General features: G+C 39.7%; 1 protein-coding gene and 1 long non-coding RNA gene across 3 annotated transcripts; one reads left to right on the top strand and one right to left on the bottom strand.

Moving 5' to 3' along the window:
* Positions 1-32,986: 32,986 nt before the first annotated feature.
* On the top strand, positions 32,987-67,975 carry LOC111942187 (uncharacterized). 2 transcript variants are annotated; one of them, XR_015282280.1, is made up of 11 exons: positions 32,987-33,102; positions 35,044-35,340; positions 45,012-45,107; positions 58,704-58,776; positions 59,161-59,388; positions 60,973-61,102; positions 61,369-61,467; positions 61,612-61,755; positions 62,590-62,704; positions 63,176-63,330; positions 63,722-67,975. It is a non-coding gene; the product is annotated as an uncharacterized LOC111942187 (long non-coding RNA). The 2 variants fall into 2 exon arrangements; XR_015282279.1 differs by lacking the exons at positions 32,987-33,102; positions 35,044-35,340; positions 45,012-45,107 and adding an exon at positions 53,250-53,336 and having other exon boundaries at positions 63,180-63,330; positions 63,722-63,924.
* LOC147645600 (uncharacterized) lies at positions 50,064-51,111 on the bottom strand. The gene is made up of 2 exons (XM_086874429.1): positions 50,857-51,111; positions 50,064-50,546 (listed from the first exon to the last, which is right to left on the bottom strand). The coding sequence occupies exons 1-2, from the start codon at positions 51,109-51,111 to the stop codon at positions 50,349-50,351; spliced, it is 453 nt and encodes a 150-aa protein (XP_086730555.1). The 3' UTR covers positions 50,064-50,348.
* Positions 67,976-71,168: the final 3,193 nt, after the last annotated feature.

The following is a 71,168-nucleotide window of genomic DNA, read 5'->3' as shown; positions in this document are numbered from 1 at the left end:
TGAGGTAGTTTTCGTAGATTTTGTGGAAACTTGTGGAGGTTTTGTGTGATTTTTGTGGAATTTTGTGGGATATTGAGGGGATTTCGGGATCTTGAGGGATTTTTCATGTATTTTGTGTGAATTTGTGGAGATTTGGTGGGATATTTTTCTAGAATTTGGTTGTGTTTTGAGAAGATTTAGGGAATTTGGTGGCATTTCTCTGGAATTTTGTTGGATATTGAGGACATTTTGTGAGATGTTTGTGAAACTTTGAGGGACTTTTCTGGAATTTTGTGGGATTCTGCAGAGAACTGACAAATTGTCTGGGATTTTTCATGTATTTTTTGGGAATTTGTGGAGATTCTGTGGGGTTTTTGTGGAATTTGGTAGAGTTTTGGAATGATTTAGGTCATTTTCTGGGATGTTTCTGGAATTTGGTGGGGCCTTTTTGAAGGACTTTGTGTGGTTTTGCGGAGACTTGAAGAATTTTGAGGAATTTTTTTAGATTTTGTGGGAATTTGAGGAGGTTTTTGTGATTTTTGTGGAATTTTGTGGGATATTGAGGAGATTTAGGAATCTTGAGGGATTTTTCATGTATTTTTTGGGAATTTGTGGAGATTTGGTGGGATTTTTCTGGAATTCAATTGGGTTTTGAGAAGATTTAGGGAATTTGGTGGGATTTTTCTTGGGATTTTGTGGACATTTTTGGACATTTTGTGGGATGTTTGTGGAACTTTGAGGGACTTTTCTGGAATTTTGTGGGATTCTGCAGAGAATTGACAAATTATCACGAATTTTTCATGTATTTTTTTGGAATTTGTGGAGATTCTGTTGGGTTTTTGTGGAATTTGGTAGAGTTTTGGAATGATTTAGGTCATTTTGTGGGATATTTCTGGAATTTGGTGAGGCTTTTCAAGAATTTTGTGGTATTTTGAAAAGATTTAGGGATTTTTGTGGTGTTTTTCTTGAAGTTTGTGGGAAACTGTGGTGATTTTATGGGGCGTTTCTGGAATTTGGTCGAGTTTTCAGAAGATTTAGGGATTTTGGTGGGATTTTTGTGGGATGTTCTGGGAATCGGTGGAGATTTTGTGGGACATTCCTGTGAATTGGTAGGGTTTTGAAATGATTTAGGGAGTTTTTTGGGACTTCTCTGGAATTTTGTGGGGATTTTTCTTGAATTGTGTGGGAATCTGAAAAGACTTGAAGAATTTTGAGGAATTTGTTTTAGATTTTGTGGGAATTTGTGGAGATTCTGTGGGATTTTACTGGAATTTGGTGGGCCTTTTTAAAAACTTTGTGTGGTTTTGAGGAGACTTGAAGAATTTTGAGGAATATTTCTTAGATTTTGTGGGAATTTGTGGAGGTTTTGTGTGATTTTTATGGTATTTTGTGGGATATTGAGGGATTTAGGGATCTTGAGGGCTTTTACATGTATTTTGTGGGAATTTGTGGAGATTTGGTGGGATTTTTTTCTAGAATTTGCTTGTGTTTTGAGAAGATTAAGGGAATTTTGTCGGATTTTTCTGGAGTTTTTTTGGATATTGAGGACATTTTGTGGGATGTTTGTGGAACTTTGAGGGACTTTTCAAGAATTTTGTGGGATTCTGCAGAGAATTGACAAATTATCAGGGATTTTTCATGTATTCTGTGGGAATTTGTGGAGATTCTGTGGGGTTTTTGTGGAATTTGGTAGAGTTTTGGAATGATTTAGGTCATTTTATGGGATTTTTCTGGAATTTGGTGGGGCCTTTTCAAGGACTTTGTGTGGTTTGGAGGAGACTTGAAGAATTTTGAGGAAGTTTTCGTAGATTTTGTGGAAACTTGTGGAGGTTTTGTGTGATTTTTGTGGAATTTTGTGGGATATTGAGGGATTTAGGGATCTTGAGGGATTTTTCATGTATTGTGTGGGAATTTGTGGAGATTTGGTGGGATTTTTTTCTAGAATTTGGTTGTGTTTTGAGAAGATTTAGGGAATTTGGTGGGATTTCTCTGGAATTTTGTTGGATATTGAGGACATTTTGTGGGATGTTTGTGGAACTTTGAGGGACTTTTCTGGAATTCTGTGGGATTCTGCAGAGAATTGACAAATTATCACGAATTAATCATGTATTTTGTGGGAATTTGTGGAGATTCTGTGGGGTTTGTGTGGAATTTGGTAGAGTTTTGGAATGATTTAGGTCATTTTGTGGGATATTTCTGGAATTTGGTGGGGCTTTTCAAGAATTTTGTGGTATTTGGAAAAGATTTAGGGAATTTTGTGTGATTTTTCTTGACGTTTGTGGGAAACTGTGGTGATTTGATGGGGCATTTCTGGAATTTGGGCGAGTTTTCAGAAGATTTAGGGATTTTTGTGGGATTTTGGTGGGATTTTTGCGGGATGTTCTGGGAATCGGTGGAGATTTTGTGGGACATTCCTGTGAATTGGTAGGGTTTTGAAATGATTTAGGGAATTTTGTGGGACTTCTCTGGAATTTTGTGGGGATGTTTCTGGAATTGTGTGGGATTCTGAACAGACTTGAAGAATTTTGAGGAATTTGTTTTAGATTTTGTGGAAACTTGTGGAGGTTTTGTGTGATTTTTGTGGAATTTTGTGGGATATTGAGGAGATTTAGGAATCTTGAGGGATTTTTCATGTATTTTGTGGGAATTTGTGGAGATTTGGTGGGATTTTTCTGGAATTCAGTTGGGTTTTGAGAAGATTTAGGGAATTTGGTGGGATTTTTCTTGGGATTTTGTGGACATTTTTGGACATTTTGTGGGATGTTTGTGGAACTTTGAGGGACTTTTCTGGAATTCTGTGGGATTCTGCAGAGAATTGTCGAATTTTCAGGGATTTTTCATGTATTTTTTGGGAATTTGTGGAGATTTGGTGGAATTTTTGTGGAATTTGGTAGAGTTTTGGAATGATGTAGGTAATTTTGTGGGATATTTCTGGAATTTGGTGAGGCTTTTCAAGAATTTTGTGGTATTTTGAAAAGATTTAGGGATTTTTGTGGTGTTTTTCTTGAAGTTTGTGGGAAACTGTGGTGATTTGATGGGGTGTTTCTGGAATTTGGTCGAGTTTTCAGAAGATTTAGGGATTTTGGTGGGATTTTGGTGGGATTTTTTGTGGGATTTTCTGGGAATCGGTGGAGATTTTGTGGGACATTCCTGTGAATTGGTAGGGTTTTGAAATGATTGAGGGAATTTTTTGGGACTTCTCTGGAATTTTGTGGGGATTTTTCTTGAATTGTGTGGGAATCTGAAAAGACTTGAAGAATTTTGAGGAATTTGTTTTAGATTTTGTAGAATTTGTGGAGATTCTGTGGGATTTTTGTGGAATTTCGTGGGCCTTTTCAAGGACTTTGTGTGGTTTTGAGGAGACTTGAAGAATTTTGAGGAATTTTTCTTGATTTTGTGGGAATTTGTGGAGGTTTTGTGTGATTTTTATGGTATTTTGTGGGATATTGAGGGATTTAGGGATCTTGAGGGCTTTTTCATGTATTTTGTGGGAATTTGTGGAGATTTGGTGGGATTTTTTTCTAGAATTTTGTCCTGTTTTGAGAAGATTAAGGGAATTTTGTCGGATTTTTCTGGAGGTTTGTTGGATATTGAGGACATTTTGTGGGATGTTTGTGGAACTTTGAGGGACTTTTCTGGAATTCTGTGGGATTCTGCAGAGAATTGACAAATTATCACGAATTAATCATGTATTTTGTGGGAATTTGTGGAGATTCTGTGGGGTTTGTGTGGAATTTGGTAGAGTTTTGGAATGATTGAGGACATTTTGTGGGATATTTCTGGAATTTGGTGGGGCTTTTCAAGAATTTTGTGGTATTTGGAAAAGATTTAGGGAATTTTGTGTGATTTTTCTTGAAGTTTGTGGGAAACTGTGGTGATTTGATGGGGCATTTCTGGAATTTGGTCGAGTTTTCAGAAGATTTAGGGATTTTTGTGGGATTTTTGCGGGATTTTTGCGGGATGTTCTGGGAATCGGTGGAGATTTTGTGGGACATTCCTGTGAATTGGTAGGGTTTTGAAATGATTTAGGGAATTTTGTGGGACTTCTCTGGAATTTTGTGGGGATTTTTCTTGAATTGTGTGGGATTCTGAACAGACTTGAAGAATTTTGAGGAATTTGTTTTAGATTTTGTGGAAACTTGTGGAGGTTTTGTGTGATTTTTGTGGAATTTTGTGGGAAATTGAGGAGATTTAGGAATCTTGAGGGATTTTTCATGTATTTTGTGGGAATTTGTGGAGATTTGGTGGGATTTTTCTGGAATTCAGTTGGGTTTTGAGAAGATTTAGGGAATTTGGTGGGATTTTTCTTGGGATTTTGTGGACATTTTTGGACATTTTGTGGGATGTTTGTGGAACTTTGAGGGACTTTTCTGGAATTCTGTGGGATTCTGCAGAGAATTGACAAATTATCACGAATTAATCATGTATTTTGTGGGAATTTGTGGAGATTCTGTGGGGTTTGTGTGGAATTTGGTAGAGTTTTGGAATGATTGAGGACATTTTGTGGGATATTTCTGGAATTTGGTGGGGCTTTTCAAGAATTTTGTGGTATTTGGAAAAGATTTAGGGATTTTTGTGGTGTTTTTCTTGACGTTTGTGGGAAACTGTGGTGATTTGATGGGGCATTTCTGGAATTTGGGCGAGTTTTCAGAAGATTTAGGGATTTTTGTGGGATTTTGGTGGGATTTTTGCGGGATGTTCTGGGAATCGGTGGAGATTTTGTGGGACATTCCTGTGAATTGGTAGGGTTTTGAAATGATTTAGGGAATTTTGTGGGACTTCTCTGGAATTTTGTGGGGATGTTTCTGGAATTGTGTGGGATTCTGAACAGACTTGAAGAATTTTGAGGAATTTGTTTTAGATTTTGTGGAAACTTGTGGAGGTTTTGTGTGATTTTTGTGGAATTTTGTGGGATATTGAGGAGATTTAGGAATCTTGAGGGATTTTTCATGTATTTTGTGGGAATTTGTGGAGATTTGGTGGGATTTTTCTGGAATTCAGTTGGGTTTTGAGAAGATTTAGGGAATTTGGTGGGATTTTTCTTGGGATTTTGTGGACATTTTTGGACATTTTGTGGGATGTTTGTGGAACTTTGAGGGACTTTTCTGGAATTCTGTGGGATTCTGCAGAGAATTGTCGAATTTTCAGGGATTTTTCATGTATTTTTTGGGAATTTGTGGAGATTTGGTGGAATTTTTGTGGAATTTGGTAGAGTTTTGGAATGATGTAGGTAATTTTGTGGGATATTTCTGGAATTTGGTGAGGCTTTTCAAGAATTTTGTGGTATTTTGAAAAGATTTAGGGATTTTTGTGGTGTTTTTCTTGAAGTTTGTGGGAAACTGTGGTGATTTGATGGGGTGTTTCTGGAATTTGGTCGAGTTTTCAGAAGATTTAGGGATTTTGGTGGGATTTTGGTGGGATTTTTTGTGGGATTTTCTGGGAATCGGTGGAGATTTTGTGGGACATTCCTGTGAATTGGTAGGGTTTTGAAATGATTTAGGGAGTTTTTTGGGACTTCTCTGGAATTTTGTGGGGATTTTTCTTGAATTGTGTGGGAATCTGAAAAGACTTGAAGAATTTTGAGGAATTTGTTTTAGATTTTGTGGGAATTTGTGGAGATTCTGTGGGATTTTACTGGAATTTGGTGGGCCTTTTCAAGGACTTTGTGTGGTTTTGAGGAGACTTGAAGAATTTTGAGGAATTTTTCTTGATTTTGTGGGAATTTGTGGAGGTTTTGTGTGATTTTTATGGTATTTTGTGGGATATTGAGGGATTTAGGGATCTTGAGGGCTTTTACATGTATTTTGTGGGAATTTGTGGAGATTTGGTGGGATTTTTTTCTTGAATATTGTCCTGTTTTGAGAAGATTAAGGGAATTTTGCCAGATTTTTCTGGAGGTTTGTTGGATATTGAGGAGATTTTGTGGGATGTTTGTGGAACTTTGAGGGACTTTTCAAGAATTTTGTGGGATTCTGCAGAGAATTGACAAATTATCAGGGATTTTTCATGTATTTTTTGGGAATTTGTGGAGATTCTGTGGGGTTTTTGTGGAATTTGGTAGAGTTTTGGAATGATTTAGGTCATTTTATGGGATGTTTCTGGAATTTGGTGGGGCCTTTTCAAGGACTTTGTGTGGTTTTGAGGAGACTTGAAGAATTTTGAGGAAGTTTTCGTAGATTTTGTGGAAACTTTTGGAGGTTTTGTGTGATTGTTGTGGAATTTTGTGGGATATTGAGGGATTTAGGGATCTTGAGGGATTTTTCATGTATTTTGTGGGAATTTGTGGAGATTTGGTGGGATTTTTTTCTAGAATTTTGTCCTGTTTTGAGAAGATTAAGGGAATTTTGTCGGATTTTTCTGGAGGTTTGTTGGATATTGAGGACATTTTGTGGGATGTTTGTGGAACTTTGAGGGACTTTTCTGGAATTCTGTGGGATTCTGCAGAGAATTGACAAATTATCACGAATTAATCATGTATTTTGTGGGAATTTGTGGAGATTCTGTGGGGTTTGTGTGGAATTTGGTAGAGTTTTGGAATGATTGAGGACATTTTGTGGGATATTTCTGGAATTTGGTGGGGCTTTTCAAGAATTTTGTGGTATTTTGAAAAGATTTAGGGAATTTTGTGTGATTTTTCTTGAAGTTTGTGGGAAACTGTGGTGATTTGATGGGGCATTTCTGGAATTTGGGCGAGTTTTCAGAAGATTTAGGGATTTTTGTGGGATTTTGGTGGGATTTTTGCGGGATGTTCTGGGAATCGGTGGAGATTTTGTGGGACATTCCTGTGAATTGGTAGGGTTTTGAAATGATTTAGGGAATTTTGTGGGACTTCTCTGGAATTTTGTGGGGATTTTTCTTGAATTGTGTGGGATTCTGAACAGACTTGAAGAATTTTGAGGAATTTGTTTTAGATTTTGTGGAAACTTGTGGAGGTTTTGTGTGATTTTTGTGGAATTTTGTGGGAAATTGAGGAGATTTAGGAATCTTGAGGGATTTTTCATGTATTTTGTGGGAATTTGTGGAGATTTGGTGGGATTTTTCTGGAATTCAGTTGGGTTTTGAGAAGATTTAGGGAATTTGGTGGGATTTTTCTTGGGATTTTGTGGACATTTTTGGACATTTTGTGGGATGTTTGTGGAACTTTGAGGGACTTTTCTGGAATTCTGTGGGATTCTGCAGAGAATTGACAAATTATCACGAATTAATCATGTATTTTGTGGGAATTTGTGGAGATTCTGTGGGGTTTGTGTGGAATTTGGTAGAGTTTTGGAATGATTGAGGACATTTTGTGGGATATTTCTGGAATTTGGTGGGGCTTTTCAAGAATTTTGTGGTATTTGGAAAAGATTTAGGGATTTTTGTGGTGTTTTTCTTGAAGTTTGTGGGAAACTGTGGTGATTTGATGGGGAGTTTCTGGAATTTGGTCGAGTTTTCAGAAGATTTAGGGATTTTGGTGGGATTTTGGTGGGATTTTTTGTGGGATTTTCTCGGAATCGGTGGAGATTTTGTGGAACATTCCTGTGAATTGGTAGGGTTTTGAAATGATTTAGCGAATTTTGTGGGACTTCTCTGGAATTTTGTGGGGATTTTTCTGGAACTGTTTGGGATTCTGAACAGACTTGAAGAATTTTGAGGAATTTGTTTTAGATTTTGTGGGAATTTGTGGAGATTCGGTGGGATTTTTCTGGAATTTGGTGGGCCTTTTCAAGGACTTTGTGTGGTTTTGAGGAGACTTGAAGAATTTTGAGGAATTTTTCTTTGATTTTGTGGGAATTTGTGGAGGTTTTGTGTGATTTTTATGGTATTTTGTGGGATATTGAGGCGATTTAGGGATCTTGAGGGCTTTTACATGTATTTTGTGGGAATTTTTGGAGATTTGGTGGGATTTTTTTCTAGAATTTGCTTGTGTTTTGAGAAGATTATGGGAATTTTGTCGGATTTTTCTGGAGTTTTGTTGGATATTGAGGAGATTTTGTGGGATGTTTGTGGAACTTTGAGGGACTTTTCAAGAATTTTGTGGGATTCTGCAGAGAATTGACAAATTATCACGCATTTTTCATGTATTTTTTTAGAATTTGTGGAGATTCTATGGGGGTTTTGTGTCATTTGGTAGAGTTTTGGAATGATTGACGACATTTTGTGGGATATTTCAGGAATTTGGTGGGGCTTTTCAAGAATTTTGTGTATTTTGAAAAGATTTAGGGATTTTTGTGGAGTTTTTCTTGAATTTTGTGGGAAACTGTGGTGATTTTATGATGCGTTTCTGGAATTTGGTCGAGTTTTCAGAAGATTTAGGGATTTTTGTGGGATTTTTGTGGGATTTTTGCGGGATTTTCTGGGAATCGGTGGAGATTTTGTGGGACATTCCTGTGAATTGGTAGGGTTTTGAAATGATTTAGGGAGTTTTTTGGGACTTCTCTGGAATTTTGTGGGGATTTTTCTTGAATTGTGTGGGAATCTGAAAAGACTTGAAGAATTTTGAGGAATTTGTTTTAGATTTTGTAGAATTTGTGGAGATTCTGTGGGATTTTTGCGGAATTTGGTGGGCCTTTTCAAGGACTTTGTGTGGTTTTGAGGAGACTTGAAGAATTTTGAGGAATTTTTCTTGATTTTGTGGGAATTTGTGGAGGTTTTGTGTGATTTTTATGGTATTTTGTGGGATATTGAGGGATTTAGGGATCTTGAGGGCTTTTACATGTATTTTGTGGGAATTTGTGGAGATTTGGTGGGATATTTTTCTAGAATTTGCTTGTGTTTTGAGAAGATTAAGGGAATTTTGTCGGATTTTTCTGGAGTTTTGTTGGATACTGAGGACATTTTGTGGGATGTTTGTGGAACTTTGAGGGACTTTTCAAGAATTTTGTGGGATTCTGCAGAGAATTGACAAATTATCACGCATTTTTCATGTATTTTTTGAGAATTTGTGGAGATTCTGTGGGGTTTTTGTGGCATTTGGTAGAGTTTTGGAATGATGTAGGTCATTTTGTGGGATATTTCTGGAATTTGGTGGGGCCTTTCAAGAATTTTGTGTATTTTGAAAAGATTTAGGGAATTTTGTGGAGTTTTTCTTGAATTTTGTGGGAAACTGTGGTGATTTTATGATGCGTTTCTGGAATTTGGTTGAGTTTTCAGAAGATTTAGGGATTTTTGTGGGATTTTTGTGGGATTTTGGTGGGATTTTCTGGGAATCGGTGGAGATTTTGTGGGACATTCCTGTGAATTGGTAGGGTTTTGAAATGATTTAGGGAGTTTTTTGGGACTTCTCTGGAATTTTGTGGGGATTTTTCTTGAATTGTGTGGGAATCTGAACAGACTTGAAGAATTTTGAGGAATTTGTTTTAGATTTTGTAGAATTTGTGGAGATTCTGTGGGATTTTTGTGGAATTTGGTGGGCCTTGTCAAGGACTTTGTGTGGTTTTGAGGAGACTTGAAGAATTTTGAGGAATTTTTCTTGATTTTGTGGGAATTTGTGGAGGTTTTGTGTGATTTTTATGGTATTTTGTGGGATATTGAGGGATTTAGGGATCTTGAGGGCTTTTACATGTATTTTGTGGGAATTTGTGGAGATTTGGTGGGATTTTTTCCAGAATTTGGTTGTTTTTTGAGAAGATTTAGGGAATTTGGTGGGATTTTTCTGGAATTCTGTGGGCCTTTTCAAGGACTTTGTGTGGTTTGGAGGAGACTTGAAGAATTTTGAGGAAGTTTTCGTAGATTTTGTGGAAACTTGTGGAGGTTTTGTGTGATTTTTGTGGAATTTTGTGGGATATTGAGGGATTTAGGGATCTTGAGGGATTTTTCATGTATTTTGTGGGAATTTGTGGAGATTTGGTGGGATTTTTCTAGAATTTGGTTGTGTTTTGAGAAGATTTAGGGAATTTGGTGGCATTTCTCTGGAATTTTGTTGGATATTGAGGACATTTTGTGGGATGTTTGTGGAACTTTGAGGGACTTTTCTGGAATTTTGTGGGATTCTGCAGAGAATTGACAAATTATCAGGGATTTTTCATGTATTTTTTGGGAATTTGTGGAGATTCTGTGGGGTTTTTGTGGAATTTGGTAGAGTTTTGGAATGATTTAGGTCATTTTATGGGATGTTTCTGGAATTGGGTGGGGCCTTTTCAAGGACTTTGTGTGGTTTTGAGGAGACTTGAAGAATTTTGAGGAAGTTTTCGTAGATTTTGTGGAAACTTTTGGAGGTTTTGTGTGATTTTTGTGGAATTTTGGTGGATATTGAGGCGATTTAGGGATCTTGAGAGCTTTTACATATATTTTGTGGGAATTTGTGGAGATTTGGTGGGATTTTTTTCTAGAATTTTGTCCTGTTTTGAGAAGATTAAGGGAATTTTGTCAAATTTTTCTGGAGGTTTGTTGGATATTGAGGACATTTTGTGGGATGTTTGTGGAACTTTGAGGGGCTTTTCTGGAATTTTGTGGGATTCTGCAGAGAATTGACAAATTATCACGAATTCTTCATGTATTTTGTGGGAATTTGAGGAGATTCCGTGGGGGTTTTGTGGCATTTGGTAGAGTTTTGGAATGATTTAGGTCATTTTGTAGGATATTTCTGGAATTTGGTGGGGCTATTCAAGAATTTCGTGGTATTTTAAAAAGATTTAGGGAATTTTGTGGGATTTTTCTGGAATTTTGTTGGATATTGAGGACATTTTGTGGGATGTTTCTGGAACTTTGAGGGGCTTTTCTGGAATTTTGTGGGATTCTGCAGAGAATTGACAAATTATCACGAATTTTTCATGTATTTTTTGGGAATTTGTGGAGATTCTGTGGGGTTTTTGTGGAATTTGGTAGAGTTTTGGAATGATTTAGGTCATTTTGTGGGATATTTCTGGAATTTGGTGGGGCTTTTCAAGAATTTTGTGGTATTTGGAATAGATTTAGGGAATTTTGTGGTGTTTTTCTTGAAGTTTGTGGGAAACTGGTGATTTTATGGGGCGTTTCTGGAATTTGGTTGAGTTTTCAGAAGATTTAGGGATTTTTGTGGGATTTTGGTGGGATTTTTCTGAGATTTTCTCGGAATCGGTGGAGATTTTGTGGGACATTCCTGTGAATTGGTAGGGTTTTGAAATGATTTAGGGAATTTTGTGGGACTTCTCTGGAATTTTGTGGGGATTTTTCTTGAATTGTGTGGGATTCTGAACAGACTTGAAGAATTTTGAGGAATTTGTTTTAGATTTTGTGGGAATTTGTGGAGATTGGGTGGTATTTTTCTGGAATTTGGTGGGCCTTTTCAAGGACTTTGTGTGGTTTTGCGGAGACTTGAAGAATTTTGAGGAATTTTTTTAGATTTTGTGGGAATTTGAGGAGGTTTTGTGTGATTTTTATGGTATTTTGTGGGATATTGAATGATTTAGGGATCTTGAGGGCTTTTACATGTATTTTGTGGGAATTTGTGGAGATTTGGTGGGATTTTTTTCTAGAATATTGTCCTGTTTTGAGAAGATTAAGGGAATTTTGTCGGATTTTTCTGGAGTTTTGTTGGATACTGAGGACATTTTGTGGGATGTTTGTGGAACTTTGAGGGACTTTTCTGGAATTCTGTGGGATTCTGCAGTGAATTGAAAAATTATCAGGGATTTTTCATGTATTCTGTGGGAATTTGTGGAGATTTTGTGGGATTTTTGTGGAATTTGGTAGAGTTTTGGAATGATGTAGGTAATTTTGTGGGATATTTCTGGAATTTGGTGGGGCTTTTCAAGAATTTTGTGGTATTTGGTAAAGATTTAGGGATTTTTGTGGTGTTTTTCTTGAAGTTTGTGGGAAACTGTGGTGATTTGATGGGGCGTTTCTGGAATTTGGTCGAGTTTTCAGAAGATTTAGGGATTTTTGTGGGATTTTGCTGGGATGTTCTGGCAATCGGTGGAGATTTTGTGGGACATTCCTGTGAATTGGTAGGGTTTTGAAATGATTTAGGGAATTTTGTGGGACTTCTCTGGAATTTTGTGGGGATTCTCTGGAATTCTGCGGGATTCTGAGGAGACATGAAGAATTATGAAGAATTTGTTTTAGATTTTGTGGGAATTTGTGGAGATTCTGTGGGACTTTTCTGGAATTCGGTGGGCCTTTTCAAGGACTTTGTGTAGTTTTGAGGAGAGTTGAAGAATTTTGAGGAAGTTTCCTTAGATTTTGTGGAAACTTGTGGAGGATTTGTGTGATTTTTGTGGAATTTTGTGGGATATTGAGGGTTTAGGGATCTTGAGGGATTTTTCATGTATTTTGTGGGAATTTGTGGAGATTTGGTGGGATATTTTTCTAGAATTTGGTTGTGTTTTGAGAAGATTTAGGGAATTTGGTGGCATTTCTCTGGGATTTTGTTGGATATTGAGGACATTTTGTGGGATGTTTGTGGAACTTTGAGGGACTTTTCTGGAATTTTGTGGGATTCTGCAGAGAATTGACAAATTATCAGGGATTTTTCATGTATTTTTTGGGAATTTGTGGAGATTCTGTGGGGTTTTTGTGGAATTTGGTAGAGTTTTGGAATGATTTAGGTCATTTTATGGGATGTTTCTGGAATTGGGTGGGGCCTTTTCAAGGACTTTGTGTGGTTTTGAGGAGACTTGAAGAATTTTGAGGAAGTTTTCGTAGATTTTGTGGAAACTTTTGGAGGTTTTGTGTGATTTTTGTGGAATTTTGGTGGATATTGAGGCGATTTAGGGATCTTGAGAGCTTTTACATATATTTTGTGGGAATTTGTGGAGATTTGGTGGGATTTTTTTCTAGAATTTTGTCCTGTTTTGAGAAGATTAAGGGAATTTTGTCAAATTTTTCTGGAGGTTTGTTGGATATTGAGGACATTTTGTGGGATATTTGTGGAACTTTGAGGGACTTTTCTGGAATTCTGTGGGATTCTGCAGAGAATTGACAAATTATCACGAATTAATCATGTATTTTGTGGGAATTTGTGGAGATTCTGTGGGGTTTGTGTGGAATTTAGTAGAGTTTTGGAATGATTGAGGACATTTTGTGGGATATTTCTGGAATTTGGTGGGGCTTTTCAAGAATTTTGTGGTATTTGGGAAAGATTTAGGGAATTTGGTGGTGTTTTTCTTGAATTTTGTGGGAAACTGTGGTGATTTGATGGGGCATTTCTGGAATTTGGGCGAGTTTTCAGAAGATTTAGGGATTTTTGTGGGATTTTGGTGGGATTTTTGTGGGATGTTCTGGGAATCGGTGGAGATTTTCTGGGACATTCCTGTGAATTGGTAGGGTTTTGAAATGATTTAGGGAATTTTGTGGGACTTCTCTGGAATTTTGTGGGGATTTTTATGGAATTCTGTGGGATTCTGAACAGACTTGAAGAATTTTGAGGAATTTGTTTTAGATGTTGTGGGAATTTGTGGAGATTCTGTGGGATTTTTGTGGAATTTGGTGGGCCTTTTCAAGGACTTTGTGTGGTTTTGAGGAGACTTGAAGAATTTTGAGGAATTTTTTTTGATTTTGTGGGAATTTGTGGAGGTTTTGTGTGATTTTTGTGGAATTTTGTGGGATATTGAGGCGATTTAGGGATCTTGAGGGAATTTTCATGTATTTTGTGGGAATTTGTGGAGATTTGGTGGGATTTTTTTCTAGAATATTGTCCTGTTTTGAGAAGATTAAGGGAATTTTGTCGGATTTTTCTGGAGTTTTGTTGGATACTGAGGACATTTTGTGGGATGTTTGTGGAACTTTGAGGGACTTTTCAAGAATTCTGTGGGATTCTGCAGAGAATTGTCAGATTATCAGGGATTTTTCATGTATTTTTTGGGAATTTGTGGAGATTCTGTGGGGTTTTTGTGGCATTTGGTAGAGTTTTGGAATGATTGAGGACATTTTGTGGGATATTTCTGGAATTTGGTGGGGCTTTACAAGAATTTTGTGGTATTTTGAAAAGATTTAGAGAATTTTGTGGTGTTTCTCTTGAAGTTTGTGGGAAACTGTGCTGATTCTATGGGGCGTTTCTGGAATTTGGTCGAGTTTTCAGAAGATTTAGGGATTTTGGTGGGATTTTGGTGGGATTTTTCTGGGATTTTCTGGGATTCGATGGAGATTTTCTGGGACATTCCTGTGAATTGGTAGGGTTTTGAAATGATTTAGGGAATTTTGTGGGACTTCTCTGGAATTTTGTGGGGATTTTTCTTGAATTGTGTGGGATTCTGAACAGACTTGAAGAATTTTGAGGAATTTTTCTTAGATTTTGTGGAAACTTGTGGAGGTTTTGTGTGATTTTTGTGGAATTTTGTGGGATATTGAGGGATTTAGGGATCTTGAGGGATTTTTCATGTATTTTGTGGGAATTTGTGGAGATTTGGTGGGATTTTTTTCTAGAATTTGGTCCTGTTTTGAGAAGATTAAGGGAATTTGGTGAGATTTTTCTGGAGGTTTGTTGGATATTGAGGACATTTTGTGGGATGTTTGTGGAACTTTGAGGGACTTTTCTGGAATTCTGTGGGATTCTGCAGAGAATTGACAAATTATCACGAATTAATCATGTATTTTGTGGGAATTTGTGGAGATTCTGTGGGGTTTGTGTGGAATTTGGTAGAGTTTTGGAATGATTGAGTTCGTTTTGTGGGATATTTCTGGAATTTGGTGGGGCTTTTCAAGAATTTTGTGGTATTTGGAAAAGATTTAGGGAATTTTGTGTGATTTTTCTTGAAGTTTGTGGGAAACTGTGGTGATTTGATGGGGCATTTCTGGAATTTGGTCGAGTTTTCAGAAGATTTAGGGATTTTTGTGGGATTTTGGTGGGATTTTTGTGGGATGTTCTGGGAATCGGTGGATATTTTGTGGGACATTCCTGTGAATTGGTAGGGTTTTGAAATGATTTAGGGAATTTTTTGGGACTTCTCTGGAATTTTGTGGGGATTTTTCTTGAATTGTGTGGGAATATGAAAAGACTTGAAGAATTTTGAGGAATTTGTTTTAGATTTTGTAGAATTTGTGGAGATTCTGTGGGATTTTTGTGGAATTTGGTGGGCCTTGTCAAGGACTTTGCGTGGTTTTGAGGAGACTTGAAGAATTTTGAGGAATTTTTCTTGATTTTGTGGGAATTTGTGGAGGTTTTGTGTGATTTTTATGGTATTTTGTGGGATATTGAGGGATTTAGGGATCTTGAGGGCTTTTACATGTATTTTGTGGGAATTTGTGGAGATTTGGTGGGATTTTTTCCAGAATTTGGTTGTTTTTTGAGAAGATTTAGGGAATTTGGTGGGATTTCTCTGGAATTTTGTTGGATATTGAGGAGATTTTGTGGGATGTTTGTGGAACTTTGAGGGGCTTTTCTGGAATTTTGTGGGATTCTGCAGAGAATTGACAAATTATCACGAATTCTTCATGTATTTTGTGGGAATTTGAGGAGATTCTGTGGGGGTTTTGTGGCATTTGGTAGAGTTTTGGAATGATTTAGGTAATTTTGTAGGATATTTCTGGAATTTGGTGGGGCTATTCAAGAATTTCGTGGTATTTTAAAAAGATTTAGGGAATTTTGTGGGATTTTTCTGGAATTCTGTTGGATATTGAGGACATTTTCTGGGATGTTTCTGGAACTTTGAGGGGCTTTTCTGGAATTTTGTGGGATTCTGCAGAGAATTGACAAATTATCACGAATTTTTCATGTATTTTTTGGGAATTTGTGGAGATTTGGTGGGATTTTTGTGGAATTTGGTAGAGTTTTGGAATGATTGAGGACATTTTGTGGGATATTTCTGGAATTTGGTGGGGCTTTACAAGAATTTTGTGGTATTTTGAAAAGATTTAGAGAATTTTGTGGTGTTTCTCTTGAAGTTTGTGGGAAACTGTGGTGATTCTATGGGGCGTTTCTGGAATTTGGTCGAGTTTTCAGAAGATTTAGGGATTTTTGTGGGATTTTTGTGGGATTTTTCTGGGATTTTCTCGGAATCGGTGGAGATTTTGTGGGACATTCCTGTGAATTGGTAGGGTTTTGAAATGATTTAGGGAATTTTGTGGGACTTCTCTGGAATTTTGTGGGGATTTTTCTTGAATTGTGTGGGATTCTGAACAGACTTGAAGAATTTTGAGGAATTTGTTTTAGATTTTGTGGGAATTTGTGGAGATTGGGTGGTATTTTTCTGGAATTTGGTGGGCCTTTTCAAGGACTTTGTGTGGTTTTGAGGAGACTTGAAGAATTTTGAGGAAGTTTTCGTAGAATTTTTGGAAACTTGTGGAGCTTTTGTGTGATTTTTGTGGAATTTTGTGGGATATTGAGGGGATTTAGGGGTCTTGAGGGATTTTTCATGTATTCTGTGGGAATTTGTGGAGATTTTGTGGGATTTTTGTGGAATTTGGTAGAGTTTTGGAATGATGTAGGTAATTTTGTGGGATATTTCTGGAATTTGGTGGGGCTTTTCAAGAATTTTGTGGTATTTGGTAAAGATTTAGGGATTTTTGTGGTGTTTTTCTTGAAGTTTGTGGGAAACTGTGGTGATTTGATGGGGCGTTTCTGGAATTTGGTCGAGTTTTCAGAAGATTCAGGGATTTTGGTAGGATTTTGGTGGGATTTTCTAGGAATCGGTGGAGATTTTGTGGGACATTCCTGTGAATTGGTAGGGTTTTGAAATGATTTAGGGAATTTTGTGGGACTTCTCTGGAATTTTGTGGGGATTCTCTGGAATTCTGCGGGATTCTGAGGAGACATGAAGAATTATGAAGAATTTGTTTTAGATTTTGTGGGAATTTGTGGAGATTCTGTGGGACTTTTCTGGAATTCGGTGGGCCTTTTCAAGGACTTTGTGTAGTTTTGAGGAGAGTTGAAGAATTTTGAGGAAGTTTTCGTAGATTTTGTGGAAACTTGTGGAGGATTTGTGTGATTTTTGTGGAATTTTGTGGGATATTGAGGGTTTAGGAATCTTGAGGGATTTTTCATGTATTTTGTGGGAATTTGTGGAGATTTGGTGGGATTTTTCTGGAATTCAGTTGGGTTTTGAGAAGATTTAGGGAATTTGGTGGGATTTTTCTTGGGATTTTGTGGACATATTTGGACATTTTGTGGGATGTTTGTGGAACTTTGAGGGACTTTTCTGGAATTCTGTGGGATTCTGCAGAGAATTGTCGAATTATCAGGGATTTTTCATGTATTTTTTGGGAATTTGTGGAGATTTTGTGGGATTTTTGTGGAATTTGGTAGAGTTTTGGAATGATGTAGGTAATTTTGTGGGATATTTCTGGAATTTGGTGAGGCTTTTCAAGAATTTTGTGGTATTTTGTAAAGATTTAGGGATTTTTGTGGGATTTTGGTGGGATTTTTGCGGGATTTTCTCGGAATCGGTGGAGATTTTGTGGGACATTCCTGTGAATTGGTAGGGTTTTGAAATGATTTAGGGAATTTTGTGGGACTTCTCTGGAATTTTGTGGGGATTTTTATGGAATTCTGTGGGATTCTGAACAGACTTGAAGAATTTTGAGGAATTTGTTTTAGATGTTGTGGGAATTTGTGGAGATTCTGTGGGATTTTTCTGGAATTTGGTGGGCCTTTTCAAGGACTTTGTGTGGTTTTGAGGAGACTTGAAGAATTTTGAGGAATTTTTTTTGATTTTGTGGGAATTTGTGGAGGTTTTGTGTGATTTTTGTGGAATTTTGTGGGATATTGAGGCGATTTAGGGATCTTGAGGGATTTTTCATGTATTTTGTGGGAATTTGTGGAGATTTGGTGGGATTTTTTTCTAGAATTTTGTCCTGTTTTGAGAAGATTAAGGGAATTTTGTCGGATTTTTCTGGAGTTTTGTTGGATACTGAGGACATTTTGTGGGATGTTTGTGGAACTTTGAGGGACTTTTCAAGAATTCTGTGGGATTCTGCAGAGAATTGTCAGATTATCAGGGATTTTTCATGTATTTTTTGGGAATTTGTGGAGATTCTGTGGGGTTTTTGTGGCATTTGGTAGAGTTTTGGAATGATTGAGGACATTTTGTGGGATATTTCTGGAATTTGATGTGGCTTTACAAGAATTTTGTGGTATTTTGAAAAGATTTAGAGAATTTTGTGGTGTTTCTCTTGAAGTTTGTGGGAAACTGTGGTGATTCTATGGGGCGTTTCTGGAATTTGGTCGAGTTTTCAGAAGATTTAGGGATTTTTGTGGGATTTTGGTGGGATTTTTCTGGGATTTTCTCGGAATCGGTGGAGATTTTGTGGGACATTCCTGTGAATTGGTAGGGTTTTGAAATGATTTAGGGAATTTTGTGGGACTTCTCTGGAATTTTGTGGGGATTTTTCTTGAATTGTGTGGGATTCTGAACAGACTTGAAGAATTTTGAGGAATTTGTTTTAGATTTTGTGGAAACTTTTGGAGGTTTTGTGTGATTTTTGTGGAATTTTGTGGGATATTGAGGGATTTAGGGATCTTGAGGGATTTTTCATGTATTTTGTGGGAATTTGTGGAGATTTGGTGGGATTTTTTTCTAGAATTTTGTCCTGTTTTGAGAAGATTAAGGGAATTTGGTGAGATTTTTCTGGAGGTTTGTTGGATATTGAGGACATTTTGTGGGATGTTTGTGGAACTTTGAGGGACTTTTCTGGAATTCTGTGGGATTCTGCAGAGAACTGACAAATTATCACGAATTAATCATGTATTTTGTGGGAATTTGTGGAGATTCTGTGGGGTTTGTGTGGAATTTGGTAGAGTTTTGGAATGATTGAGGATATTTTGTGGGATATTTCTGGAATTTGGTGGGGCTTTTCAAGAATTTTGTGGTATTTTGAAAAGATTTAGAGAATTTTGTGGTGTTTTTCTTGAAGTTTGTGGGAAACTGTGGTGATTCTATGGGGCGTTTCTGGAATTTGGTCGAGTTTTCAGAAGATTTAGGGATTTTTGTGGGATTTTGGTGGGATTTTTGTGGGATTTTCTCGGAATCGGTGGAGATTTTGTGGGACATTCCTGTGAATTGGTAGGGTTTTGAAATGATTTAGGGAATTTTGTGGGACTTCTCTGGAATTTTGTGGGGATTTTTCTTGAATTGTGTGGGATTCTGAACAGACTTGAAGAATTTTGAGGAATTTGTTTTAGATTTTGTGGAAACTTGTGGAGGTTTTGTGTGATTTTTGTGGAATTTTGTGGGATATTGAGGAGATTTAGGAATCTTGAGGGATTTTTCATGTATTTTGTGGGAATTTGTGGAGATTTGGTGGGATTTTTCTGGAATTCAGTTGGGTTTTGAGAAGATTTAGGGAATTTGGTGGGATTTTTCTTGGGATTTTGTGGACATTTTTGGACATTTTGTGGGATGTTTGTGGAACTTTGAGGGACTTTTCTGGAATTCTGTGGGATTCTGCAGAGAATTGTCGAATTTTCAGGGATTTTTCATGTATTTTTTGGGAATTTGTGGAGATTTGGTGGAATTTTTGTGGAATTTGGTAGAGTTTTGGAATGATGTAGGTAATTTTGTGGGATATTTCTGGAATTTGGTGAGGCTTTTCAAGAATTTTGTGGTATTTTGAAAAGATTTAGGGATTTTTGTGGTGTTTTTCTTGAAGTTTGTGGGAAACTGTGGTGATTTGATGGGGCGTTTCTGGAATTTGGTCGAGTTTTCAGAAGATTTAGGGATTTTGGTGGGATTTTGGTGGGATTTTGGTGGGATTTTTTGTGGGATTTTCTCGGAATCGGTGGAGATTTTGTGGGACATGCCTGTGAATTGGTAGGGTTTTGAAATGATTTAGGGAATTTTGTGGGACTTCTCTGGAATTTTGTGGGGATTTTTATGGAATTCTGTGGGATTCTGAACAGACTTGAAGAATTTTGAGGAATTTGTTTTAGATTTTGTGGGAATTTGTGGAGATTCTGTGGGATTTTTCTGGAATTTGGTGAGCCTTTTCTAGGACTTTGTGTGGTTTTGAGGAGACTTGAAGAATTTTGAGGAATTTTTCTTTGATTTTGTGGGAATTTGTGGAGGTTTTGTGTGATTTTTATGGTATTTTGTGGGATAATGAGGCGATTTAGGGATCTTGAGGGCTTTTACATGTATTTTGTGGGAATTTGTGGAGATTTGGTGGGATATTTTTCTAGAATTTTGTCCTGTTTTGAGAAGATTAAGGGAATTTTGTCGGATTTTTCTGGAGTTTTGTTAGATATTGATGAGATTTTGTGGGATATTTGTGGAACTTTGAGGGACTTTTCTGGAATTCTGTGGGATTTTGCAGAGAATTGTCGAATTATCAGGGATTTTTCATGTATTTTTTGGGAATTTGTGGAGATTTGGTGGGATTTTTGTGGAATTTGGTAGAGTTTTGGAATGATGTAGGTAATTTTGTGGGATATTTCTGGAATTTGGTGAGGCTTTTCAAGAATTTTGTGGTATTTTGAAAAGATTTAGGGATTTTTGTGGTGTTTTTCTTGAAGTTTGTGGGAAACTGTGGTGATTTGATGGGGCGTTTCTGGAATTTGGTCGAGTTTTCAGAAGATTTAGGGATTTTTTTGGGATTTTGGTGGGATTTTTGCGGGATTTTCTGGGAATCGGTGGAGATTTTGTGGGACATTCCTGTGAATTGGTAGGGTTTTGAAATGATTTAGGGAATTTTGTGGGACTTCTCTGGAATTTTGTGGGGATGTTTCTGGAATTGTGTGGGATTCTGAACAGACTTGAAGAATTTTGAGGAATTTGTTTTAGATTTTGTGGAAACTTTTGGAGGTTTTGTGTGATTTTTGTGGAATTTTGTGGGATATTGAGGGATTTAAGGATCTTGAGGGATTTTTCATGTATTTTGTGGGAATTTGTGGAGATTTGGTGGGATTTTTCTGGAATTTGGTAGAGTTTTGAGAAGATTTAGGTCATTTTGTGGGATGTTTCTGGAATTTGGTGGGCCTTTTCAAGGACTTTGTGTGGTTTTGAGGAGACTTGAAGAATTTTGAGGAAGTTTTCGTAGATTTTGTGGAAACTTGTGGAGGATTTGTGTGATTTTTGTGGAATTTTGTGGGATATTGAGGGATTTAGGGATCTTGAGGGATTTTTCATGTATTTTGTGGGAATTTGTGGAGATTTGGTGGGATATTTTTCTAGAATTTGGTTGTGTTTTGAGAAGATTTAGGGAATTTGGTGGCATTTCTCTGGGATTTTGTTGGATATTGAGGACATTTTGTGGGATGTTTGTGGAACTTTGAGGGACTTTTCTGGAATTTTGTGGGATTCTGCAGAGAATTGACAAATTTTCACGAATTTTTCATGTATTTTTTGGGAATTTGTGGATATTTGGTGGGATTTTTGTGGAATTTGGTAGAGTTTTGGAACGATTTAGGTCATTTTGTGGGATGTTTCTGGAATTTGGTGGGCATTTTCAAGGACTTTGTGTGGTTTTGAGGAGACCTGAAGAATTTTGAGGAAGTTTTCGTAGATTTTGTGGAAACTTTTGGAGGTTTTGTGTGATTTTTGTGGAATTTTGTGGGATATTGAGGCGATTTAGGGATCTTGAGGGATTTTACATGTATTTTGTGGGAATTTGTGGAGATTTGGTGGGATATTTTTCTAGAATTTGGTTGTGTTTTGAAAAGATTTAGGGATTTTTGTGGTGTTTTTCTTGAAGTTTGTGGGAAACTGTGGTGATTTGATGGGGCGTTTCTGGAATTTGGTCGAGTTTTCAGAAGATTTAGGGATTTTGGTGGGATTTTGGTGGGATTTTGGTGGGATTTTTTGTGGGATTTTCTCGGAATCGGTGGAGATTTTGTGGGACATGCCTGTGAATTGGTAGGGTTTTGAAATGATTTAGGGAATTTTGTGGGACTTCTCTGGAATTTTGTGGGGATTTTTATGGAATTGTTTGGGATTCTGAACAGACTTGAAGAATTTTGAGGAATTTGTTTTAGATTTTGTGGGAATTTGTGGAGATTCTGTGGGATTTTTCTGGAATTTGGTGGGCATTTTCTAGGACTTTGTGTGGTTTTGAGGAGACTTGAAGAATTTTGAGGAATTTTTCTTTGATTTTGTGGGAATTTGTGGAGGTTTTGTGTGATTTTTATGGTATTTTGTGGGATATTGAGGCGATTTAGGGATCTTGAGGGCTTTTACATGTATTTTGTGGGAATTTGTGGAGATTTGGTGGGATTTTTTTCTAGAATTTTGTCCTGTTTTGAGAAGATTAAGGGAATTTTGTCGAATTTTTCCGGAGGTTTGTTAGATATTGAGGAGATTTTGTGGGATGTTTGTGGAACTTTGAGGGACTTTTCAAGAATTCTGTGGGATTCTGCAGAGAATTGTCGGATTATCAGGGATTTTTCATGTATTTTTTGGGAATTTGTGGAGATTCTGTGGGGTTTTTGTGGCATTTGGTAGAGTTTTGGAATGATTGAGGACATTTTGTGGGATATTTCTGGAATTTGGTGGTGCTTTACAAGAATTTTGTGGTATTTTGAAAAGATTTAGAGAATTTTGTGGTGTTTCTCTTGAAGTTTGTGGGAAACTGTGGTGATTCTATGGGGCGTTTCTGGAATTTGGTCGAGTTTTCAGAAGATTTAGGGATTTTGGTGGGATTTTGGTGGGATTTTTCTGGGATTTTCTGGGATTCGATGGAGATTTTCTGGGACATTCCTCTGAATTATAGGGTTTTGAAATGATTTAGGGAATTTTGTGGGACTTCTCTGGAATTTTGTGGGGATTTTTCTGGAATTGTGTGGGATTCTGAACAGACTTGAAGAATTTTGAGGAATTTTTCTTAGATTTTGTGGAAACTTTTGGAGGTTTTGTGTGATTTTTGTGGAATTTTGTGGGATATTGAGGGATTTAAGGATCTTGAGGGATTTTTCATGTATTTTGTGGGAATTTGTGGAGATTTGGTGGGATATTTTTCTAGAATTTGGTTGTGTTTTGAGAAGATTTAGGGAATTTGGCGGGATTTCTCTGGAATTTTGTTGGATATTGAGGACATTTTGTGGGATGTTTGTGGAACTTTGAGGGGCTTTTCTGGAATTTTGTGGGATTCTGCAGAGAATTGACAAATTTTCACGAATTTCTCATGTATTTTTTTGGAATTTGTGGAGATTTGGTGGGATTTTTCTGGAATTTGGTAGAGTTTTGAGAAGCTTTAGGTCATTTTGTGGGATGTTTCTGGAATTTGGTGGGCCTTTTCAAGGACTTTGTGTGGTTTTGAGGAGACCTGAAGAATTTTGAGGAAGTTTTCTTAGATTTTGTGGAAACTTGTGGAGGTTTTGTGTGATTTTTGTGGAATTTTGGTGGATATTGAGGGATTTAGGGATCTTGAGGGATTTTTCATGTATTTTGTGGGAATTTGTGGAGATTTGGTGGGATATTTTTCTAGAATTTGGTTGTGTTTTGAGAAGATTTAGGGAATTTGGTGGCATTTCTCTGGGATTTTGTTGGATATTGAGGACATTTTGTGGGATGTTTGTGGAACTTTGAGGGGCTTTTCTGGAATTTTGTGGGATTCTGCAGAGAATTGACAAATTTTCACGAACTTCTCATGTATTTTTTGGGAATTTGTGGAGATTTGGTGGGATTTTTCTGGAATTTGGTAGAGTTTTGAGAAGATTTAAGTCATTTTGTGGGATGTTTCTGGAATTTGGTGGGCCTTTTCAAGGACTTTGTGTGGTTTTGAGGAGACTTGAAGAATTTTGAGGAAGTTTTCGTAGATTTTGTGGAAACTTGTGGAGGATTTGTGTGATTTTTGTGGAATTTTGTGGGATATTGAGGGATTTAGGGATCTTGAGGGATTTTTCATGTATTTTGTGGGAATTTGTGGAGATTTGGTGGGATATTTTTCTAGAATTTGGTTGTGTTTTGAGAAGATTTAGGGAATTTGGTGGCATTTCTCTGGGATTTTGTTGGATATTGAGGACATTTTGTGGGATGTTTGTGGAACTTTGAGGGACTTTTCTGGAATTTTGTGGGATTCTGCAGAGAATTGACAAATTTTCACGAATTTTTCATGTATTTTTTGGGAATTTGTGGAGATTCTGTGGGGTTTTTGTGGAATTTGGTAGAGTTTTGAAATGATGTAGGTAATTTTGTGGGATATTTCTGGAATTTGGTGAGGCTTTTCAAGAATTTTGTGGTATTTTGAAAAGATTTAGGGATTTTTGTGGTGTTTTTCTTGAAGTTTGTGGGAAACTGTGGGGATTTGATGGGGCGTTTCTGGAATTTGGTCGAGTTTTCAGAAGATTTAGGGATTTTTGTGGGATTTTGGTGGGATTTTGGTGGGATTTTCTCGGAATCGGTGGAGATTTTGTGGGACATTCCTGTGAATTGGTAGGGTTTTGAAATGATTTAGGGAATTTTGTGGGACTTCTCTGGAATTTTGTGGGGATTTTTATGGAATTCTGTGGGATTCTGAACAGACTTGAAGAATTTTGAGGAATTTGTTTTAGATGTTGTGGGAATTTGTGGAGATTCTGTGGGATTTTTGTGGAATTTGGTGGGCCTTTTCAAGGACTTTGTGTGGTTTTGAGGAGACTTGAAGAATTTTGAGGAATTTTTTTTGATTTTGTGGGAATTTGTGGAGGTTTTGTGTGATTTTTGTGGAATTTTGTGGGATATTGAGGCGATTTAGGGATCTTGAGGGATTTTTCATGTATTTTGTGGGAATTTGTGGAGATTTGGTGGGATTTTTTTCTAGAATTTTGTCCTGTTTTGAGAAGATTAAGGGAATTTTGTCGGATTTTTCTGGAGTTTTGTTGGATACTGAGGACATTTTGTGGGATGTTTGTGGAACTTTGAGGGACTTTTCAAGAATTCTGTGGGATTCCGCAGAGAATTGTCGGATTATCAGGGATTTTTCATGTATTTTTTGGGAATTTGTGGAGATTCTGTGGGGTTTTTGTGGCATTTGGTAGAGTTTTGGAATGATTGAGGACATTTTGTGGGATATTTCTGGAATTTGGTGGGGCTTTACAAGAATTTTGTGGTATTTTGAAAAGATTTAGAGAATTTTGTGGTGTTTTTCTTGAAGTTTGTGGGAAACTGTGGTGATTCTATGGGGCGTTTCTGGAATTTGGTCGAGTTTTCAGAAGATTTAGGGATTTTGGTGGGATTTTGGTGGGATTTTTCTGGGATTTTCTGGGATTCGATGGAGATTTTGTGGGACATTCCTGTGAATTATAGGGTTTTGAAATGATTTAGGGAATTTTGTGGGACTTCTCTGGAATTTTGTGGGGATTTTTCTGGAATTGTGTGGGATTCTGAACAGACTTGAAGAATTTTGAGGAATTTTTCTTAGATTTTGTGGAAACTTTTGGAGGTTTTGTGTGATTTTTGTGGAATTTTGTGGGATATTGAGGGATTTAGGGATCTTGAGGGATTTTTCATGTATTTTGTGGGAATTTGTGGAGATTTGGTGGGATATTTTTCTAGAATTTGGTTGTGTTTTGAGAAGATTTAGGGAATTTAGTGGGATTTCTCTGGAATTTTGTTGGATATTGAGGACATTTTGTGGGATGTTTGTGGAACTTTGAGGGACTTTTCAAGAATTTTGTGGGATTCTGCAGAGAATTGACAAATTATCACGAATTTTTCATGTATTTTTTGGGAATTTGTGGAGATTCTGTGGGGTTTTTTGTGGCATTTGGTAGAGTTTTGGAATGATTGAGGACATTTTGTGGGATATTTCTGGAATTTGGTGGGGCTTTTCAAGAATTTTGTGGTATTTTGAAAAGATTTAGGGAATTTTGTGGTGTTTTTCTTGAAGTTTGTGGGAAACTGTGGTGATTCTATGGGGCGTTTCTGGAATTTGGTCGAGTTTTCAGAAGATTTAGGGATTTTTGTGGGATTTTGGTGGGATTTTTGTGGGATTTTCTCGGAATCGGTGGAGATTTTGTGGGACATTCCTGTGAATTGGTAGGGTTTTGAAATGATTTAGGGAATTTTGTGGGACTTCTCTGGAATTTTGTGGGGATGTTTCTGGAATTGTGTGGGATTCTGAACAGACTTGAAGAATTTTGAGGAATTTGTTTTAGATTTTGTGGAAACTTTTGGAGGTTTTGTGTGATTTTTGTGGAATTTTGTGGGATATTGAGGGATTTAGGGATCTTGAGGGATTTTTCATGTATTTTGTGGGAATTTGTGGAGATTTGGTGGGATATTTTTCTAGAATTTGGTTGTGTTTTGAGAAGATTTAGGGAATTTGGTGGGATTTCTCTGGAATTTTGTTGGATATTGAGGACATTTTGTGGGATGTTTGTGGAACTTTGAGGGGCTTTTCTGGAATTTTGTGGGATTCTGCAGAGAATTGACAAATTTTCACGAATTTCTCATGTATTTTTTGGGAATTTGTGGAGATTTGGTGGGATTTTTCTGGAATTTGGTAGAGTTTTGAGAAGCTTTAGGTCATTTTGTGGGATGTTTCTGGAATTTGGTGGGCCTTTTCAAGGACTTTGTGTGGTTTTGAGGAGACCTGAAGAATTTTGAGGAAGTTTTCTTAGATTTTGTGGAAACTTTTGGAGGTTTTGTCTGATTTTTGTGGAATTTTGTGGGATATTGAGGAGATTTAGGAATCTTGAGGGATTTTTCATGTATTTTGTGGGAATTTGTGGAGATTTGGTGGGATTTTTCTGGAATTTGGTAGAGTTTTGGAATGATTTAGGTCATTTTGTGGGATGTTTCTGGAATTTGGTGGGCCTTTTCAAGGACTTTGTGTGGTTTTGAGGAGACCTGAAGAATTTTGAGGAAGTTTTCTTAGATTTTGTGGAAACTTGTGGAGGTTTTGTGTGATTTTTGTGGTATTTTGTGGGATATTGAGGCGATTTAGGGATCTTGAGGGCTTTTACATGTATTTTGTGGGAATTTGTGGAGATTTGGTGGGATTTTTTTCTAGAATTTTGTCCTGTTTTGAGAAGATTAAGGGAATTTTGTCGGATTTTTCTGGAGTTTTGTTGGATATTGAGGACATTTTGTGGGATGTTTGTGGAACTTTGAGGGACTTTTCAAGAATTTTGTGGGATTCTGCAGAGAATTGACAAATTATCACAAATTTTTCATGTATTTTTTGGGAATTTGTGGAGATTCTGTGGGGTTTTTGTGGCATTTGGTAGAGTTTTGGAATGATTTAGGTCATTTTGTGGGATATTTCTGGAATTTGGTGGGGCCTTTCAAGAATTTTGTGGTATTTTGAAAAGATTTAGAGAATTTTTGGTGTTTTTCTTGAAGTTTGTGGGAAACTGTGGTGATTCTATGGGGCGTTTCTGGAATTTGGTCGAGTTTTCAGAAGATTTAGGGATTTTGGTGGGATTTTGGTGGGATGTTCTGGGAATCGGTGGAGATTTTGTGGGACATTCCTGTGAATTGGTAGGGTTTTGAAATGATTTAGGGAATTTTGTGGGACTTCTCTGGAATTTTGTGGGGATTTTTCTGGAATTCTGTGGGATTCTGAACAGACTTGAAGAATTTTGAGGATTTTGTTTTGGATTTTGTGGAAACTTTTGGAGGTTTTGTGTGATTTTTGTGGAATTTTGGTGGATATTGAGGGATTTAGGGATCTTGAGGGATTTTTCATGTATTTTGTGGGAATTTGTGGAGATTTGGTGGGATATTTTTCTAGAATTTGGTTGTGTTTTGAGAAGATTTAGGGAATTTGGTGGCATTTCTCTGGGATTTTGTTGGATATTGAGGACATTTTGTGGGATGTTTGTGGAACTTTGAGGGACTTTTCTGGAATTCTGTGGGATTCTGCAGAGAATTGAAAAATTATCAGGGATTTTTCATGTATTCTGTGGGAATTTGTGGAGATTTTGTGGGATTTTTGTGGAATTTGGTAGAGTTTTGGAATGATGTAGGTAATTTTGTGGGATATTTCTGGAATTTGGTGAGGCTTTTCAAGAATTTTGTGGTATTTTGAAAAGATTTAGGGATTTTTGTGGTGTTTTTCTTGAAGTTTGTGGGAAACTGTGGTGATTTGATGGGGCGTTTCTGGAATTTGGTCGAGTTTTCAGAAGATTTAGGGATTTTTGTGGGATTTTGTGGTATTTTTGCGGGATTTTCTGGGATTCGATGGAGATTTTCTGGGACATTCCTGTGAATTGGTAGGGTTTTGAAATGATTTAGGGAGTTTTTTGGGACTTCTCTGGAATTTTGTGGGGATTTTTCTGGAATTCTGTGGGATTCTGAACAGACTTGAAGAATTATGAGGAATTTGTTTTAGATTTTGTGGGAATTTGTGGAGGTTTATTGTGATTTTTATGGTATTTTGTGGGATATTGAGGCGATTTAGGGATCTTGAGGGATTTTACATGTATTTTGTGGGAATTTGTGGAGATTTGGTGGGATTTTTGTGGAGTTTGGTAGAGTTTTGGAATGATTTATGTCATTTTGTGGGATATTTCTGGAATTTGGTGGGGCTTTTCAAGAATTTCGTGGTATTTTGAAAAGATTTAGGGAATTCTGCGGGATTTTTCTGGAATTTGGTGGGCCTTTTCAAGGACTTTGTGTGGGATTCTGAACAGACTTGAAGAATTTTAAGGAATTTGTTTTAGATTTTGTGGAAACTTTTGGAGGTTTTGTGTGATTTTTGTGGAATTTTGTGGGATATTGAGGGATTTAGGGATCTTGAGGGATTTTTCATGTATTTTGTATGAATTTGTGGAGATTTGGTGGGATTTTTTTCTAGAATTTGGTCGTGTTTTGAGAAGATTGAGGGAATTTGGTGGCATTTCTCTGGAATTTTGTTGGATATTGAGGACATTTTGTGGGATGTTTGTGGAACTTTGAGGGACTTTTCAAGAATTTTGTGGGATTCTGCAGAGAACTGACAAATTATCACGAATTTTTCATGTATTTTTTTGGAATTTGTGTAGATTTTGTGGGATTTTTCTTCAATTTGGTAGAGTTTTGGAATGATTTAGGTCATTTTGTGGGATATTTCTGGAATTTGGTGGGGCTTTTCAAGAATTTTTTAGTATTTTGAAAAGATTTAGGGAATTTTGTGATGTTTTTCTTGAATTTTGTGGGAAACTGTGGTGATTTGATGGGGCGTTTCTGGAATTTGGTCGAGTTTTCAGAAGATTTAGGGATTTTTGTGGGATTTTTGCAGGATTTTTGTTGGATTTTCTGGGAATCGGTGGAGATTTTGTGGGACATTCCTGTGAATTGGTAGGGTTTTGAAATGATTTAGGGAATTTTGTGGGACTTCTCTGGAATTTTGTGGGGATTTTTCTTGAATTCTGTGGGATTCTGAACAGACTTGAAGAATTTTGAGGAATTTTTTTTAGATTTTCTGGAAACTTGTGGAGGTTTTGTGTGTTTTTTGTGGAATTTTGTGGGATATTGAGGGGATTTAGGAATCTTGAGGAATTTTTCTTGTATTTTGTGGCAATTTGTGGAAATTTGGTGGGGTTTTTGTGGAATTTGGTAGAGTTTTGGAACGATTTATGTCATTTTGTGGGATATTTCTGGAATTTGGTGGGCCTTTTCAAGGACTTTGTGTGGTTTTGAGGAGACTTGAAGAATTTTAAGCAATTTGTTTTAGATTTTGTGGAAACTTTTGGAGGTTTTGTGTGATTTTTGTGGAATTTTGTGGGATATTGAGGGATTTAGGGATCTTGAGGGATTTTTCATGTATTTTGTGGGAATTTGTGGAAATTTGGTGGGATTTTTGTGGAATTTGGTCGTGTTTTGAGAAGATTTAGGGAATTTGGTGGGATTTCTCTGGAATTTTTTTGGATATTGAGGACATTTTGTGGGATGTTTGTGGAACTTTGAGGGACTTTTCTGGAATTTTGTGGGATTCTGCAGAGAATTGAAAAATTATCACGAATTTTTCATGTATTTTTTTGGAATTTGTGGAGATTCTGTGGGGTTTTTGTGGAATTTGGTAGAGTTTTGGAATGATTTAGGTCATTTTGTGGGATATTTCTGGAATTTGGTGGGACTTTTCAAGAATTTTGTGGTATTTTGAAAAGATTTAGGGATTTTTGTGGAGTTTCTCTTGAAGTTTGTGGGAAACTGTGGTGATTTGATGGGGCGTTTCTGGAATTTGGTCGAGTTTTCAGAAGATTTAGGGATTTTTTTGGGATTTTGGTGGGATTTTTGTGGGATGTTCTGGGAATCGGTGGAGATTTTGTGGGACATTCCTGTGAATTGGTAGGGTTTTGAAATGATTTAGGGAATTTTGTGGGACTTCTCTGGAATTTTGTGGGGATTTTTCTGGAATTCTGTGGGATTCTGAACAGACTTGAAGAATTTTGAGGAATTTTTTTTAGATTTTGTGGGAAGGTTTTGTGTGATTTTTTTGGAATTTTGTGGGATATTGAGGCAATTTAGGGATCTTGAGGGATTTTTCATGTATTTTTTTGGAATTTGTGGAAATTTGGTGGGGTTTTTCTGGAATTTGGTCCTGTTTAGGACCAAAGTCCTAGAGTTATTTGTCTCTATATTGTCATGTGTACAGAGAAATAGTTAAGGTGTAAAAGATAAGAGCGTTTTCTGAAAGTTGATTCTAGTGTTCTTATTCTTGTAGTTTGTTAATAAACTGTCTTTATTCCTTTTAAGTCTTAAACCTGTTTTGCTCTTGTTCTAATCCATATCTCACAACAAGAAATAAGTAGTTTTTTTAGTTACTGGTTTAAAACCACGACATTTAATTGGTGCATTGGCCGGGAAAATGAAAATTAGCAAATCTAGACTAGTACATTAATAGTGTTACTGTGAGATAAAGGATTAAGTAAGAGCAAAGCATGATTGTCTTAAGTTTATATAGCATTGATAGTAAAATCTAGGGGTGGATAGTAGTAAATATTTGTTTCTTCTTTTCTGTGAATTTATTAGTTTTTTAAGTTGTATATTGAATATAATTGATAATTTTTGAGTAGGTGTTTACAAGTTGAAAGGGTGGAATGTCATGGGGTCGCTTTACCTTTAAGACAGCTGGGAGGGAGAGGAAGCTGAAGCTGCTGGTGGCTGATGGGAGTTTTTCCTCCTGACCAATTATCAGTCATTTCCAAGAATTGACAGCAGATCTGACCATTAAAAAGTGAATTCAACTTGTAAACACCCCCTTAAGAAGTACAGACAGAATTCTCTTGCACTCTTTAGTTTCCGGCTTCTGACAAGGTAGCAGGACTCTGTCTCGGCCTCTTCCCCCCCATCTCTCCAGGCCGACCAGGCCACGGTTGAGGGAGTGGGGGGGAAGGGGGAAGAGAAGCAGCGCTGGTCAGCTGAGCTTGGTTTTCAGTTTTTGTTGCTAGACTGAAACTTAACACCATGAACTCTTGCAGTTTTCTTAAAGCTTTTAATTCTTTTACTACCTGGATAAACATACAGATTACTCCTTTTCTCAGAAAGACAGAGAAAGAGAGAGACAATCAACATAGAGAAGACATCATAGAACCACCAAAAAGCAGTGAAGAAAAGAGTTAAGTTTAAATAAGAAAGAGAGAATAAGGAGATGCTTTACAGCTGAAATATCTTTCTGTTAAAGCTATGGAGATGGACAATAATAGTATAAAAAGACTCCTTTAATTCATGATAAGAGTGTTGAGAGGAGCAAGGTATTCAAAGTGTAAGTTTTGAGCAAAAGAGAGAGAATACTTGTGATACTGTGAGTTGCTGGAATTGAGTTGAGTGAAGATTTTAAAGCTTTGAAGAGCAGAGAGAAAACTGTTTTCCAGGAAGGCTCACAGAGACAGATGAAGAAGACTTCTGCCTTTGAGTCACTTACCCTTAAAAATAAAATCTCCAAACTCAGTGACCCATACACACCTCAGAGAGATGTGAAATGGGAGGAGAAGATCTAATGACAAATTTCCGAGCAGCTGGCATTAGAGAAATAGAAAACTATGATGAAAAATAGTTTTCTCGTGAGAAACTCCGTAAGCTAACAGGAAGAGACTTCTGTTTCTCTACAAAGACTGATGAAAGACTGTAGCAAGAATTAAGACTGTTTTTAACCACCAAAGTCCTAGAGTTTTTGTCTCTATGTTGTCATGTGTACAGAGAAATAGTTAAGATGTGGAAGATAAGGGGGTTTTCTGAAAGTTTATTCTAGTGTTCTTATTCTTGTAGTTTGTTAATAAACTGTCTTTATTCCTTTTAAGTCTTAAACCTGTTTTGCTCTTGTTCTAATCCATATCTCACAACAAGAAATAAGTAGTTTTTTTAGTTACTGGTTTAAAACCACGACAATGACATATTTAAAAATGTATTGATTAAATGACTTTGGAAAGCAAACACTGCATAAAATAGCATTCAGTGTTGGAGATGTTATGTTAAAGTGAATTGTCAGTTTCTGCTTTTCCCTGTTTCTTCAGATTTTATCAATAAAACTCAGGCTTTATAAATATAACTCACTTTATTAATAAACCCCTCAGAATACACACCTGCACACATTGTAGAAATCAATCCTTTTCTGTTGCAAGTTTCATGCCAGTGCTGCTGTGATATTTCTTTGCTCCGTTTCAGCAATTATCTACAACAAAGAAACGCGTCCACAATTTTTGACTTTGCATAGGCAGTGCAAGCCTTCGTTGTCAGTCCCTGTATATTTCCCCCAAACTTATTTAGACTGAGAACCGAGTGATTCCAGCCTGTTTTTAAACCACTTTTCATGCTGATCTGCCTTCTACCGCTGGAGGAACGCTTCTTGCATTTGAGGAACATCAGAAAAGATTCTCGTTAAATGCTCTATGAACACTGAAAAGCCTGTTCTGTGTGTTTAATGGGACATTCTGAGGGTGTTTTGTTGTGGTTTGGGGGCTGAGGGAGGCACCCCATGGAAGGGCTGGTTCACCTTGACAGCCCTGTCAGGAGACGGACCCCGTTCTCCCTTGAGGCTGCCCGCAAGGCTCTGAGGGGGCTTTTGGGGCAAAAAAACCAAAACCCAAAAGAACAGTAAGAAAAAAACCCCAACAAGAACAACAACAAAAAACCCAACAAAAAAGCAAAAACCGACAGAAAAAAAACCACACAGAAAGCGATCGCTAAAAACGAACTTGCCAAACACAATTGGGCGAGCAGACAAGACACCTGCAAGGCTTCGCCGGCACATCCCCACCTGTTCGCCGATCCTGAGGCGAGAGCGAGGGCGGGAACGCGGCCCCTCACGGCTTCCCGCCCTTTTTAAAACTTCTGAGGGCGGGAGGCCGTGAGGGGGCGGTGTTCCCGCCCTTTTTTAAGGTTTCTGGGGGCACGGGGGCCCCCCGCTTTGGGATTTCCTGCCCTTTGTAAAGTTTCTGAGGGTGAAAGTTGTGGGGTAAGGTGTTTTGACCTTTTTTTTGAGCCTTTGTAGTTCCTTTCCTCAGGGCTGCTGGGCTGTGAGGGAGTGTCTGAGAGCCGGCCCCTCAGGGCTGTGGAGAGGGACTGGTGTTCTCCCGGGAGGTTAGTGGTGTTTTCTTGGCTATGAACTCCGTATGGCCGGGAAGAGCTGTCTCCCTTCTCTGTCTCAGGAAAGTAAAAATTTATTTTTTCAATAGAGTAGCGCTCTGAGGGGCTGTTTAAGGCCGGTCCGTGCCGCCTTCCCTTGCGGCTGCCTTGCTTTTGGCTGTGGCGTTGCGTGAGGTGCGAGGTCATTCCTTTCCTTCTGCTGGTGGTTTTATATATTTAGTTATGAACTTTTACATAAATACTTGTATCTATACACACTTTATATTTGTGTATATGTATATTTGTCAGCCTGTGAGGCTGGAGCAAAGACCCTGCTGAGCACTTTCAGGCAGGTGAGGGTTAACACTCCTTGTTGACCTGATGTGTGAGGGATGATGATTGTTCCGCTTATCTTATATACTTAATAAACCAACCAGCAGGGTGCTAATAAAAGAAATAGGTATTACTGAAACTTTTTTTCTCTCACAGAAGAAAACAAGTCCATGATTTTAGTTTGATCAGACCCCACCATTGCCTTGAGGGAGTGGGGTGGGTTTAAAGTAGCTATTGAAATTATTGCTGCGAAATGAAATTTGTTTAAAAAAGCAGCAGCCCCATGGCTTTACAAAAGCGTTTTGTTAAAATCGTGCTGTTTCAGGTTGTTATTTGAGCTCTGGGCGCTGCTTTATTGAAGATATCTACTTAAAATATTACAGATATGAAATGGAAAACTGCCTCACCTTTTATTATTGGATGTTTGAACAACAAATACAGGCCACTAGAAAGTAAAAGATTTGCTTGCCGCATTGCTAAATGTGTATTATTTTTGTAGCACAGAGGGCTCTTACACAGCAGTACAATGTTATTTTTCTACCTTTGGAATTTTGTTTTTGTTACTATTCCTTCTGGTGATTAGAATTAGGCAGAGAAAAGTGGGTGTGTATTTTGTTTGAGTTTTCCTGTTTGTTAGTTTTGAAAGGGGGCCTAAATATGTGAATTGCTGGCACTTTCTCCCTGAAACTGCCTTAGCAAAGCAATCTTTGCCTGGAAATGAACACTTGTTGTTGCTGGCAGCCTTCCAGGGTGAAGTCTGTGGTGGTCCTTGACCCTGCCAGGGTTCAAGTAGCAGCATCAGCCAAAGAGGTGTCAGAAAGGCCATCTCCATTTATTGTATTATTTTATTATTTGTAGAATGATTTCCATTGTACAAAAACAAATTATACACAGTGGATATAAGCATTTGCTGATGTTTATTCATCTGAATAAAAAGAAATCATGTTAGAAGGAGAGATGAGGAGAGTTGCTTGAAAGTAGAAAGTGTAGGTTGAGAAGAAGCATCAAATAGTGTTTAAGTAACTTCCATACCCAAAACGAATAGTAATCTTGTATTAAATAGCATTAATGACTTCAAAATGGAAAGTTTCAAACATTAGCACCATATGTGTATGTGTGGATGGATCCTATGGCATCAACCAGAAGACTTTCAATGTTAATACTTTTATTACACTGATTTTATTGAATTATGTTCCTTTAAGGGCTTAGGGAAGCTGCTAATAGTTGACATGACTTGTGTTTTATTATGATTAGATCAAGCTTTTAGTATAAAGCTCAGTGAATATTGCCAGCATATTTGGCTTCTATGATAGATTAGTATCCTTCAGTTTTTCCATATGGCTTTGTCTGTTGCAGCTTTTGTGACAACTGGGCTAAATTAGTGCTAATAAATGTGAGACAAGCAAGAATGGTTAATTCTTTGTTAGAAATATTTGTTTTGTTTAAGTGGAAATGTGAATCTGTGTGAAAGGTAATTGTAGATATTTTGTCATTTCAGAGTGCCTGTTTTCAAACAGCCTGCTTGGCTTTTTGGGAACATCCTGCTTTATGCCAATTCAAGCCATCTTTTACAGCCTCTGCTGGCCTGCAGCTGTAAAAAAATAAGAGGACAAAAAGTAGTGAGTTTGTCCCATAAAATTCAGAATCGCTGAGGTTTGACCCTCGTGCTTTACTAAAAGGGTGTCCTCTATTTCCTTGCCTTATTCGTGTTGTGATTTTGAGTGTACTTAATGGCAGTAAATCCACAGTGTTACTGTAGAACTTCTCTGCTGGATGCCAACTTCACCATTTTCAGGTAAGTGCTTGGAAGGAGAGCTTTATTTTTGTTTTTTCATTGCTCAGTTCCAAAGTTAATACAATGTAACATAAAAATGTTGCTGTGGTCAGCTACTGTTACTGATGTTACAGTGTTATTTCTGTGTCAAGGAGCATTTCCATGTATACTGTTCATATGTGTAAGAGATAGGGGTAGACAACCAAGATACTTTAAATTTTATGTTCTTATAGTTTTTCAAACACTTAAATAGTCCCTACAGCCCTGTTTTACTTCTCTGTAAGCTGCTTGGGGCTTGTTGGAAATGGCAGACTCCAAGCAGGGCCACCAGGTTAGAGGCTTGTTCACAGCTCATTCAGCAGTTACTGGGTTGGTTCTTCCCTTGATGGAGGTGCCAGATTTGGGGGCCCAAATGAGGTATTTAACTACAGGGTTTGAGTATGAAACCTTTTTGTGGCATGCCAGATTTCATGTTATCGGCTGTGTGATGGAATATGGTCAACCTATGGTGCTTGGAAGGATTTGTCTCGTGGTTGACAGTGGCTCTCAGAAAGAGAATATGCATTAATAAGACTTTTTAGTCTTTCTAAAAGGATAGCCTTAATGAATACTGGTAAATCAATTTAGAATTATTCAGATACATTAAAGCAAACCCAGACCTCTCTGGTTTGTCTGTGACAGAAATGGAGACTGGTGAGTCAGTAAGGGAAATCAGCTCATTTTCTTCATGTGATGTGTTTTAGCAGAACCACATTACATCATCCTGATTTGTGATGGGTGATTTCTAAGTCTGAAGTAGACCATGAGGAGTATAAAATCCTTCATGGTTACAATTTTGTTCTGCACTGATGCTCAGTAAAGCTTAATATTCATTGCAGTTCCTCCCTGAAAAGGATGCGAGTTGTGTTGCTGGTTTAGCACCATTTTCCAGCTGAAGTTTTAGACAGAAGGGTGATAATGTCTGTGCATGCTACGAAATTGATGCTGTGCTGCAGAACTTGTTTTGGCAACATCCAATAAGGGTGAATTTCTATCTGCTTTAATTCTCCTAAGTTAAAGGGGAGAAGACAGAAAAAGTTAAACATTAAGGTAGTGTTAATTTTGTACTTCTAAACCAGTAGATAAGCTTTTTCAGATTGATACTTGGAAAAGAAATTGCTTTAGTGGAAGAGTTCTATATTGAGTAAATAAAAAAAAAAAAAAAAAAAATCTTTTTGCCCAGAAAATAAATTATATGACAGAAACAAAATCAGTTCCTAGTATTTCTCTTCTGTCTGATGGATGTCTGACAGGACCTATATTCTGTCTTGCCCATGACTAAAGCACAAAGTGAAATATTTACTTGTCTTTCATGGCAAATATGTATTCTTGGTTGCTTGTTATTTTATTACCTTACCTGAGCTGTGCTGGCTTTGCTACCTTTTCCCTGCAGCCCCATCTTTGCACAGCTCAGCTGAGCGGTTTTGGCTGAGCCAGGAAGAAAAAGGAAGCAGAGACTCTAAACCTTTATCTCATATAACTACGATGGGGAGTGTCCTTGCTATCCCACTGAGGTCGCTGTGTTGCATGGAAAGGATGGGTACAGATCCTAAAACCACATTGCCACACTTCAATCCCATTCAGAATGGGCTCTCCTCAGAGATAGCAAGTATCCAAGGTCTAAATTCATATCAACGTGGTAGTCTCTATTATGTCTTATATTTACCTGGGAATATGAAAGAGTTGCGTAAAATGAAAACATTAAAAAAAAAACCCAATTGGTTCATCTATTCTTGTCTGCACTGTGGGGCTAGCTGGTAACACTGTAATTATCTCATGCATGAAAATCCTGCTTTCAGGTCATTACACTTCTTCAGGCCTGGTATAGTACACAAGACTATCACGATTAAATGACGGGACTAGATTAAATGTGAAATGCCAACTTGTAAAGGAATTGGCTGGCTCTATCCAGGGGCATTATTTTATTAATCTGAAAGCATAATAAACCTTGAACTTCTACAGTACAAATGCATCTGCATAATTGCTTACTGCTGTTGGGTATTTTTCTTCAACAAAGGCAATAATTCTAGAATGCTTAAACTGAGCTTTTTCATGGTTAAAAGGAAGGTTGGACTAAGGTTTGGCATGGTCTTAGTCCTGTTTTGATCTCAGGTCTAAAATGTACTGTTTCTCATAGGAATAATAGGCAAATTTTAAATATACTTCAAGGACTGTATTATTCATATATTCTTTGTTTAGTTCTTTCCCTTATTTTATTTATTTTATTATTTATTTATTTCTTATTATTAGCTTTTGATTCAGTTCTGTACTGTTTTTTCTGTTAGAACTGCCATTTTTTATTAAACCTAGGTATCTTTCCATTAGTCTCACAGATGTGCTAAGGCTTAATGATACAAATATGTATGATTTCTCTTTAACTTGGTTGCTATTATAATGTGACAGGGGCAAAATCCCAGTGTTTTGGTTCTAAATGAATACTTATCTATGCCTTTTCCTCTGATAGATTTATTACTGAGGGACACTCTTGAAAGATGAAGATTGGTGCTTTGGTAGTACATCCAGAGACATCTCCTCCTTGCAATTTGCTCTCTTCTGCCCTGTGCTGCAGATTTCTATTCCTCTGTTCCGTGTAGGTTTGAAACTGTTGCTATTCAGATGTTGCCTCCACACATGGCATTCAAACTGAAGCTTCTGAGTGTCAAACTGTTAAATCCTGTTCAGAGAAGCTGTCTGACAGCGCTTGCTCATCGGTGGTTGATGAACATTGCTCTTACAGGCTCTGTTTAAAAAACCCTCAGCCCTTACTGCAGTTTTTCTTTTCCCACTCGTGATTCAACAGAGTAGAATGTCACTTGTTGATAATGGCATAGATCAGTTGTCAAACTCCAAGGCTGAATTAGCAGAAATATTAAAATTCTCTAGGTTTGGGGTTTTTTTGGTGGCAAGGATTTGAGGTGAGAAGCTGCCAGCTCCTGTCATTACCAAGGTCTCAAATTTGCACTTCTTTTTTGAGTGCAACGGGATGTTTTAGCTTGTTAACAAAGTCTCTTTGACTTGGCAGATGACAGGTGGCTTCTCCAACACAAGTCTTCATAAAAAAGTTAGGGGCTTTTTTTTTCCACAGATGTTAATTGAATACAAAAGTCCTAAAAGCAGCATTTCTGTGAAATTTTCAGGGACATTGATCTGAGGTTAGTGTTACAGTGAGGAGATGAAAATCTTTGAATTTCCACTTACAGGAACTGCAAAGTAGTACAAAACATGGGACTCAAACATTAAATGAGATCAAGGGAGATTTACATCCCTGTTGCACATACTAAATTTGTGTTTTGTGCATTTGGGAAGTGTGGCCTTCTTGCCTTTCTTCTCCCTCAGCAGTGAGCATAATCGTCTTTCTTGTAGATACTCCAACACCCAACCAAAGTAAATATTTAAGAAACAGATGAAAAGAGCAGGCAATTAGCTCCCCTTCTGGTGGCTCTAAGTGCATAAAGCTGCCTAATGCTTTGCTTGCTCCTTCTCCTCACTTTCAGATTCAATTTTTTTGCCTCCTTTGGCTGTGAGCCGCAGATGGTCACAGAGAATAGATGCAAAGCAAACAGATACTGTACAAGGCTGAAATCTTTTGGCACAGGAGTCCCCATCTTGCTGAACAGGAACTGGCAGCTGGCTCTCTCTCCCAGGACTGCAAGTCCCAGCTGGGGTAGGCACAGAGGGAGATGAAGCCAGGTGTTCATGGTCTCTAGCAAAGTGCTCTAAGAACTTTGGGAAATGTGAATAAATCTCTTGTGTGCTGAAGAGAAAACGAGTCAGTGTTTGGGTACAAGAAAACAAGTATGTCTTAGTCCAGGTGGCAGTGATCTTCTGAATCACTGGGATTGCAGATTTCCCTAGAGCTACAGGCATCCTGTTGTTCCTCACAATTCAGCTTTCCCTCTTGTGGGACTGAGGTATGTCCTTGAGTGCACATCACAAATCCTTGTCTTTGGCACCTCGTTTTCTGTGTGTGGAAGAGGAGGATTTGTATACTGACAATGTCATGAGCTAAGCTGCTTTAGCCGAGCCTTAAGTCATAACATGTCAAAATCTGAGTGCTCACATGAGCACAAACATGAGTAAAATGACAAGAGCTGCCTAAGAATGAGCGAGACTTGGTAGTGTGCAACAAATCATTTCTATGCTGATCACTAAAAGTCGTCCTCTAATCCCATTTTGGGAATCATTCACTTAGCATTATTCTCTTCTGTTGTACACAAACCTGCCTCCTATCCAAGGCTGTATTTTCTCCTATGACCTGGTGTGAAGTTGCTGTCTAGGCACTGGTGACCTACTTTTGGGAGAGGCATCAGGGAGGAAGGGAAAGAAATGAGGTGAGCTGTGTTTTCATAGTCCATCTCAGTGACCCAATGCAGTGCAGTCTGTCTGAGTTGCTGTTGGGTGGCTGTGTAGAGCAGCAGCAAGGTTAGCAAGCTTATGCGACTGTGGTGCGGTGCCTCTGCCCCTTGTGATGTGTCGACTTCTCCAGAGTGACAGCAAGTCAGGAGCTGAAAAATTTGGAAATATTTGCCCAGTGTGGTCCAGCTGCCAGGCATCACAGTGTCTTAATGAGCTTGTTGTCCTTCTCAGTTTCTTTGGGACAGTGAGCCAGGCAAACCAGGAATCATATTCCTTATGATGCTTAGGTGTTCATCTATGCTCAGGTGTAGTTTATATTACAGCAGCAAAAATACTTTTCTGCTTTGCAGCTTCAGAGGTTTGCATCAACAGAGAAAGAGCAACATAATGGGGTTGAGGTTTGCTGCTCATTACACAAGTTCAGAGTTCTGATTTAACAAATGCTTGGCTTTTACCAGGTGCTTGGAAAAGTGATGGGCAAGAGGCTTCAGCATTTCCTGCTTCAGCAAAGATTTGATTCTTAATCTTAATTTGAGAAATTCTCCTTTAAATCAAGTCCACTTCTATTTTTCTTTTCCTCGGTCTCCCTCAACCATGGTTTTGTACCTTGTGTCCAGTTCATAGCATTAAGTCAGAGGTCAAGGTCTCCTTTTAGTGTGTGTCCATATAATACAGAGAAAAGCTGACATCTTGTTAATAGCTTTTAGTTGCTGTTACAGGGACACCCTGATAAATACCATCCAGGTCAGCACAGTGTCTGTTTGAATGTATTCTGTAAAGCAGTTGTTATTATATAGAAGTTAATTAGTACTAATTAGTTTCTCTGTTGACAGAGTTGTAAAGAAGCCAAGTAATTTTTTTTCCTTTTTTAGTGGTGTCCTTTGCTGTGATAAAGCCATGTTGGTACATTTGCACTTCTTAATTTTATTCTCCAGGACTTTCACCAATGCACAAAGTACTAAAAGCTTTTCTAGAAGTAACTATCAAGCAAAAAAATGAATAATTTACCATATTAGACAATTATCCTGCCAAAGAGCTCTGTGTGACCAGACACCATGCTTGGCATGAGGAGTATATCCACTCTGTAAGAAATCCTTTTGGGTGTTCCCTTCAACACCAGCAAAATAAGAATGATTGAATACAACTGTACTCAATATTAAAACTTATTTTGGACCACGATCATATGAAAATAGGAAAAAAGCTATCTGGAAACTTTAGTTAGTCATAATTCCAATTCACTAATATAAAAGGTGTAGTTTAACTTTCATGACACTGAAACTACAGCTGTTTTCTCTCTAGTGTTACATGAGCAGCTTGTGTAGTTGTCTGTTACTTGGTAATGCTTGCATTCCTGAATCCAGAAGATGTTTGGTAACTGAAGGAGCCAAATGCAGCTTAAATTGCTGGTATTGTTTTGCTGGACTGTAAAATTGCAGGATAAGAAATATTTGGGCAAGTGGAGCCTGGTGCTGTTTAGTGTTTGTTTTTGCTTGCATAAACCATCCTCCTTTTCAGAGAGTAGACTGATGAACTTTGCAGTATGTGTGCAATTTTAAAATATTTGTTTTCGGTGACAAATAATTCTCTCTAGATTTTGTTTCCTGCATGTACCCATTTGCATTTTAAAAAAAAAAATTATGGATGTTTTTTTCCTTTGTGCAACATGGAAGTCTACATCTTTCACTATAATAAAGTGCTGTACTTGAGGTGAGTGGGAAAGGTTAAGAAAAATCATGAAGGGTGTTAGTTTGAAGTTACTTGAAGGCTGTCAAGAAATCAGTTTGGTCTCTAGAGCAATCATGCTCACTCTCAAGATAATACCATTTTATAAATATTCTACTTGCTTATATTCCTTCCAGTGTTGAAACAAGTCATTTCTATGCTCAGCCAAGCTGTAGGTCCTAACACAGATTTCCTCTTAACGTGGATTTGCTTCACGTTGTCTGGATGATGCGGTGAGTTCTTGAAGCCAGTCTGAAAGGCAAAAGCCTGGGTTTAAACAACACTGATTTGTCAGGGACTGGTGGAAATGAGTTTGCCAAGGCTGTATCAAGTGTAAGAATGCCAGACAGATTTCAACTTCTTTGCAGTTTAAATCTAGTTCAGCTGGACTGTCTCTTGGTTTGGTGTGTTGAGTGCATCTCGCCTCTTTCTAATCTCAGTTTAAATGGCAGATAAAATTTCTGCTGTTGGTGACTACAGTCAGTGTGGTTTTGGTTATTTATGCAGCTTCAATTACAGAGCTTGTGTACAGTTTTAGATTTTAGGGGTTGACATCCGTGTGTACAATTGCAGTCGCACTGATGATGCAGTTAGTAAATATTTGCTGTAGTCCCTGTGACTTGAAGCCATTTCTGTAAGAAAACAGTGAGTACTTGTTCTTTGTAGTTTACAGTCATGGAGCAAAATTGATTTAATTGTTTTCTCCACCAATTTGTTTCCTTTGTGTTTTCTAGCTTCTCCCAGTTTAAGGTGAGCTTGTTTAGCTTTTGAAATGAAAATTTTTAGGTTTTTTTCATGCTTTTTCTTGCTTAAATGCAAAAGGAGCAGCCCTAGATGTGTAGAAACTGGATATATAAGGAAGGTTGTAATATTTAAGTGTCCAAGTTTCTGATTGAGACTAAATGGTTTTTTTGATTAGTTGCCTAACTAGTTGGTTTTGCCACCTGAGAAGAAACTGGGAGATAATTTTGTTTGCTTTTTCATGCAATTATCGAATATGATGTATCCTGAACTATTTCCAATATTTTTGTAGGTTATTAGTTTCAGGAACAGTGGATATAGTAGTTGAGCAGCATTCTTAAATAATATCAAGGTAGTTTCTTTTATGATGAATGAAAAAAGGGACATTTCCATTTATTCCCATTTTGTTGACCTGCTGCCTGGAAGAAAAGCACAGAGAGAGGGCTTTTAGCTTGTCACCCTGCTAATATTTAGTAATGTAACAACATAAACCTTTTTTATTTGATGGCTGATGTCTGCTGCCATCGATTCAATCACCACCTGTGGCTGACTGGAAGGAAAGAAATTTTTGTGTCTTTTCCTTTTAGACAGACAGATATGAGGAGAGGAGGAGTGGGGCTGGATTATTGTTTCTTAGCTACATCTGTGGTGGTGAGCTCTGACTAAATGCTGAATGCCTTGAGTTAGGATGAGGGAGGGATTTGTTCCCTTCCCTTTTGTTTTTCTCAGGATTGAAGGACTTGCTGTGCTCTGATGCTGGCTCTTGATACTGCCAGGGCTAAGAGAAGAGAAATGGGGATTGAGTGAGGGAAGTTTTGATTTGGAATAAGTTACCAACAGATCCTGAACCCCCAAAACATAAGGTACACGTTCAGCTGATTTTTTGGTACCATCTTAAATTGCAACAAGCAATCAGCGAATAACGAAGGAAGCTGGCACTGAGCTTTACGTTCCATGGCATGACAGTAATCCTTCATGGGAAACACAGGAGATTGCAGAAATTGTGTGATGCATCTCTGCACAAGCTCCTGTTTTCTTTGCATGATGGCTGCTGTGGAAAATGCCAAGTTTTAAACTTCCTTGTTACACTCATGGCTGAGGTTTGTAAGAAGTAATCATGGCTGTGTACATCTCTCTATGTGCTGTAAACTTTGGAGCTGTATCTTTTTCAATGCTTACCTGCTAATGATAAGAAAAGAGAAGCTTGTTTTTCCAAGTAGAATTGTTTTATAGCAGATTAGCCTGTTAAAAATTCAGTAACGTGGCATCATTAGTTTTAATTATTTGAGATGCCATAATTAATCACTCAAGTATCCATGTATATTAACAGTGTCTTTTTAATATCCTGCCTTTGTAGGTGTGAGAGTTGTGTCTTCTGACAGGGATAAAAACAGGGAACAATTTTGTTTGCTGTTATTTAGCACGACAGGCCTCTTAGCTTGTCAGTTGACCAGCACTAAAAGTCCTGGAATGTATTCCATGTTTTCTTAGAAGTCTATATTATACAGTATATACTATATATTTATTCTTCTATAATAGAATTGCTTAAAAAAAACCCTGAAGGCAAGAAGAATAGGAGAAATTGATTTTGTCTTGTCCAGTTATTTGGATAAGTAAGTTAATGCATTGTGGTGTAGCCCCTGTTTAATAAACCACCTTTTATTACTGTGGTAAATGTCATTTTACATGAGTTTTAACCTCTTCCTTCTACTGAGCAAGTCCCAGTGTTGAGTGGTAGAGCTCTTTCCTTCAGAGCCAGCTGGTGCCTCAGGACCAGAGCACATTACCCAGGCACTGTGAATGCTTGAGCAGGAGAAGTTATCCTACTTGCTGGGCCTCCTAAGCCTTGAAATCCTTACATCTGTAGATTTCTGTGCTTGTCGGTCTCCTTGGATGTGGAGAATTATGTGGGGAGGTGTAAGTTTCTTTGGAGATAAGAAAAGCTGAGAATGTAGTGCCTTCTCCCCTACAGAGAAGAGTTGTTTTCCTGTAGCTGAAGTTATGAGGTCTCGCTCCTTAATAAGGATTTTGTAGGGCAAAAAAAGAGTGAATATTCTAGCAGAGGTGACTTTTGAGCTGTAGACTGTCAGTGTCTCTACATCTGATAAGCTAAAGAATTTAAAGATGAATTCCCCCCTCCTTTATGGAATGGAGATCTGAGTCTTCTCATTGGTGTCCTTCTACCATTTTACATTGCAGATGCATTTTGATTCTGAATGTTTGCTGAAATTTTAGCAATGCCTTATATTGTGTGAAAAATGAAGTTGTGTGTTTTCTTTGCATAAGGAAATGCTTTGGATGATATCTTTTCAGTGTGTTTAAGAGAAGATACAAAGTTGCATTAAAATGAACTTCATACCTTCATGTTACTGCATCATTCAGAATTTCTATTTTGGCCAACCTTTGTTTCTTTCAAGGAAATTTTTTACTGCTATGGTTAAAGTGTGAGAAATGCAGTGTAGAAACATCCCAGAAGGTTTTCAATGACTTTCATCTGTAAAACTGAACAGGTAAAAGCTGGTAAAATGCACATTTCAAATGGTTCTAGAAGTAATGTACTTCATCTTGAGAAAAATAATTTATTTTGGTATGAAGTCTGTATTGTAGCCGTGAGGTGCAGAGTGTTAGCAGCAAACTTGGTGGCTCCCCTTAGCAAGACCCATAGAATTGCATCAGGTGACCTATTGAGATAAAGTCAACCTACACTCAAGTTGTTGATTATTTCTAAGTGGAGAAAATGTAGGGTTTCTTTGTCTCTAAAAGACTGGAAAAGAGCTTCTGTCATTGCCAGCACTACCAAGGACATGTCATTGTTCAATTGGTGTCTTTTTCAGCTTTGAACAGGGCTCTTTGAAAGTGATTGACGCCTGCCAATGAAGTCCTTGGCTCCCGAGCTTGTAACATCACTGGTAATTTAATTACATGGAGAGGTAAGAGCTTGCTTGGAGAAATATGAAGATGGACAGGAATGTGATTTTTGTCACATCACGTTTTTTCTTTCTCTAATTCATCTCAAGTTGTTATCACAAGCCCTGTCTTGACATGGACTACTTAGAGTAATTGCCTGAATTTGCCTGCTTCATAGCTTTATTTTAAGGCAGTTTGGATTACTGAGTTTTTGGGTGGTTTTCAAGATGGTGAGCTACTTTGCAGAAGTGTCTTTCAGGAAGTATGTGCCAAAACAATTAGTCCATTATTTCTGCTTCCAATCCAATGTTGTCAAGGTCTTGCAGATTTGAGGAACTAAACTTGAACTTAATAAGCTTGTGTACCGTTTCTAGGAGGAGATCGAGTGAATGAAATGGCTTGAGACAAGCTCATAGCTTCAAGACAGGTGAAATCCTGTCTGTCAGACATTAAACATCAGGTTAGCCTTTGGAGGGACCCATTCCTGGTTTATCCCGAAGGGCTGCGGCCCATGAGGAAGACCCCTGCTGAAGTAAAGGGGAAATACGAGGAAGGAACAAGAGGAAAGACACTATTTTGATTAAACACATCCCCCCATTCCTCATGCCCTCTGTGCCACTCGGTTGTGGGAGGAGGAGGTAAAGAAATAGGGAATGAAGGATTGGTGTTTGCTCTGGAAAGAAGGGATGGGGAGGTTATTTTAACCTTTTTCTTTTAGTTTTTTTCCTCATCATCCATCTTTATTTTTAACTGGTGATACATTAAACTAATTTATCCTTAGATCTGTTTTGCCTGTGATAATAAGTGGAAAATAATCACCCTGTCTTTATCTTGACTCAAGGGCTTTTTCATCTTACCAGCCTGTTGTGTTGTGGAGAGAGAGTGGCTGGCTGGGTGTGGGGTCCTCACATCTGGACAACATCAACTTGCCACAACTATTTGATGATGAGATGAAGGAATAGATATATATATATTTTTTAGGTGTTAGTCCTTAAATTTGGTGTAAACCTGCTTGGTAGGATTAGTGTCCCAGTCATAACTTCTTTCATTGTTTCTCCTAAAGGAGTAGCTTTGAAGGGTGAGAAAAATCCCACCTTGCCCAAGCAGACAAGTGTAATTGGAAACACAGGTGGTATTTCCTGTTCTCTGCAGCAAGAGAACTTTGTCTCCCCACAGATTTACAGCCCCATGACAATCATTTAATCACATTTATCTAAAATCATAATTGCCATTTCTTCAGTTGCCGCTGTCTTTCTTTCCCCCCGCCACCTTTATGAGTGCGGGGGGGCCGCTGCTAGAACTCAGATCGGGAGCGCAGCACGGCAAGCGCTCTCTCTCCTTCCCGCGTCTCCCTGCTGGAGCGCGGGGGGAGCGTGAGGGCGAGCCGTCTCGCGCACGCGCGGGGCGAGCGAGGCCGCCGGCCCCCACCCCGCGCTTTCTCGACGGTGCTTCGGACGCGCGGGGGGGGCGATGCCTGCCATGGGCCTGGCCCCGGCTTCTGATCTGGGCTTGGGCTCGGCTTTTTCAGGGTTCTCGCGGCCGGCCGGTGGCCGGCCGGTGGCGGCGGGCAGGCGCAGGGGGAGCGAGGTTGTTGCTCTCCTTCCCCCCGCCGCTTCTCTGCCGGGGGGAACCGTGCGCCCCGCCACGTTGGTACACGGGGGGTTTGCTTGGGCAGCCCCCCCCCCCCCCCCCGGCGGCGGTGGCCCGTGGCATTCTGGACCCGCGCTCGGACTCCTCGGCGGGGCCCTGCGCGCCGGGGGCTGAAGAGAGGCCCCTCTGCTGGCAAAACCCGCGCGCTGAGCTCCGCGGATGGCGAGCGCTTAAACCTCTCTGGAGAGGGAGATCTCTGGGCCGCAGATTGCTCTCGCTCGCCGCCAAAGTCCTCTGAGGGTCCGGGCAGAGTTAAAAGAGCACTATGCAGCTCATCCACGGTTTCATCTCCCGGTCCCTTATCTTGTACAACGGAGGAACTTTCGGCATCAAAGTTTCTCATCCCGGTTTTACTGTCCGCAGACTGGCTCTGTTTCAGCGCTTTAAAAAGCACTCCCCAGGTGGCTGCCAGGCTACACACGCTGATATCTCCGTTAATGAATTCTGACTATAAATGGTTCTCTATCGACAGCCAAAGTTCGAGATCAAAGGCATTGTCCATAGTTATATCAAAATCTTGCTCTTTCACCCACTGAAATAAAGCACGCATGGCATCTTCAGAAACACTGAGTCCCATGCGGGGCAGGGCATCCTGCCATGCAAGGTAGGCAAGCTGTTCATCAGCTGAAGTACAGTTCCCCATTATGAGGACTTTATCTTGGCGGCTCCGTGAATGCAATTATGCACACGCTATCGGCTCAGACCCGGGAATTTTGAGCTCTGCTTCGCCAAGATGGCCGTTCCAAGCCCGCTCACCGGCAGGGCTCCACTATCCCGTTGGTTTCCAGAACCAACTTCCTCTAGGAAAGCCCGGGAGAATTCCACTTACCCCTCTAGGGGGAAGGGCTGGCTTTTTCCCGCTCGCTGCTTACCCTCAGGGGATTAGCAGATCACGTCGGTTGCTTTCTGACTTCGGGGGTCAGCTGCACTTCACGTCGGGTTACCGGACCTCAGGGGTCGGTTCAACTTCACGTCGGGCGGTCACCAGATGTCGTTTTGATTGGGAACGGCTAGAAAGAACGACACTGGACTCTCAAGGGAGTCACAACACGAGAATTCCTTAGTTTATTACTTCAGGCCTGTCTTATAGACAGATACGTGGAAAGTACAGAAAGGAAACTCTTATTGGTTAGCAAAGTGCTACATCACCATCATTGGTCAGGGGCACTCTGCCCCCCTGACTCTCTCCTGCAAGAGGAAACAAGAGGCTGCAAAACAACACCTGCAAGGCTGTTTAGTGTCCCTGAGAATTGTTTTAATTCCTTCTCATATTTTTCCCAGGATACTTTCTCAGGCAGCCTGAGGAGCCATGCGGCCTGAAATTTGTACAGGCACTGTGGTTCAGATTTAGCATCCATAACCGCACAGCATGTGCTGTACAGGAAATTGCACATGAGGAGCTGCAGACACTGAAGAGAAGATGTGGGTTTCTTTTTGTAGTCAAGGCCCCCATAGTGAGATTGCTTTTCTTCATTTTATACAGATTGAGCATGGTTGTGAAACACAATGGAATGAGGCAGTAAATGGGCGATGAGCTGTTTTGCTGACGTGCCAGTACTAAAAAGACCACTCCTCTTCCCTAGTTCAGGATAATACTGGAGGTTTTCTGAGCAATTACTTGATTCAAACATTCATTGCTTATGAATGGCATTTGCTTCAGAAAACTGCATAGAGATCTAATGAAATGGTAATAAAATAATTCATGCATACCACATAATATAAATTATTGTGCAGCACAACCATTCAGTTTTTGAAAAAAAAATAGAAGAATAGTTCCTATTTAAAATACCATTATTTCTATGAAAACAGAAGGTGCTTTTGAGCATTTTCTCTGACAGAAAGCAGATTTTAATAATTAGCTCAGAAACTGAAGCTAATATTTTTAAAGTGTTGTGCAAAAGAAAAAAAATCACCTTAGCAGTGCACATTTCATTATAAAAACGCACTATAAGCAGTTCATGCTCTTAAAATGTAAAATAGGAAGTGGCCTATATTATGAAGTTCTTGACAGCTCTAGACAGAGTAAAAGGATTAATATTTATGCAAAGTCTTAATCCCGTGAAAAGTTATATCTTGATTGATATCACCTTTGCAATTCTGTTGGAAGAACACCCACAGCAGATATTAATATCTGCTTTGTGGTGGTTTAAATCATAAACTTGAAGGTGTAATTGTTAGCAAAATTTCTTCTGTGTCTCTGCACGAGACTGTGCCACAGCTTAATGTGTATGGTGGCACTTAAGCAACTACTTATTTGTGTATTTCTATTCACAGCACCAACAAAGCACTTCAGTTATCACTGAAAGAATATTTGGCATTAAGAAACTAGGACTATGACAGGAGTGTTGGAACAAGATTGTCTTTAAGGTGCCTCCTGACACAAAAGCTTTTGAGGTTCTTTAATTAAAGTCTGTAGATATGGAAGTGCAGTGAGACAAGTTATACCAAGAGTTTCTTGCTAAATTCCTAAAACTGGAGATTCCCAGCCTATAAACTCTTGTGTTTTTCAGTAAGCCAGGTAGGAATCTTGTGTAGTGTTTTAGATTGAAGCAGCCAAAAGTGGTAAATGATGAGTGAGGCTTACTGCCAAGGTTGGGGCATGAAATAGAAGGTTATGACTTGTATGTGAAGATGCAGGCTTTCAAATTTGAAGCCAATATTCCCACAGGCAAACAAATCTAAGACAGTAAAAATCAATTTTTCTTCTATCATTTTTCTTCTCCCGTTTAAATTGAAATACAGCCTTTGCTTTCAACAGGAAAAAGTAACTAATTGGTTCAATACCATAGCACATGTTTTAATATTATTCATTCAGACCCAGCTCTGTGATAGTTTGGAACTGGCATGTACTTACAGAAGGATAGTTTCCTGAGTCCAGTGCACTGTTTGATTGTGCACTTCCCATTAGTGGGTTAGTGCATGCTAATTTTCAGGGAAAAATGATTCAAGGGCCTGAATTCAGCCCTTGCCTGGATGCCAGGGGAGACATCCCTGGATTTGTCTCCAGACAGCTTTCCAGGGAAGATCCTGCTCCTTTCCTGGTGCCCCAGAGTGCTGCAAGCCCCCCGTCCTGGGGCCATCGTGATGCCTGCTGGGGCCTTTAGGGTCCCCCCTAAAGTGCAGACAGGGTTTGACTGCAAACTTCCTTGGAAGGTGGAGGCAGGTGAATATTGTCCACCTTCTTCTTTCCTGCTGCCCTCCACCCTCTTGCAAAGCCTGCTGGGGCACTCGGGCTCTCCATTGCAGGCAGTCTGGAGCTGCCATGCAAAGCCATCTCCCAAGGAGTCCCCAGGTCTCAGGTGCAACCTCAAGAAAATGACACAGCAACGTGTAGAAAACGTGAACTTTATTCACTTGACTACTTCTAAAATCTACAATCCAACGTTACTAGAAGACTATGGGGTAAGAATCTTAAGGCTAAAAAACTTCAATACTTCAACTGTTTAGAACTGAACACTAAGGGAAAGGTCAACTTCTTGGGGGAAACGTGGTGGGGAATCGAACAACAACAGAGGTGTGGCTAACTTGTAAGGTGGGGAACGTCGCAGTGCCTGGGCTGGGCACTGATCACCCATTCCCCATAAGGTTCTGTAGATGGAGCGCAACGCTGGAAGTCAGAGCTGGGGGGTGGTGCAGAGTCTCCTGTCAATGCCCTCTTTTGCCGCCATCTTGGTGGTTGGTTGAGGACTGTCACGAAGGAGCAGCCGCATCAGGTCACGGTTGTCCATCAGCAGCTGCATCAACTCGGTGGGACAGCCGAGTCTTGGATGGCGGCGGGGCCCCGCACGGCCCGAAGGGCTCTGGAGATTCCGCTGCAAGGCAAAGCACAGGGATCCCCATGGAAGAGGCAGAGGGGCGGAGCGGGGCCGGCACCTGTGGGGCTGCCTTTGGCCTGGGAGACAGAGGCTCGGGCTGAGTTGGGCTGGGCTGGCCCGGGGAAGAGGCTGCAGCAGGCAGAGCTCTGCCGCCTCTGCTTGGTGCTGTCCATGGGGCTCAGCCCCTGGGCCGCATTCCCCAGCCAGGAGCTCAGGCCCCTTCTGCCGCAGGGCATTGGCCAAAGGGTGCCCAAGAGGCCCTCAAGGTCTGCCCCATCCCTGCCTGAACCCCCACCCCCTGCCTCACCTCTCGCCAGCGTCTCTGAATTCTTCTTCCAAGGGCCCATCCCATGGCCATTCCTATGATGAGCAGGTCGATGAGCAGGAATGTCCTGGCCGCCCACCGGATGCGCTCAGGGTCCGTCTCGTCCAGATGGCAATCCTTCAGAACCAGAGGAGAGGCATCCGCGCTGCGCTCGGGTTTGCTCACAGGGTCGAGGGGATGGGCCAAGAGCAGCAGCACGTAAAGCTGCAGCAGCGTGGAGGAGCCGTGAGCAGCCATAGTGCTCTGCCAGCAGCACCGAGGCTCTGGGCGTCTCTCTGCGAGCAGCTGTGCCTGGGCTCTGGGGCGCAGCAACAGCTGGGGACAGTTGCCAGCCAGCGTGCCGTCCCCAGAGGCTGTGATGTCACAGAAGCACAGAACGCCCTGGCTGCAGAGAGCCCTGAGAGAATGTTGAGTCCAAGCTGGGAGCCATGGCGGCAAGCATGGCCAGCAGAGCGGGGCGCGAGTGCTGCGGCCTGGCTTGCCTTGCACCTGTGCCACAATGATGACTCCAGCAGCCCCCTGTCAGGCCATTGCAGAATCTGATGGCCCACGCTGGGCACAAGTTCTTCCCAATGGCCAGCGTAAACCTCCCTTGGCCCAGCTTCCAAGCCTTGTTGGCTTCTGCTCTCTCTTGTCCTTGCCTGTTGGGGAAGGTGAAACAGGGAAACCTTATGAATGTGATTGTTTGGCACTAGATTGTGAAAATATGAAGGCTAGAATCAAAGTAGAAATGAAAGCCTGCTTTGAGTTATAGGATACTGAGTACTGGTTAACCAAAGAACAATAGCCTAGCCAGCTAGAGGAGAATCCCTGTTGATAAAACAATGTCCTTCTGCTGATAAGAAGAGTCCAAAAGTAAAGAAGCAAGGAAAGAACTTGTAAAGCTCTGTAGAGTATAAAATGCAACACTGTATGTTAATATAGGGAAGCCCATAGGTTGTATGTAAATTCTTTAGTGGGTGTGTCTCATGGTGATTGGCTTCTGGTAGTTAGAATATTCACGATAGAAAAAGATATATTGGATTGTAACAAGAACTTCGCTCTCTTTGCTCTTTACTCTTTACTCTTACCTCTTACCTCTTGCCTCTTCTCTCTTCCCTCCTCCCTTTACCCCTCTCCCCCCTCTTAACTCTCAGCCCCCTTCTCCCTGTTCCTACCCCTCTCGCCTTCCCTGCTCTTTCCCTCTGTTGCTCTCTTACTCCCTCCCTCTCCCTTCCAACCTCACCTTCCCTGCTCTACCTGGTCTCTCTCCCCTCCCCCGGACCACGTGGACGCCAAGGCTGGTGGCGGACATGGGTCTCCCCTCCTTTTACTCTTATAATAAATCGCTTATACTTGAACAGCTTGACCCTGGAGAAGTCTCTCACCGCGAGCGAGTGTTTTTGCAACTCCAATATTTGGCGCCCAACGTCTGAGACCCGTCCCACGCCTTCTCCATCGGTGAGACACTTCTCCATCACTGGTAACTAGAAAGACTGGTTTTTCACCCTTTAAGGCCGTCTAGAGTGCAGTTTATGCGGCTGATCACCGTAACACTGTAACTTTCCCCTGTTCCGCGGCACCCTCGGCCACGGGCCGGCTGTTGCTTAGCAGCGTCAGCTCCGGAGCTTTAGAGGTATCCACCGCGTGGTTTATTCGGGGTGCAGGTTGCCAGGCGACCTCGGCACCCCTGGTTTCCGCAGGGCCCTGTGGCACTGAGAAGTGTGGCGAAGCCGCATCTCTTCTGTGCTACAAGGGATACCCCCCCGCGTGGTTTTTTCGGGGTGCCGGTTGCCAGGTGACCTCTGCACCCCTGGTTTCCGCAGGGCCCTGTGGCATTAAGAAGTGTGGCGAAGCCGCATCTCTTCTGTGCTACACGGGACCCCCCCCCTGCGTGGTTTATTCGGGGTGCAGGTTGCCAAGCGACCTCTGCACCCCTGGTTTCCGCAGGGCCCTGTGGCACTGAGAAGTGTGGCAAAGCCGCATCTCTTCTGTGCTACACGGGACCCCCCCCCTGCGTGGTTTATTCAGGGTGCAGGTTGCTTGGCAGCGTCTGAACCCCTGGTTTCCGCAGGGTCCTGTGACACGAGAGAGGGTGGCAAAGCCACGCCTCTTCTGTGCTACACGGGACTCCCCCCCTGCGTGGTTTTTTCGGGGTGAAGGTTGCCAGGCAGCGTCTGAACCCCTGGTTTCCGTGGAGCCCCCGTGGAGCTCAGGGGGGCGTTGCAAGGCGACGTCTCACCTGGGCTGGACGGGGAAAGCCTCTACGTGGTCGAGCGAGGGGTAAACGCTGCCACAGCATCTGCACCCCGATCTCTCTAAAAGTTTTTCCACTGCAGTGTCCAAACCGTAGTTTTTAGACGGCTGTGCAGCGTGGTTATGTGCGAGTATTACTAAGTGACACCAGAGAACGGACAGGAGGTGCCTGGCCAGCACCCATCGCCCGAGCTCTGAGAGACGAGCCAACATCATTTAAATAAGAGGTGAGTCACAAACCAGTCTATCATGGGTCAAAGCTATTCAACCCCAAACAAAAAGCTGTATAAGCAACTAAAATTCTTACTGAAAGCCAGCCAAAGTAATTTGCCTAAAAGAGAACTAAAAACCCTCCTAACCTGGACTCTAGTTAATTTCCCAAACGCAAAACACTCAGATTTTTTTACCAGAGATTTCTGGGACACAGTTGGTAATAAGCTTTTTAATAACATTTCCCGCCGAGATATGGCAGCCGCTAAACTCCTCCCAGCCTGCAGAGCACTCGTAGAAATGTATGCTGACAATACACAACCCGCGGCCCCCGTACCCACGGTCCCTGCTGTGCCCCCTCCCCCCGACCATGCGGCCCCCGTACCCTCTTTCCCCGCCGGCTCCCCTCCCTTCCTGCCCGCTCAGACCTGTCTGCCCCCTCCCCCCGACCATGCGGCCCCCGTACCCTCTTTCCCCGCCGGCCCCCCTCCCTTCCTGCCCACTGACACCGGCGCGCCCCCTCCCCCCAACCACGCGGTCCCCGTTCCCCCTACCCCAGTCCCGGCACGCTCCATTCCCACCCCTCCCCCCGCCTTCCCCGTCCCACCGCCCCCCCACTTTTACCCCCCTCCTGCCGTCCAAGTTTCCCCCGATGTTGCGGTCCCGCCCCGTTCCACCGTCCCCGGCGGCGCGATACCCGCGGTCCCGCCTTCCCCCGCCGACACCGTGGTTCCCGGCTGCGCCACCCCGCCCGCCCTCGGCATCGCGGTTCCTGCAGCTCAGCTCCCCTACACCCCCTCCGTGCTGCCCGCGCTGCCTTGGTGCCCCGCGGGCTCCGCCTTCCCGGCGTCCGTGGGGCCGCGGGCCCCGGCCCCGCCGCCGTCCAGCGACACCGTTCTGTGCGGTGCGGCGCGCGCCGATCCGAAATTCGCGCTGCCGTCCACCACTCCCCCATGCTGCCCTGCGGCGCTGACGTCATGCACGCATGCGCAGTCACCGCTTCTATCGCCGATGCTCCTGCCGCCGCCGCCCCCGGGCCCCCCGTGCCACCCCCCTGTGCCAGCCTCTCAAACTGCGGAGGGGGAGAAAGAGAACAGGCACGGGACCCCGGCTCTACAACTGCTGACACCCGGGTTGCCTCTGCCACCGCCCAGCCCAGCCACTGTCGAGTCCCCGCCATGCGCCTTCACGCCCCCGCGTCCACCACCGAAGCCGCCCGACGGCGGAACACGGCCCCCGCCTGTCTCTGCCCCGCTGCTAACACCGGCACAGATCCCGTCTGTATCCGCTACACCAACAACTCTCCCCGACAACGCGAAACAGCGACAGCCACGGCCACCTCGCACCGATGTGCTGCCACTTCCGGGTTCACCTACGCGGCCACCGTCACAGCCCGTGACAAAACAGCGCGCGCGACTCTTGAATCCCCCTGCACCACCAGCAGCAGCCACGAAACACGGGGGAGAACGGGAGCGAGAAATGGAGGGAGATAAAGAAAGATTATTCACATGCAGATACTGTAGCACAAACAGTGACAGTTCAAGCAAAGGAACTTAGAAAGACTTTGAGAGAAAGTGATCTACCAGAGACGGTTCAAGAAAAAAAAAACCAAAAACAAAAACAAACAAACCCCAAAAAACCAAAATCCCGTTATTTGCATGAATGCGTGTTGTTTTTACCCTTTTGCTTTAATTTTTGTAGTAAAACTTTACCTGTAAATCAGTCCAAGATAAATACCTGGGTTGCCTTAGCCAAAGACTGCAAGCTTTGATACCATCTGTTTGTCTGATCATACTGTTCCCATTCATACACAGCTGCAAAATTTGAAAAATTTAGCCAACCAAACTCATTGATAATTCTAAAGTGAATCAATATGACCGTCAAAAGTTAGAGAAGCTGGACAATTTGTTTAAAGGTTTAAGCTTTGCACCTTGGCTAAGAGAACTCTGTAAAATAAGCTTAATTGTTTTAGTAAGTGTTAATTGTAGTCTTAGCAACAGTACCCATTATACTTCAGTGTGTGCAAAAACTAACAAGACAGTTTCTATTATCTTAAATAGTTCATCGAGACAGGGGAGATGTTGGGGAAGGTGAAACAGGGAAACCTTATGAATGTGATTGTTTGGCACTAGATTGTGAAAATATGAAGGCTAGAATCAAAGTAGAAATGAAAGCCTGCTTTGAGTTATAGGATACTGAGTACTGGTTAACCAAAGAACAATAGCCTAGCCAGCTAGAGGAGAATCCCTGTTGATAAAACAATGTCCTTCTGCTGATAAGAAGAGTCCAAAAGTAAAGAAGCAAGGAAAGAACTTGTAAAGCTCTGTAGAGTATAAAATGCAACACTGTATGTTAATATAGGGAAGCCCATAGGTTGTATGTAAATTCTTTAGTGGGTGTGTCTCATGGTGATTGGCTTCTGGTAGTTAGAATATTCACGATAGAAAAAGATATATTGGATTGTAACAAGAACTTCGCTCTCTTTGCTCTTTACTCTTTACTCTTACCTCTTACCTCTTGCCTCTTCTCTCTTCCCTCCTCCCTTTACCCCTCTCCCCCCTCTTAACTCTCAGCCCCCTTCTCCCTGTTCCTACCCCTCTCGCCTTCCCTGCTCTTTCCCTCTGTTGCTCTCTTACTCCCTCCCTCTCCCTTCCAACCTCACCTTCCCTGCTCTACCTGGTCTCTCTCCCCTCCCCCGGACCACGTGGACGCCAAGGCTGGTGGCGGACATGGGTCTCCCCTCCTTTTACTCTTATAATAAATCGCTTATACTTGAACAGCTTGACCCTGGAGAAGTCTCTCACCGCGAGCGAGTGTTTTTGCAACTCCAATACTTGCCCACCTGGCTGGCGCTGCCGTGTTGCTCGCTGACCTGTCTGTGGGAGAAGAGGCTGTGCCAATGAGTGCTGCTCAACTTTGAGGCCATTCAAAGGAGGATTTGATTGTGCCTGCTGTGGGAAGAAGGAATATGCGTGCACATGGCCACTTCCCCTAGGTTTTACCCCAGATTTTCATGAGCAGCTGTCCTAGTGAAAGTCAAGTCTGTTTTAGTGAGTATTTGAGGGCTTCCAGAACACAGTGCCATCTCAGGGGAATTCTGCTGGTTGAGTTCTACTGAGGCTTTGAGATGAGTTGCAAATCCTGAAAATGTTCTTCTTGCCCAGGTAGTAATTTCACAGTTTAGACTGTGGGGATATTGATTGCTCAGTGTTGAGGACCTCGTGTAACTTTCAGCCCCAGAAATTTTCAACCTCCAGTGATTGTACTTGAGACAAAACCATTTGAAATCTTTTTTTCTGTGGACAGGAATTGCTTCGGTGTTACTTCACATCATCCATTAAAAATTTGATGCCTGGAACAAGTCCCGAGTGCTGTGTGATTTCCTTGGTCGTGTTCTTTGGAATGGCTTCCCCCCCATTTTGTGAAGCTGGCCCCAGAAAGGTCATAGATGGGTGAGAAGTTCTGAAAGGCCAAGTGGTGTAGATCTTTGCCTCCTGTTTCGAGGTCTGTGGTGAGGTGTGAGTCAACGAGCTGATCTGACGTGATGTTGAAAACACAGTTGTTGTGGTTTTAAGCAGTAACTGAAAAATTACTAAAAAATTACTTATTTCTTGCTGTGAGATATGGATTAGAGCAAGAGCAAAACAGGCTTAAAACTTAAAAGGAATAAAGAAAGTTTATTAACAAAACTACAAGAATAAGAACACCAGAATAAACTTTCAGAAAACCCTTTTATCCCGCACTCCCCACCATTCCCTTGTTCACATGACTACATAGAGACAAAAGACTTTGGAACTTTGGTGTTTAAAACAGTCCCAGTTCTTGCTAGAGTCTCTTTATCAGTGTTTGTATAGAAACAGAAATATTCTTCTGCTAATCTATGGAGTTTCTCACAAGAAAAATATTTCTGTTATAGTTTTCTCTTTGTTTGATGCCAGCTGCCCGGAAATCTGCCATCAGTTCACTCCTCCCATTTCACATCACTCTGAGGTGTGTATGGGCCATGAGTCTAGAGATATCATTTTTTAAGGATGAGTTCTTCAAAGGCAAAAGTCCTCTTCACCTGTCTCTGTGAGCTTCGCAGGAAAACAGTTTTCTCATTGCCCTGAAGGCCTCAAATCTTCGCTCCACTCTGTTCCAGCACCTCACTGTATCACAATTACTCTACTTTTTACTCAAAATCCACACTTTGAACACTCCATGCTTCCCAATATACTCTGCCATGAATTAAAGGAGTGTTTTTCAGAACATGGTTGCTCATCTCCATAGCTTTAAGAGAAAAATATTTCAGCTTATAAAGCATCTCCTTATTCCCTCTTCCCTATCTAAAACTTAAGCCTTGTTTTTGTCCTATATTTTTCTAAAACTAAAAAAAAAAAAATTGTGTTTTTCTAAAAGTGAAAAAAAAAAGAAAAAAATAAAGTAAAAAGTAGAAACAGAATAATATTTCTGAGAGGCAGGACATTTTTTAGTTTGTGTTGTCAGATGGAATGATAGTCACTTGAAGAAATTCCATATAGTAGAACATGCCACATTTGTCAATTTTAACCTGAAATTTATTAACAGGAATGTCTGTACTACGAACATGTGTTAACTATAGGAATATATTGCATGTTTTCCTACTTGTAAGAAGTAAATTTCTGTCTTTACAAGCTAACACCATTAATTTCAGCTCTTAGTTATTCCCATTGCATATTCTTTTAAACAGACTTAATCAGACAAATTTTGTGTTATTTAGCAAGTAATGCTTGGTTATTACTACAAATTCTTGAAGTCATAACACTTAAAATTGCAGTACATATATATTATTCTTACTATGATTATGTGAGTTGGCTGCTAGTCATTTAACTGTATATAAGGTCTTACTATTTATTAGTGCAGTTACTTAAAATAAGTGTCTTGGAAATTGTTTTTAATTTTAGATTTAAAATTGTTCTTACTAAAGTTGATTTATTAAAGATTGGACAATGTATATTTAATAATTAATGTTCCCCAGTGATATTTATTATCAGTCAGGATTCACTTTACAGTCAATAAATAACCTAAAAAATCTGAATTTTGTAGCCAGTTTTGTCTAATTCTTAGAGCAATGCTTTGGGAAATTGGAGATATATATATATATATATGAATATAAATATGTATATCTGATATATACCTTTTTTATGAAGGTTTTGTCCTACTACTTCAAATGTTTCTTTTTGTTTCCTTTTTCCTAACATATATAAAATTTTCTTAAACATATTTAAAGCTACCAGCTTGTTATTCTAACAAAACCCTGTGAAAATAAATTATTTTTATTAATACTCTACATGTCAAAACCTTGCAGTCAGTCAAATAACAGAAGGAGTGTTCATTGTCTCTCTCCCCCACTGATGCTGTTCTAGGAGTTGGAGTTAGAAGATTCAGACATCAAGTGAAACAGTGAAAGATGATAAGAAAACACTTGATTCTCACAAGGTATTTCCTACTAAAAGAGATTGTTTTGCAGTTTTGTTTGCTCTTGATACTATTTTGAGTAAATCTGAACTCCTAAGACATGCTCAAGGCAATTAAATATTTATGCTCCCCAAACTGAATTTTTTAAGCAGCATTTTCTGTTTACAAGAATCAGGTTTGGTTTGGTTTTATCTCTTTTCTTTCAGGTTACAAGACAGATTTTTTTATTATTATTATTATTATTATTATTTTCATTGGGGGAAAAAGATATGTATTTATGGTGTCTGTGAAGACTTTGCTCAGCTGAAAAAAGTAATAGGTAACATGAGTATAACATTGTGTTCTTCCATATTTCTATTTTTAAGTCCTATTACATGTGATATTTTCCATTTTGCCTTCTATTAGGCCTGAAATTGGAAGCTATTTAAAACCTAACAAACCCTGGAGTTTATCCCTGTTCTTTGAATAGCAACAGAAGTATGGCTCTTATGGTTTGACACATCAGTGAAGAACAGCCTCTGCTCTGCAGCAGGTACTCAAGTGGAACTTTTGCAAGTGGGCTCTCATCAGGAGTGAAACACTGGCTGCTGACTCTGCTGCTTTTGCTCACAGACTGCTGCCTTTATGAACCAGGTTTGTCCTTCTGCCTCTTTTGTGTTTTATATAGACTTGATTACAAATGAGGCACTTGTCCTCTTACCTGGGAGTTGCAGCAGGTCAGCAGCAGCAGGAGTTACTGGCTGCTTCCCATCAGCTGACTCCTTTTAGCCAACCCTTCCCATTTCTTGCACCAATCCTATTTTTCCAAGCAATTAGGAAGAAATCTAAACCATAACTTTTACAAAATCACTTTAGGGAAGATACTGCTTAATTGTTTGCTTCATTCAAATGAACACTTCTAACATTCACTTCTTTGAGTAAGAATGCCTTTCATGAGAAGCTGCTAAAAATAGGAATTTGAGAACAGGGATGTTAAAAGTAGGGCCAGAGAGGAGCAAATTTGTTGCAGGGCAAGTTCTGTTTGCACTGAGGGAGTACTATCAATTTTGTCTCTGTCCTGTCTTTCACTGGTCCTGAAACAACAGTGCCTGCTTGAACAAACCTGCTCCTCAGGAGTGATTGGATCTGGTGCTCTGGGTGTTAGCAGCTGCAGTGCTGAACCACAGGCAGACATGAGATCTGACTGGATCAACCTTGCTAACATTTTCCTGTATAACCCGTAACTCACTTGATCAGCAACACTTGCTTGAATTTTGCCTTTTGCCTTGGCTCTTCCCACTAAATAGCTCTTGAGCTGGGAAGTGGTCCTGATCTAAGAATCTGCAGTAATTTTTAATTCTGCCTTTATAACTCAGGAAACCACAGTAACCTCACCTTCATTTTAGAATGTGAACATTTTTTGGACAAACACTGAATTGTAGCTTCATTGACATGAGCTAAAGTAAACTCTTTTAGTGGTCCTAGAGTGGTAGCTGTAAAAGGCAATCAGAGAGAAGATCCTGAATAATTTTCTTTTCCAACCAGGTTTTAATGTATTTCCCCTGCAAATCAATTCATGTATCATAGAGCTCAATTACCTGCCCATAAAATGAGAGTTGTTGCTCAGAACTGTGGAATTAGGGTTACAAGAACTGTAATGATACACTAGATAAACACTGTTGCAATACTCTCTCAGCCCTGTTAGGGTATTTTAAATTTGCAGCAGATCTCAGTAAGGATGAGAAAATGCTGAGGTGCATAAAAATAATGGAGACTGGAGGAGAAATTAGCCTTGCAGTGTTCTACAGTCCCAACATTTCCAACCACCACACCTGGTAGTGAAAATGCTGGTTTGTATTTGAAAAAAAGGAACTGCAATCAATTAAATGCACTGCCAAGTATAAATTAATTTCTGTAAGTCAAGTCCCTTAGGAACAATTCCTTAATAAAAGATCTGTTTCAAATCTACTATGTCTTCTAAAACAAACCCCAACAAAACATAGTGTCTTTATTTGACCTGTCCTAGACTTCATTTATTTATTTACAGTCTGAAGGATGAGTCAAGTACCTGCAGTGGTGCCTTTAGCAATGCAAAACAAAATATTTTGAATATTCTTATTTAGCGTTCCAGTTTTAATGAGCTTGGAGCATAGTGAAGGAGATCAGATGTTTGCAAGTTCTGGATGAGGGTAGAAATAATTAGAAAGCATCTTAAAAGTAACATCATATTTTTGTCAGGCATCTCTTCAGGGACTACTTTAAATCCCAGAATGTTCAAGAGCCATCACTGTACAAACAGAAGCTCCAACTGAACGAAACCAGAAGTGGATATGGCAAATTCTCTGGTCCAAGTGGTGATATTAATCTGGTGAGGCTCTGGATTCCCATTTCAGACATACTATCACAGCTTAAATATAGGAAAAAATTGGGATTTTACTTTGCTGTGGTCTCTTTTTGTTTTGCAAAATATGTGATAGTTAATATATGAGTAAAATCTTGTATAAAAACAGGTTGTTTTTTTTTTAACAAATAGCCAAATGCATATTACCTGCCTTGCTGGAAAATAATTGAGGTCTTCCTCTAAGAAATTTTTTCTCAGAGTGCCTTTCTTTGTGATTTGTGTTCTTATCTTAGGAAGATACAGGAGTTGCTCATTTTAATGCTGTCCAGCAGACTATTCCATGCTTTCTCAGCTGTTTGGATCTGCAGTTCAGGATTGGACCAAGAAAAATGGTGATGGGATCAAATTATTTCTATTCTTAAATGAGGACAATTCCATTTTTAAACATACACATGTGCTTCCAATGCTTTCAGTAGTCAAGGATGAAATTTTGAACAGACATGAATTCCTCAGTCTTTGTTTCTTTTTCCCTGAAGGATGGAATTTGGACTTTGCCCACCAGTGCAGTCCTTGCTATGGGCAGATGTTTCTTCTGTTCTTCTTACCAGCAGTAGGAGTGGTTGGACACTGAACCTCAAAGAAGAGGGAGCTAACATCCCTTACCTGGATAAGTCCCACAGGTAAGCACCTTGGAGAAGTTCTTCAACCAAAACCAGTTCCTGTAAGGCTTTCCAGCCCTTGACAGGAAATAAGCTGATTCCTGCAGGCTGCAACATGAAGACTTCCAGACTGAAGTGAGCATCCTGCTATAGGAAGGATTTGGGAGTAGTGAGTCATCATTTGTATGGGAAATTAATCTGTGATTTTTATTTATTTTTTTTTTCATTTGAAGTAACATCACATCATCATAGAGAGACATTGTCTGTCATTTCTGGTGTGGATACCTGAATAACTCAGCTAGACAGGGAGCTTGATAAGGTGATACAATGCAGATATTGAAAGGAATTTTTTGGATTATTTTTTTGTAGATTCAAGCTGCAGTCCCTGATTTATTCAGGCTTTTAAGTACCATGCAAGCCTTTCCCACAGAAGAAATTCTGTTTTATGTAAATAATGCACTGTGCAGTAAGCTAGAAGAAAGCAGGGAGCAACAAAACTTCCTAGAACTTAAAATCTTCACATTTGGTGTGACTGTACAGTAAATGTTAGAAGAAAATTTTTAAAAGCTTTCTTCCTTTAAGTTCCATTGAAGCATTCACCCATTGTTTAATGTGCTTTTATTGTTACTCTCCATAAGTTTTCCCTGTTACATTTTTTTGATTGCAAATGGTTTACTGTGCTAGCTTTTTCCATTGTCACACAGTAAGAAGCCATAACTAAAGAATGATCATTTTTTTGTAATTTGAAATAATGATGGAAGCTTTATTCAAATGGAAAATATTGCCAACTCTGCTCTCCCTTGCCCCCTTGAAATCCAGTTTTAGAATTACAGAACTCTGTATTCTCCATTCCAGAAAAATGAATATGTAGACATCTGCCTGGACTAATCAAGTAATCACTGCTCTTTGTGATCTTCAATGCCGTTCTTCACTCAAAAACCTCAAAGCACAAAGAATTTTTCTGAGGCAGGTAAGAGAGCCACTTGCATTTCCTCTTTCAGTCTCGCAGCCATTCCTGTAGCTCACGTGACAATCATTTGGGCAGGCACATAAGAGTTGAAACTATGGGGTGAACTATCCTTCAGATACAGTCTCTTCCTGTACATCTTGGAAAACTCTGAACCAAATAGTGTAGTTCAGCACAGTTCAGTGCTTTGACTTTGCTAAAATGAACTTGGCAGTAGCAGCACTACTGGAATATTGTGATTCTGGTGCCTATCATGAATAATTATAAATATCAGAAAAAAATGAAGCTGCAGCAGTAGTGGAATACTGTGATACTGGTGCCTGTTACAAGTGCTTCTAAACATCATAAATATTTAAAATGACTAACAGAAATCTAAATTCCTAAGTTAATCTCCAAGACTGCAATTTTTAAGGACCCAAATTTTACTGATCCTGAAAAACCTGGGGATTAATATTTCCTTGGCTTTTGTGTCAGAAAGCCATGCACAGTGGAGCTGTTTGTGCATTGAGGGCAATCTCCTTTGGCTTTTTTGAGCTCAAGTTCTTCAAGCAAGTATTAGTGTGAACAGCAGCAGCTTAAAGCACTCCCTAATCTTGAAGAAACCATAAGTAACACACTGCTTGAACAAGGTGGGTTTGGACCAGATTTAACAACGTGATTTGCTTTTTCCTGTGTTTTAGTTTAAATTTTGCTTAAAACGGAGTTGTTTTAGCACTGGAATAGTTTAGATTATTCAGCATTTATATATACAAGAAAAAGGTTTCTAGAATTTTGTTCTTAGTGTTCATTGTAATGTGAGTTATGTATCTAAACCCATAGAAATTCTGTGAAATTTTAAATTCTAAGGGGTCAAGGATTTGGTTTTGGGTTGGTTCTGTTATTCCTGTGCGGATTGGAATGATTTGTTCAAACTCTGTGCATGTTACATGACATCTGTAGTAAGTGAATCCCAGAAGATTTTAAGATTTATTTTGAGTCTGTTTCAATCTTGAATATAATTCCAAAATTATTTTTATCTAGTCCCTGTAGATGGAAGCATCTTTGAGACTAATTCCATCATATCTTGGGGATTAGAAGAAATGGGGAAAATCTGTGAGAAATGAGGAGAGCAAATTATTGTCTTTCAATGAAGTAAGCACCAACTCAGATCTTGTCATACATTATGAATAATCTCATTTTTGCTGGAATCCTGTACTATATTAAAGACATTATGGCAGGTAAAATTACCTAGGGGAGTACTGCTTTCTTAGGTACCTTTGTACCAGAAGATGGAGCCGGAGAGCCTGGATTCAGCATCTATGCAGGGTCAACGTTCTTTCAGTAGAGCTGACCCGGCTTTTGTTATCTCCATGGATGAGATCAAAAAAGGAAAATGGAGATCACAGCTATTTCACAGTTTAATAGCCCTGTAACCATTAAAACATAGTAAACCCAAGAATAAAAACAGAACCCAAGTGAAGTCAATTTAAATAGTTAAGGAACAAGGACGTGTTTCAGTGGGAAACATCCATAAGGTAATGCATAACTTTTTTTTTCCCTATCACATACTTAGAGATGAATTTTAAATTCCAGTGTGACAGGTCTCAAAGGTAAAGCTGAACATGATAATTAATATAAGATCATTCATACCTGATTCTCTGCAGGACTTTTATTGAATTGTGAAAAGTAAGGGAGGGATATGATTCTGCAAACTTTTTCCCAGGCAGACCTCACACAGAAAGTGTTGCTGTAGAAGTTTTAAGCAAGATGCCCAACACCAATTAGTTTGAAGAGCTAATGCATGTTTGGATCCTCTGATGAAGGGTGCTGAGGATGAGTATTTTGCAAACTATTTTATATCTTAGAGAGCCCCAGCCATGAAATATGCCCACATGAATGCCATTTTCAGGGTTTCTAAGCAAAACAAAAGTATGTACATTTTATTAACGCAGATGGCGACATTTTTAAAAAGAATCCTAATCATCCACGGACATTGCAACTTCCCCCTCTCCCTCCCACCACTATTGCATGCACTAAGGATCGAACTCACATTACAAAAATAACTTCAGAGAAGGGCTGAAACTAAATTTCATCATTTCCCTTTTTTAATGGCAACAGTTGCAAATGTGTACATAATGTTGCTGCCACTTAATCAGTTTATTGTAAATACCACATACAAATCAGTAGGGGTTTTTTCTTTCTGTTTTCAAAACAAATCTTGAATATTTGCAAAGCACTCTGAAAATAAGTCCTTGTTTCAATATTTAGCTTAAAAAGTAGTATATTCTGTTATTTATTTTTGCCCCAAACCCTCGTTGTTTTATTAAGAACTCCTCGGGAAGTTTTGCATTGTTGGACATGAATTCATTCCATCCTCCAGACAAAACAGTGCTTGTGGAACTTGATCAGCTTGAGGTTGCTGTTGGAGTAATAGACAGCTGTTGGATTTCTCATGGGAAACAGCCCCGTTTTTATCATCCTTGCCTTCCATTCTTCTTCCTAGCAGCCGTTTGTGCTTTAAATTATTGTGAACACTATCTCTGGCTAACAAAAAACCAATAGTTCCTGTGCCAGGATTTGGTTTCTGTTCCCAAGGTCATGATGTGGCACAGTGCGGGTCTGATTCTCTGGTGTGCTACTGCAGATTTTTGAAACAAGCAGGAGAAATGATATTTATGTTGGTCATATTCTGACACCAGTCATTTTATGAAAGAGCTACAACCTTTGAGTCACTTGGAAAAATTACTTGAGTGACGCTGTGTGCTTCATTCAGTTATTTCATGAAGTGCCTAAATGCTTCAAGCATTTCTTCATATGAACATTACATTACTATGATATGGAATCTCTTGCTATGAATGTTCTGTCAAAATGGGTTTTTGTGAATGGTTAATGCTTGCATAGAAAAATAAAACCCATGCACTTCAGAGTTCTCAGAGAGGTAGGGCTGTAATTCCAGAAACATGCCTGCTTTTGATATTCCCGGTGGCACCCTGCCTATCTTTTAGTAAGTGAAACACAAGTGTTCATGAAACTCTAGTCCTTCTACTTTTTTATTTACTTCTGAATAATGAACAGAAATGCATCTGTGTATTGTATCCAACTGCATATGGGATTCTTGCTAGGTGATTGTAATTCTGTGGTGAGCCCAGAGTGTGATTATTAACAAATAATGCTGTGTCGTGATCAACAATAAGCCAGTGGGCTTGAAAATTTGAGAAAAAACCACTTGTATTAATTTTCTGGAATGTAAAGCTCTCAGGTAAATCAGAAGAGCTGGCTCACAGGAGTGGCAGAGCACTGCAGATTTATTCCCTAGGTCAGTAATTTACATCCACTTCTACTTGACTCCCTGTTCTAATGTGTAATGTCAGTAACATTCTCCTGCTTATTAAAATTGATTACTAGGCAAAATATGGGGTCAGAGGATGCAGAACTCATCTTTTTAATCTGCCCCCAAATATCCAAAGTACTGTTTCCTTTCAATGGAGAAACTAATGAATTTAAATCTTCTAGTTTTGGTTAAAATTGCTGCATCATTTCTGAAGGCTTTGCTATTACACAAATTCCACTCAAAATTGGTAGTGAGGTCTCAAGTCACTCTTGTTATGGGTCATGAAGTTCTGCACAGAAGAACCATGTGAGTCTTGGTGTGAGGCCACTGAAGCAGAGTTTTCTCTCTGGTTTCACTCACCCAACTCTCTTGTCATTCACAGGATCCTATAAGCACGTGAGATCAGTCTTAGAAAATAAATCCAAACTATTGCTTCCCTACCATAAAAAGTGTGGAAGTTACTTTCTGTTGTTTCCATTCTGATTCGTTTGTGTGAGTATTTCAGGTCCTCAAATTTGTCAGTGTCCTACTTGATCATCACATTTAATCCTTTAGAGGTGCTAAAGATGCTCTTGTCTAAAATGACTTTGGGGAACAGTCATTCTTTGGTCTGCACTCAGTAATTGTGTGATTTACTCAAAGGACTGTAATCCTATGACAGAAGAAGAGCAATTAAATATCAGAATTATTCAATTACTCTTAATGTAGGGATTTAAATGTGTTTTCTTGCATTGTAGTGGTTTTGAATATTTTAAGACACTTGCACAGGCACAGAGTCTGAAACTCATAAAACAAGAAAAATGTCTAATTGCTCTATGCATGGATTATTTATAACTGTGTGGTCTATGAAGGAATAAGAGTCCATTAAAAGAATACCACTGAGTGTTAAAACCAGTCTGCTTGCTGCATTTTAATTGGGAGGAGAGTCTTAGCTCTTTGGTTTCAGAAACATTGCGTTACGGATATGGTGCTTGCTTTCTAATTTTAAATCAGAAGGAGGAGGAGTAAATATTGATTGAGGAACTTGGTGTATCAGGGTATAATTACTCTCTAATGATGAAGCCATGAAGCCTTTGGAGATTTCTGTTTTATTTGCTCTGAAGTTTAGATCTGCTAATTTACTTGGGAGGGGCAGGGAGAGGTTAGAATCACTGTATCTGCATATGGATTTGTGGGGGCATACCCTGAGTTATGCAAAAGTGTTTATGTCAGCCTACCTCTCTCTCTTCCTATTTATTTCCTTGATTCGTTTGTTCTCAGCTCTCTTAATGAATACATGGATTTAAACCTCTTAGGGCACACTGAGACTTCCTTCTGGTTCTCTCCTTGTCTGGAAGATACCAGCATAGGTTATGCCAGTGCATGGGTTTTGTCTAACAAGCTTGGCACAGAATTTGTTCAAGGTTGGCAAATGGTGACATCAGGAATGCAAAATACATTTAATTTCATTGAACGTGTAAAATTATTTCCTCCTGAATTCCCTTAAGTGACGCAATTCAGCCCAGGGTCAAGTTTTACATATAATTTCAGTCATATAATGGCTGAAACAGCACTGTTATAGTGCACAATTAAAATCTGTCCCTACAGTGGTACTAAAATCAGTTATCACCTTTGAAAGCTTCTCTGGACACTTGGCACTTAAATTGATCAATTGATCCATTAACACTCCCCTTTTGCTAACCTATTGGTTAGTTGGTCTCCTTTAATTTTCCTCTTTGGTGAAGCAGTTCCACTGGTCTACATGTAATTATGGTCCTACATGCCTTTTCAAAAACTGCATTTTGGGAAGCTTGTGCTGGTTTTTGTGTGGGAGAAGTAGGGAAATTGTTGTTACCTGTGGTAACTATCCAGAAAAGGAAAAGAAACCCCAAACCCCCATAGCTGATGTACTGTATCTATCTGGTTTATATTTCACATGACCTAGAATTTGTTACCTGTGGCTGAAGGGAAACAAACAAACAAAAGCTACAAATGATAAAAAAGTCACAACTGAAAGAGGTGTAAGTTGTGAAAATGAGTTGGAAAGAAATGGCACTTGGAGTTGGATTAGCTATAACAAGACCAGGCTTGCTCTGTTCTGAGAGTGAGGAATAATAGAAGAGATTGAAAAGCAACCTTAGCACTCAAGGGTCAAGAAGAAATAATGTTTGTTATTTTTCTTAACAACATCTTTTGATTTTAAATTTTCCTCTGATAATTGGCAGTATAGCAGAAGATGTATTCAGCAGCAACAACAAATCTGTGCCACATTCAGTTTAACCATTTACCCATAGACTAGGAAATCGATGCTGTTTAATAAGGATAAAGGAGGGCAAAATTGTGATTCGAACACTTTTCCTTCATAAAGCAAGTATTTTGTTTAAGAATTTTTAAAAATAAAATACTGCTTCAGCACAGTGTCCTAGTAATGAAATAGTTGGCTAAATGTATATATTCAAATAGCCAGTAACTCTGTATTTACAGAGCTAATAGTGCTCTTGCTGGAAACACCAGGGAGGACAAAAACACTAAGTGGTTATTTTGCTTGGGAGAAAAATGATTCAGCTTCAGGAAATTGTCAGCTGATATTGAGGATTCTCAAACAACACATACCTTCCCATCCCTTGTCTACCACCTGCCTTGAAATCCCATTTCAATACGTTTCATTATCCTGGAAGTTAAATAAGAAAAGCTGAGAACGTAGACAAGGCTTAACAGTGATGATCCATGTGAAGAGTGGTTATTTTTCTGTTTTAAATTAAAAATTGAACAGGCTTTGAAAAGAAGCAGGCCCATGTATTGTTTTGAAGTGAATTGTAACATCAGTACATTTGTAGTGAAATTGTTGCTGGGTGCTGTTATGTAGCAGCAAAACTGCAGAGGTGAACAGAAGATGCAGAATGGATTTGAGGTGGAATTATTAACTACTTGGTGTAAGCTTCAAAGAGACAAGAGCTGCAACCATCAGCTCCTTGTGGTGCCTGGTCTGGGTGCTCCTTTAGGGTTTGGAGGTGGGGTAGAAAGCTGGTGCTTTGGAAGGCTTGAGTGTGTTTGCATACAGCTGTGCATACCCAGCTTTATGATGTGTGGTACTGATTTAGCTCTTCACTTCTATTTCCTCTGGGAACCTAAATAAACATGATAGGACTCTTGGGAAACCCAACTACTAGTACTGCATCACTGGCACCGTGGCAGAGCTCAAATTATTAAAGCAAGGCAAAAAATCCCAAATCTAAAATAAAGTAAAAGTTCTTTTTCATTTCTATTCCCTGGCAGTCGTATTTCTGGCCTATGACTGTAGTGTGTTGTAGATGTTCAAGATAAAAGTTGATTTCAGGTGATAAAGTACACTTAAATTTTCATAAGTCTTCATGTAAAAAACAGATCCTAAGCTGATCGACTTGTACAATTTTATGATTCACCCTTAGTCACTGGAGCTTAGAGTAGAGAATATATTCTGAAAGTGCCATGTTATCAGTGGATTGTCAAGTCTGATTTCTGATTTAGCCCCTGGCTCTAAGCAGACTGTCCTGCTTTCTGTGAGAGTAATAAAAAGATAAGCCTTGAGACATGTGTAGGGGGGAGAAGGAGCTCATTTGCATTCAGATGAGCTATTCTTCCAGCCTCTCTCTCTATTTGATCTTATAAAAATTATCCTAGATTTGATTAAGAGCAGAGAAAAGATGGATAAATCCAAAGACAGGTTAACAGCAGAGTTTCTCATCATGGTAACTCCAGTAGAAAAGTGATGCATAGGAACACATCTTTGCACTCACTGAAACCTGTGTACCGTGTCTCATATCATTGGTCAGGAGTATTAGATGTGACACTGAAACATCAAACAACTTCACAATGAGCTGAAATAGAGAATTCCATCTTAATAAGGCTTCTCTTAAAATGTTGGTAGGGTCCCTTAACTCTGATGACATTAATTTTCTTTTTGGCCACCATTGCACATGGCATGCCAAATGTTTTATTGTTAGAAACAGTATTCCAAGTCTGTAGGGGTGTGTTCGTAACACTGATACCATAAATTATCTTCAGCCATATCATCTGATAATGGCCCTAAAGTCAAGCTACTCATACAGGCCTGTGGGGCAATGCATTTGTAAATTTGTATTTCTAATGGAAGTGTCCTTACATTCATTTAGTACAAATGAGTGCAGACCCTCAGTGGTGTAAAGTCATTGGGATCCACTAAGCCAAGAACACTAAGTAGAGATATTTTCCAGCCCAGAATCCTGCTAGGATGCACAAATGTAGACCCTTGTCAGCCTTCCCCAATGACTTTGAGCTTATGGAAATAAGATTATAGGACAGGATGTAAAATTTGGTGGCAGATAGCAAACACTGCTGTTTGTTCTTCTCTGGCAGACTATTCAGGAGGAAGTTTACTTGTAGTAATACTTTTTGGACCTAAAAATGAAAGTAAACTTTAGAAAGTAAGTACCTCTGAGAACAGATGAACTCAGAATGTGGTTTAAAATGGCAGATAAACACAAGATGCAGAGCAGGTATTTTTCTTTCACCTTTTTCACATTTATTGCCACGGGGGGAAAAGCTCCTACATCCTTGTTCTGTATGAGACTCTTTTTCTCTTTTCCAAACTGTGGAGGAGCAGACCCAGGAATGAGCTGGGGAGGAAAAAGGACTGAACTGTTCTTTATTTTTGCCTCTGTAGAATCAAAGTTGTGGCCTGAAACCTACCCGAGCCAAGCATATTTTCAGTTTGTAGAAGCTTGCTCTGCTATGAATTTCTGTCTCTTGGCTGGATACTCAGCATCTCTAAGTGCAGAATCCCCCCTGGCACCGTATATCCTTGCCTTGTCCCTGCCACCACCACTCAAATATTCTCCTTTCATTGTAAAGTGAGTGAGATTTTACTTGGGTGGAATTCTGCAGTGCTGGGAATGAAGGCTTTTTCCTTCTTCATTTTTTTATGATGAATTTCTTTTTTATTCTATTCACACCTTCTGAGTGAGCCTTTCATAAGGGCTTTTGTATTTCCCTGAGGCTACACCTATTTGGGTCTGAAGACTTTGATACAATTGTAATCACTTGAAAATGGAACCTGTTTTATTTGTATGGAAGGCAGCCATTCTCCCTGTTCCAAACTTCATAAAATAGTTTATCCACATTGAAAAAAAAATACCTCTTGGAGATAGTCGAGACAGTGCA

This window comes from Cyanistes caeruleus, unplaced genomic scaffold (assembly GCF_971803275.1).
Source record: "Cyanistes caeruleus unplaced genomic scaffold, bCyaCae1.hap1.1 HAP1_SCAFFOLD_214, whole genome shotgun sequence".
Classification (NCBI taxonomy): domain Eukaryota; kingdom Metazoa; phylum Chordata; class Aves; order Passeriformes; family Paridae; genus Cyanistes; species Cyanistes caeruleus.
The sequence above is the reverse complement of the archived record's forward strand: the minus strand, read 5'-3'. Positions and strand labels throughout refer to the sequence as shown.

Excerpts from the sequence above, each read along its gene's own strand:
- LOC147645600 (XM_086874429.1), bottom strand. The coding sequence starts at position 51,111 with ATGGCTGCTCACGGCTCCTCCACGCTGCTGCAGCTTTACGTGCTGCTG. Across the intron at positions 50,547-50,856 it reads TTCAGAGACGCTGGCGAGAG|CGGAATCTCCAGAGCCCTTC; the intron begins GTGAGGCAGGGG and ends TTTGCCTTGCAG.